We start from the raw sequence: 72089 nt of genomic DNA on the forward strand, positions 1-72089 counted from the left end.
GTGTTGGGCTGCTGTGTCCTGCTTGTTCTGCATCATAGTTGTTAAGCTGCTGTGTCCTGCTTGTGTTTTACCTAAAAATTGTTACGCTGCTGTGTCCTGTTTGATTTGTATTTCACTGCTGTGTTCTGCTTGATTGGTATTTCACTGCTGTGTTCTGCTTTTACCATGTGGGGCTGCTGTGTCCTGCATCAAAATTGTTACGCTGCTGTCTTCTGCTTGAAAGATATTTCCCTGGTGTGCCATTTGCTTGTGTTCTGCTTCAATGGTGTTTGGCTGCTCTGTCCTGCTTGTGTTCTGCATGAGAATGGTTACACTGCTGTGTCCTGCTTGTGTTTTACCTAAAAATTGTTACGCTGCTGTGTCCTGCTTGAATGATATGAGTGGTTGGTGTGGCGCAACAGGTAACACCACTACCTGCCACTGAGCTACTGCACCATGTTGGAGACTGGGGTTCGATTCCCAGCCTGGGTGACTAGGTGCTAGCGGTACACCAATAAGAGTCTTTGGGCAAGACTCCTAACACCATTGCCCCTCCTCTGTAATACAAGTAACCTTGTAAGTCGCTCTGAATAAGAGCGTCAGCTAAATGCCATAAATGTAAAAAATATTTTGCTGCTGTGCCACTTGCTTGTATTCTGCTTGATTGGTATTTCACTGCTGTGTTCTGCTTGAACAACCTTTCGCTACTGTGTTCTGCTTTTACCATGTGGGGCTGCTGTGTCCTGCATCAAAGTTGTTTTGCTGCTGTCTTGTGCTTGAACAATATTTCGCTGCTGTGCCACTTGCTTGTGTTCTGCTTCAATGGTGTTTGGCTGCTCTGTCCTGCTTGTGTTCTGCATGAGAATGGTTACACTGCTGTGTTTTGTATAAATTGTTTGACTGCTTTGTTGTGCTTGAGCGGTGTAACGATGCTGTTCATATTCATATATACACCTAAACCTTTTCTTCATTATTATTATTATTATTATTTTATTTATTTCTTTCTTTTTTCTTAATTTCTTCTCTCTTCCCTGTGTGCTGAGCTGCCCCCTGCTGTCTGCGGGTGCGAGTGCGTTTGGCTGCTCTTGCCTGCCCTGTCCTGCTGTAACCCTTCTAAAAAGTTTTTGCTGAGATTTCCCCCCCTCCTAACCCTTTGTGTTTTCTCTCTCTTTCCCATGTGTTGAGATGCCCAGTTTCAACTGTTCCGTCGGCAGACCTGGCTCTCTCCACCACCCTCCTGCCTGCTGTCTGGTTCTGGGGCCTCGAATGGAGTCATCCTCCCCTCACTGCATGGCTGTGCAGTATGGAGGAAGGAGGCCTCTGTGCTACACTTACACTTTATTACTTTTGGGTGACCTGCGTGATTCTTAGCTAGGGCTGCCTCTTAGCTACAGAACATGTAAAATCTCCACACTTGAATTGATCTATTTTTGTTCTCTTTCTTAATATGAATAGAACTATAAATGAGAAGGATTTGGGCTGTGCAGGACTCTCAACAACGTTCATACAAACTCTGTCGGACCATAATGCTTTAAAACTCAAGGGAAATGAGATGAGGTCTCTGAACTGAACTACATGAACTGTACATTTGACACCATATTTATGAGAATAGCTTGACATTGCAGAATAACCTAAACAAATCTAAGATGCAGTAAATGACAGTAACTTTAAATTCAGTCAGCAGATGGACAGGAGCTTGAACCGTGTTCTCTGAATGTGTGTGTGAATATTGTAAATGTGTACTGTATGTGTGTTCCAGATTCAGTCCTTGTATCTTGCTGGTGTTTTCACTTGTCTTCCTGACCTTGTGAAGAATGCCTCTCTCGGATGTGTCTCAGGTAAGTCTGATTGTTTTGCAGTACCAGTTTCTGCAGGTGGACCGGATTCACTGACCTGCAGCTCGCCACAGGAATCAGCAACAACATTGGGTGATTCTGATGGGAACTCTTTCAGTCGTCCTGAGGACGTGTTTTCTGTTTCTCCTATAGGTTCTTCCATCATGTCTCACGTCCTGGTATTGCTGGTACATCACTGTCAACAATGTGAAATTCAATCTTGCATTTTTGGCTTTTGTGTTCACAGGTGAGAGTTAGCTTTCCTAACTGTGACATGCAGTGGCTAGAATATGTGAGCGGTTTTCAAGCTGAATTTTGGGGTTTTGTTTCAAATCTGAGTGACTTGTAGACATTTCCTGAGATGACCTTGCATTCAGCACCAGTGTCCAACTTGAAAACAATGTTCTTGTTTGTTTCAAGATTTTCAGTCCAGTTATTCGTTTCACTTTTGTTGTGACAGTGTTGATGTTTGTCTAATATTCTGTTTTTCTGATTTCAACTGTTCCAGTAAAGAAGTCTTCCTGCTCTGTCTTTTGTTCAACTGCATGGTTTATTGTTTCTTCATTCTGCTCTGATTGTTTTGTTTTACACATTTTTGGTAAAGTGATTTTGCTGTTGCAGGATTTACACACTTGGCCATAAGCAGGACATTGTTTCTGTTTCTGTTCATAACCACGTCTGGAGCAGCTTGCTTCTGTTGCTTGTTCATTTTTAGTTGTTTGGATTTGCTCTTCTGTTCAAACCTGTTTGTTTTGTTTCTGTCGTTCTGTTTTGTATTTCATTGAGCACTTTTTTTTTCACTTCACTTGATGTCCCTTCGTTTGCACAGCAGATATTCATGGCCTTTGTCTATGTCTGATCTGTTTCTCTCAGCAACCTTGCCCACAATAGGTCTTCACCAATACCACAAACACTCCTGTCTCTGATTAACGAGTCATGCAACTCACTGAATTCAAGGTCTTTCACCTTTTTCAGGTCTGTGGAAGAAGCCTCTCCGTATGCTTCTCATGCATGTGCCTTAGGTAAGTCTGATTGTTTTGCAGTACCAGTTTCTGTAGGTGGACCAAATTCACTGACCTGCGGCTCGACACAGGAATCTGCAACAACATTGGGTGATGCAGATGGACAGGAGCTTGAACCGTGAATGTGTGTGAATATTCTGATTGTGTTCTGTATGTGTGTTCTGACTGAAAATAAAACAAGAACTTTGCATTCAGCACCAGTGCCCAACTTGAAGACACTTTTGTTGACAGTGTTGATGTTTGTGTAATATTCTGTTTCTGATTTCAACTGTTAAGGAAATCTTCCTGCTCTGTCTCTTGTTCAACTGCATGATTTTTTTCCTCATTCTGCTCTGATTGTTTTGTTAGACACTTTTTTGGTAAAGTTATTTTGATGTTACAGGATTTGAACACTTGTCCATAAGCAGGACATTGTTTCTGTTTCTGTTTATAATCACATCTGGAGAAGGACAGGAACTTGAACTGTGTTCTGTAAATGTGTGTTCTGTTTTCTGTTTCTTCTATAGGTTCTTCCATCTGGCGTCTGGATTGTGAATTTCAGTTTTTCATAGCTTTGTGCTTGACTTGCCACGGAGTGTCCTGCTCAAGCAGTTTTCTGAGAGGTGCGCCGACTTCAGACAGGTTGTGAATAAACTTGGAAAGGTACTGAATCATGCCCGTTAATCTCATGAGTGCCTGCTTGTTTTCTGGTGTAGGCATGTGTGTTACAGCTCTCACTTTATCTCTATCTAGATTAAGACCTTCTGTAGAGAGCATATGGCCATGTACTTGATTTGTGGTGATCTAATCTTGCACTTGTTTTTGTTGAGTTTCAGGTTCCACTGTCTTTCCCTTTTCAGCACTTGGACGAGTCTGCCGTCATGTTTCCTTGACCGTTTCACCCCAGACTAAGATATCCTTCGTAATGTTGACGACACCTTCCAGGCCTTTAATAGTCTGCAATTGACCTTTGGAGTACCTCTGAAGCTGAGGACGCCCCAAAAGAAGGTCAAAGGAATCTGTATCTTTCAGTGGGTATGTTCAATGTGCAGAGCTTGGAACTTTCATCATGACGTTTGATCTGCCAAAATCCTCACCACTGTGACCATGCTGCTTACCCAGTCGTTGGGTTCGTGCTGTTTGGTGATTTACACCCCTTCATTTTGTGTAGCTCATCAATGATTGTTGTCTTTCAGGGCAATCTGGACTTTTCTTGGTGGTTGAATCACTGGTGAGACCATGGGATCTACTTGAATGTGGTGATGTCCTGGTAGGAATCCAAGAACAGTGAACAGATCAATGTCTTTCAGAATGTCATTTTACTTTGTGATTCCATGCACTCTTTTAACCACACCTAACATCTCCCATGTCTCACGTCCTAGTATTGCTGGTACATCACCGTCAACAATATGTGAAATTCAATTTAACATTTTTGGCTTTTGTGTTCACAGGTAAGTGGTAGCTTTCCCAACGGTGACATGCAATGGCCAGAATGTGTGAGTACTTGGCTGAATTCTGCAGTTTCTGGTCCCTGAATTCCTCCCATACGCTTTCAACTGGATCCTGAGCTCTCGTGAACAAATGGTGAACATCGGGTAGGTTCTTTCTTGACTCTCAGTAGTCCCTGTGCCTATTTTTCAGCACATGTCTTGTTTGTTTCTTTCTCTCTGAATTGTAACATGTTGTAGACTTTCACTGCATCTTCCCCAGCGACGTGCGGAAAGGTGGCGCATTGTACACCTCAACAATCCCCCTTTCGGAAAGAAACAGGTAAAACTTTTGCACCTAAAAATCCAGTTTTTGACTAGATTGCCTTGGCTGCAGCTGGTAAAACTGCTCTGTAAGAAACAGGTAAAACTTTTGCACCCACAGTCTCCAGTTTTTTACAAGATTGTCTTACAAGCACAGTGCTGAAGGTGGCTGCAGCTGTGCCACTTGCTTGTGTTCTGCTTGAATTGTGTTGGGCTGCTGTGTCCTGCTTGTTTTGTATGAAAATGATGATGCTGTGTTCTGTATAATTTGTTTTGCTGCTTTGTTGTGCTTGGACGGTGTTACAATACTGTTCATATTCATGCATAAACCTAAACCTTTTCTTCATTATTTTTATTTTTTCCTTCATTTCTTCTTTCCCCCATGTGCTGAGCTGCCCCCTGCTGTCTGCTGGTGCAGGTGCATTTGTGTTTGGCTGCTCTTTCCTACCCTGTCCTGCTGTAACATCTCCCATGTCTCACGTCCTAGTATTGCTGGTACATCACCATCAACAATATATGAAATTCAATTTAGCATTTTTGGCTTTTGTGTTCACAGGTGAGTGGGAGCTTTCCCAGCGGTGACATGCGGTGGCCAGAATATGTGAGTACTTTGCTGAAACCTGCAGTTTCTGGTCCCCGAATTCCTCCCATACGCCTCAGTGCTTTCAGCTGGACCCTGAGCTCTCATGAAGAACAAATGGTGAATATCGGGTAGGTTCTTTCTTCACTCTCAGTAATTTTCAGCACATTTCTTGTTTCTTTCTCTCTGAATTGTAACATGTTGTAAACCTTCACTGCATCTTCCCCAGCGACGTGCGGAAAGGTGGCGCATTGGACTTTCAGACTCCTCAACAATCCCACTCTCGGCTGTGCCACTTGCTTGTGTTCTGCTTAAACCGTGTTGGGCTGCTGTGTCCAGCTTGTGTTTTGTCTATAAATTGTCATGCTGCTGTGTCCTGCTTGAATCATGTTGGGCTGCTGTTCTACTTGAACGATATTTCATTGCTGTGCCGCTTTTTTGTCCTGCTTGATTGGTATTTCGCTGCTTTGTCTTGCTTGTGTTTTTCATCAGAATTGTTACTCTGCTGTTTTCTATATAAATTGTTTTGCTGCTTTGTTGTGCTTGAGCGGTGTTACAGTGCTGTTCATATTCATACATGAACCTAAACCTTTTCTTCATAGTTTTTTTTTATTTATTTATTTATTTATTTATTTATTTTCCTCACTGAATTGTAACGTGTTGTAGAGCTTCACTGCATCTTCCCCAGCGATGTGCAGAAAGGTGGCGCATTGTACTCAACAATCCCACTGACGAGATTGCCTTGCAAGCACAGTGATAAAGGTGGCTGCAGCTGTGCCACTTGCTTGTGTTCTGCCTAAAAATTGTTACGCTGCTGTGTCCTGTTTAATTATGCTGCTATTTCCTGCTTGAACAGTGTCACTTAACCTTGTTCTGTATAATAATTTTGCTGCTGTGTTCTGCTTGAACGATGTTGGGCTGCCGTGTCTTGCTTGTGTTTTGCATATAAATAGTTACACTGCTGTGTTCTGTATAAATTGTTTTGCTGCTTTGTTGTGCTTGAGCGGTGTAACAGTGCTGTTCATATTATATAAACCTAAACCTTTTCTTCATAATTTTTATTTATTTATTTTCCTGACTGAATTGTAACATGTTGTAGACCTTCACTGCATCTTCCCCAGCGATGTGCAGAAAGGTGGCGCATTGTACTCCTCAACAATCCCACTCTCGGTAAGAAACAGGTCAAACTTTTGCACCCACAGTCTCCAATTTTCGACGAGATTGCCTTGCCAACACTGCTAAAGGTGGCTGCAGCTGTGCCACTTGCTTGTGTTCTGCTTGGACCGTGTTGGACTGCTCTGTCCTGCTTGTGTTCTGCATGAGAATGGTTACACTGCTGTGTCCTGCTTGTGTTTTACCTAAAAATTGTTACGCTGCTGTGTCCTGCTTGAATGATATGAGTGGTTGGTGTGGCGCAACAGATAACACCACTACCTGCCACTGAGCTACTGCACCATGTTGGAGACTGGGGTTCGATTCCCAGCCTGGGTGACTAGGTGCTAGCGGTACACCAATAAGAGTCTTTGGGCAAGACTCCTAACACCATTGCCCCTCCTCTGTAATACAAGTAACCTTGTAAGTCGCTCTGAATAAGAGCGTCAGCTAAATGCCATAAATGTAAAAAATATTTTGCTGCTGTGCCACTTGCTTGTATTCTGCTTGATTGGTATTTCACTGCTGTGTTCTGCTTGAACAACCTTTCGCTACTGTGTTCTGCTTTTACCATGTGGGGCTGCTGTGTCCTGCATCAAAGTTGTTTTGCTGCTGTCTTGTGCTTGAACAATATTTCGCTGCTGTGCCACTTGCTTGTGTTCTGCTTCAATGGTGTTTGGCTGCTCTGTCCTGCTTGTGTTCTGCATGAGAATGGTTACACTGCTGTTTTGTATAAATTGTTTGACTGCTTTGTTGTGCTTGAGCGGTGTAACGATGCTGTTCATATTCATATATACACCTAAACCTTTTCTTCATTATTATTATTATTATTATTTTATTTATTTCTTTCTTTTTTCTTAATTTCTTCTCTCTTCCCTGTGTGCTGAGCTGCCCCCTGCTGTCTGCGGGTGCGAGTGCGTTTGGCTGCTCTTGCCTGCCCTGTCCTGCTGTAACCCTTCTAAAAAGTTTTTGCTGAGATTTCCCCCCCTCCTAACCCTTTGTGTTTTCTCTCTCTTTCCCATGTGTTGAGATGCCCAGTTTCAACTGTTCCGTCGGCAGACCTGGCTCTCTCCACCACCCTCCTGCCTGCTGTCTGGTTCTGGGGCCTCGAATGGAGTCATCCTCCCCTCACTGCATGGCTGTGCAGTATGGAGGAAGGAGGCCTCTGTGCTACACTTACACTTTATTACTTTTGGGTGACCTGCGTGCCTCTTAGCTACAGAACATGTAAAATCTCCACACTTGAATTGATCTATTTTTGTTCTCTTTCTTAATATGAATAGAACTATAAATGAGGAGGATTTGGGCTGTGCAGGACTCTCAACAACGTTCATACAAACTCTGTCGGACCATAATGCTTTAAAACTCAAGGGAAATGAGATGAAGTCTCTGAACTGAACTACATGAACTGTACATTTGACACCATATTTATGAGAATAGCTTGACATTGCAGAATAACCTAAACAAATCTAAGATGCAGTAAATGACAGTAACTTTAAATTCAGTCAGCAGATGGACAGGAGCTTGAACCGTGTCCTCTGAATGTGTGTGTGAATATTGTAAATGTGTACTGTATGTGTGTTCCAGATTCAGTCCTTGTATCTTGCTGGTGTTTTCACTTGTCTTCCTGACCTTGTGAAGAATGCCTCTCTCGGATGTGTCTCAGGTAAGTCTGATTGTTTTCCAGTACCAGTTTCTGCAGGTGGACCGGATTCACTGACCTGCAGCTCGCCACAGGAATCAGCAACAACATTGGGTGATGCTGATGGGAACTCTTTCAGTCGTCCTGAGGACGTGTTTTCTGTTTCTCCTATAGGTTCTTCCATCATGTCTCACGTCCTGGTATTGCTGGTACATCACTGTCAACAATGTGAAATTCAATCTTGCATTTTTGGCTTTTGTGTTCACAGGTGAGAGTTAGCTTTCCTAACTGTGACATGCAGTGGCTAGAATATGTGAGCAGTTTTCAAGCTGAATTTTGGGGTTTTGTTTCAAATCTGAGTGACTTGTAGACATTTCCTGAGATGACCTTGCATTCAGCACCAGTGTCCAACTTGAAAACAATGTTCTTGTTTGTTTCAAGATTTTCAGTCCAGTTATTCGTTTCACTTTTGTTGTGACAGTGTTGATGTTTGTCTAATATTCTGTTTTTCTGATTTCAACTGTTCCAGTAAAGAAATCTTCCTGCTCTGTCTTTTGTTCAACTGCATGGTTTATTGTTTCTTCATTCTGCTCTGATTGTTTTGTTTTACACATTTTTGGTAAAGTGATTTTGCTGTTGCAGGATTTACACACTTGGCCATAAGCAGGACATTGTTTCTGTTTCTGTTCATAACCACGTCTGGAGCAGCTTGCTTCTGTTGCTTGTTCATTTTTAGTTGTTTGGATTTGCTCTTCTGTTCAAACCTGTTTGTTTTGTTTCTGTCGTTCTGTTTTGTATTTCATTGAGCACTTTTTTTTTTCACTTCACTTGATGTCCCTTCGTTTGCACAGCAGATATTCATGGCCTTTGTCTATGTCTGATCTGTTTCTCTCAGCAACCTTGCCCACAATAGGTCTTCACCAATACCACAAACACTCCTGTCTCTGATTAACGAGTCATGCAACTCACTGAATTCAAGGTCTTTCACCTTTTTCAGGTCTGTGGAAGAAGCCTCTCCGTATGCTTCTCATGCATGTGCCTTAGGTAAGTCTGATTGTTTTGCAGTACCAGTTTCTGTAGGTGGACCAAATTCACTGACCTGCGGCTCGACACAGGAATCTGCAACAACATTGGGTGATGCAGATGGACAGGAGCTTGAACCGTGAATGTGTGTGAATATTCTGATTGTGTTCTGTATGTGTGTTCTGACTGAAAATAAAACAAGAACTTTGCATTCAGCACCAGTGCCCAACTTGAAGACACTTTTGTTGACAGTGTTGATGTTTGTGTAATATTCTGTTTCTGATTTCAACTGTTAAGGAAATCTTCCTGCTCTGTCTCTTGTTCAACTGCATGATTTTTTTCCTCATTCTGCTCTGATTGTTTTGTTAGACACTTTTTTGGTAAAGTTATTTTGATGTTACAGGATTTGAACACTTGTCCATAAGCAGGACATTGTTTCTGTTTCTGTTTATAATCACATCTGGAGAAGGACAGGAACTTGAACTGTGTTCTGTAAATGTGTGTTCTGTTTTCTGTTTCTTCTATAGGTTCTTCCATCTGGCGTCTGGATTGTGAATTTCAGTTTTTCATAGCTTTGTGCTTGACTTGCCACGGAGTGTCCTGCTCAAGCAGTTTTCTGAGAGGTGCGCCGACTTCAGACAGGTTGTGAATAAACTTGGAAAGGTACTGAATCATGCCCGTTAATCTCATGAGTGCCTGCTTGTTTTCTGGTGTAGGCATGTGTGTTACAGCTCTCACTTTATCTCTATCTAGATTAAGACCTTCTGTAGAGAGCATATGGCCATGTACTTGATTTGTGGTGATCTAATCTTGCACTTGTTTTTGTTGAGTTTCAGGTTCCACTGTCTTTCCCTTTTCAGCACTTGGACGAGTCTGCCGTCATGTTTCCTTGACCGTTTCACCCCAGACTAAGATATCCTTCGTAATGTTGACGACACCTTCCAGGCCTTTAATAGTCTGCAATTGACCTTTGGAGTACCTCTGAAGCTGAGGACGCCCCAAAAGAAGGTCAAAGGAATCTGTATCTTTCAGTGGGTATGTTCAATGTGCAGAGCTTGGAACTTTCATCATGACGTTTGATCTGCCAAAATCCTCACCACTGTGACCATGCTGCTTACCCAGTCGTTGGGTTCGTGCTGTTTGGTGATTTACACCCCTTCATTTTGTGTAGCTCATCAATGATTGTTGTCTTTCAGGGCAATCTGGACTTTTCTTGGTGGTTGAATCACTGGTGAGACCATGGGATCTACTTGAATGTGGTGATGTCCTGGTAGGAATCCAAGAACAGTGAACAGATCAATGTCTTTCAGAATGTCATTTTACTTTGTGATTCCATGCACTCTTTTAACCACACCTAACATCTCCCATGTCTCACGTCCTAGTATTGCTGGTACATCACCGTCAACAATATGTGAAATTCAATTTAACATTTTTGGCTTTTGTGTTCACAGGTAAGTGGTAGCTTTCCCAACGGTGACATGCAATGGCCAGAATGTGTGAGTACTTGGCTGAATTCTGCAGTTTCTGGTCCCTGAATTCCTCCCATACGCTTTCAACTGGATCCTGAGCTCTCGTGAACAAATGGTGAACATCGGGTAGGTTCTTTCTTGACTCTCAGTAGTCCCTGTGCCTATTTTTCAGCACATGTCTTGTTTGTTTCTTTCTCTCTGAATTGTAACATGTTGTAGACTTTCACTGCATCTTCCCCAGCGACGTGCGGAAAGGTGGCGCATTGTACACCTCAACAATCCCCCTTTCGGAAAGAAACAGGTAAAACTTTTGCACCTAAAAATCCAGTTTTTGACTAGATTGCCTTGGCTGCAGCTGGTAAAACTGCTCTGTAAGAAACAGGTAAAACTTTTGCACCCACAGTCTCCAGTTTTTTACAAGATTGTCTTACAAGCACAGTGCTGAAGGTGGCTGCAGCTGTGCCACTTGCTTGTGTTCTGCTTGAATTGTGTTGGGCTGCTGTGTCCTGCTTGTTTTGTATGAAAATGATGATGCTGTGTTCTGTATAATTTGTTTTGCTGCTTTGTTGTGCTTGGACGGTGTTACAATACTGTTCATATTCATGCATAAACCTAAACCTTTTCTTCATTATTTTTATTTTTTCCTTCATTTCTTCTTTCCCCCATGTGCTGAGCTGCCCCCTGCTGTCTGCTGGTGCAGGTGCATTTGTGTTTGGCTGCTCTTTCCTACCCTGTCCTGCTGTAACATCTCCCATGTCTCACGTCCTAGTATTGCTGGTACATCACCATCAACAATATATGAAATTCAATTTAGCATTTTTGGCTTTTGTGTTCACAGGTGAGTGGGAGCTTTCCCAGCGGTGACATGCGGTGGCCAGAATATGTGAGTACTTTGCTGAAACCTGCAGTTTCTGGTCCCCGAATTCCTCCCATACGCCTCAGTGCTTTCAGCTGGACCCTGAGCTCTCATGAAGAACAAATGGTGAATATCGGGTAGGTTCTTTCTTCACTCTCAGTAATTTTCAGCACATTTCTTGTTTCTTTCTCTCTGAATTGTAACATGTTGTAAACCTTCACTGCATCTTCCCCAGCGACGTGCGGAAAGGTGGCGCATTGGACTTTCAGACTCCTCAACAATCCCACTCTCGGCTGTGCCACTTGCTTGTGTTCTGCTTAAACCGTGTTGGGCTGCTGTGTCCAGCTTGTGTTTTGTCTATAAATTGTCATGCTGCTGTGTCCTGCTTGAATCATGTTGGGCTGCTGTTCTACTTGAACGATATTTCATTGCTGTGCCGCTTTTTTGTCCTGCTTGATTGGTATTTCGCTGCTTTGTCTTGCTTGTGTTTTTCATCAGAATTGTTACTCTGCTGTTTTCTATATAAATTGTTTTGCTGCTTTGTTGTGCTTGAGCGGTGTTACAGTGCTGTTCATATTCATACATGAACCTAAACCTTTTCTTCATAGTTTTTTTTTATTTATTTATTTATTTATTTATTTATTTTCCTCACTGAATTGTAACGTGTTGTAGAGCTTCACTGCATCTTCCCCAGCGATGTGCAGAAAGGTGGCGCATTGTACTCAACAATCCCACTGACGAGATTGCCTTGCAAGCACAGTGATAAAGGTGGCTGCAGCTGTGCCACTTGCTTGTGTTCTGCCTAAAAATTGTTACGCTGCTGTGTCCTGTTTAATTATGCTGCTATTTCCTGCTTGAACAGTGTCACTTAACCTTGTTCTGTATAATAATTTTGCTGCTGTGTTCTGCTTGAACGATGTTGGGCTGCCGTGTCTTGCTTGTGTTTTGCATATAAATAGTTACACTGCTGTGTTCTGTATAAATTGTTTTGCTGCTTTGTTGTGCTTGAGCGGTGTAACAGTGCTGTTCATATTATATAAACCTAAACCTTTTCTTCATAATTTTTATTTATTTATTTTCCTGACTGAATTGTAACATGTTGTAGACCTTCACTGCATCTTCCCCAGCGATGTGCAGAAAGGTGGCGCATTGTACTCCTCAACAATCCCACTCTCGGTAAGAAACAGGTCAAACTTTTGCACCCACAGTCTCCAATTTTCGACGAGATTGCCTTGCCAACACTGCTAAAGGTGGCTGCAGCTGTGCCACTTGCTTGTGTTCTGCTTGGACCGTGTTGGACTGCTGTGTCCTGCTTGTTTTGCATGAAAATGATGCTGCTGTGTTCTGTATAGATTGTTTTTCTCCTTTGTTGTGCTTGAGCGGTGTTACGGTGCTGTTCATATTCATATATAAACCTAAACCTTTTCTTCATTATTTCTTCTTTTCTCCATGTGCTGAGCTGCCTCCTGCTGGTGCGAGTGCATTTGTGTTTGTCTGCTCTTTCCTACCCTGTCCTGCTGTAACCCCCCACACACACAATTTCTTGAGATGACCTTGCATTCAGCACCAGTGTCCAACTTGAAAACAATGTTGGTTTTTTTTGTTTGTTTGTTTTTTTTTCCCAAGATTCAGTCCAGTTATTCGTTTCACTTTTGTTGTGACAGTGTTGATGTTTGTTTAATATTCTGTTTTTCTGATTTCAACTGTTCCAATGAAGAAATCTTCCTGCTCTGTCTTTTTTTTTTTTTTTCAACTGCATGATTTTGTTTTTCCTCATTCTGCTTTGATTTGTTTTGTTTTACACATTTTTGGTAAAGTGATTTTTTTCTGTTGCAGGATTTACACACTTGGCCAAAGGCAGGACATTGTTTCTGTTTCTGTTCATAACCACATCTGGAGCAGCTTGCTTCTGTTGCTTGTTCATTTTTAGCTAGTTTGGATTTGCTCTTGTGTTCAAACCCAACTGTTTGTTTTGTTTCTATCGTTCTGTTTTGTATTTCATTGAGCACTTTTTTTTTTTCACTTCACTTGATGTCCCTTCATTTGCACAGCAGATATTCATGGCCTTTGTGGTATTAGGGAAGACCAATTTTGGGCAAGGTTGCTGTGAGAAACAGATCGGACATAGACAAACGCTCCTGTCTCTGATTAACGAGTCATGCAACTCACTGAATTCATGGTCTTTTGCTTTCTTCAGGTCTGTGGTGTACATCAGTGCTTTCAACAGGCCAGAGAAAAGCTGAGGGCTCCTCGAACATCACTGCTAACCGGTCCCTCAGTGTAAAGTATGGACTAAGTACGACTCAGTGGTACACTTTATTGTGTTTGGTTGACATGCTTGATCGTTACCTACGGCTGCCTCTTTGGTACACAACATAGGTGACATCCCCACACAATATATATTTTTTTCTTGCATATATAAGAATGAGAATAGCTTGACATTGCAGAATAACCTAAACAAATCTAAGCTGCAGTAAATGACAGTAACTTTAAATTCAGTCAGCAGATGGACAGGAGCTTGAACCGTGTCCTCTGAATGTGTGTGTGAATATTGTAAATGTGTACTGTATTTGTGTTCCAGATTCAGTCCTTGTATCTTGCTCACTTGTCTTCCTGACCTTGTGAAGAATGCCTCTCTCTGATGTGTCTCAGGTAAGTCAGATTGTTTTGCAGTACCAGTTTCTGCAGGTGGACCAGATTCTCTGACCTGCAGCTCGACACAGGGATCTGCAACAACATTGGGTGATGCTGATGAACTGTTTTTCAGTCGTCCTGAGGAGGTGTTTTCTTCTATAGGTTCTTCCATCTTTAATCCACACCTAACATCTCACATGTCTCACGTCCTGGTATTGCTGGTACATCACTGTCAACAATGTGAAATTCAATCTTACATTTTTGGCTTTTGTGTTCACAGGTGAATGGTAGCTTTCCCAGCGGTGACATGCAGTGGCCAGAATATGTGAGTACTTTGCTGAACTCAGCAGTTTCTGGTCCCCAAATTCCTCCTGTACGCCTGAGCTCTCGTGAAGAACAAATGGCGAACATCGGGTAGGTTCTTTCTTGAATCTCAGTAATTCCTGAACGTTTTTCAGCACGTTTCTTGTTTCAGTTTGTTTCTCTCTGAATTGTAACATGTTGTAGACCTTCACTGCATCTTCCCCAGCGACGTGTGGAAAGGTGGCGCATTGTACTCCTCAACAATCCCACTCTCGGATTTTTAGGTGCAAAAGTTTTACCTGTTTCTTACCAATTTTTGACAAGATTGCCTTGCAAGCACAGTGCTGAAGGTGGCTGCAGCTATTCTGCTTGGACCGTGTTGGGCTGCTGTGTCCTACTTGTGTTTTGTCTAAAAAATATTTTTGCTGCTGTGTCCTGCTTGAACGATATTTCGGTGCTGTGCCACTTTTGTGTCCTGCTTGAACAGTGTTGGGCTGCTGTGTCCTGCTTGTGTTTTGCATGACCGATCTGCTTGAACAGTGTCACTTAACCTTGTTCTGTATATTAATTGTGCTGCTGTGTTCTGCTTGAACAATATTTCGCTGCTGTGTTCTGCTTGAACGGTGTTTGGCTGCTGTCCTGCTTGTGTTTTGCATGAAAATGGTTACGCTTCTGTGTTCTGTTTCTTGTTCTTGTTGTTTATTTCAAGATTTTCAGTCCAGTTATTCTTTTCACTTTTGGTGTGACAGTGTTGATGTTTGTCTAATATTCTGTTTTTCTGATTTTAACTGTTCTAATGAAGAAATCTCCCTGCTCTGTCTTTTGATGTCCTTTTATTTGCACAGCAGATATTCATGGCCTTTGTCAATGTCAGGATGTGTCTCGGGTAAGTCTGATTGTTTTGCAGTACCAGTTTCTGCAGGTGGACCAGATTCACTGACCTGCAGCTCTACACCGGAATCTGCAACAACATTGGGTGATGCTGATGGGAACTCTTTCAGTTGTCTTGAGGAGGTGTTTTCTGTTTCTCCTATAGGTTCTTCCATCATGTCTCATGTTCTAGTATTGCTGGTTTATCACTGTCAATAATGTGAAATTCAATCTTGCATTTTTGATTTGAGTTTTGTTTCAAATCTGATTTGTAGATCTGTGCTGGGATGACATTGTCTTCAAGTTGGGCACTGGTGCTGAATGCAAAGTTCTTGATGTTTTATTTTCAGTCCAGTTATTCTTTTCACTTTTGTTGTGACAGTGTTGATGTTTGTCTAATATTCTGTTTGTTTTTTCTGATTTCAACTGTTCCAGTGAAGAAATCTTCCTGCTCTGCCTTTTTGTTCAACTGCATGATTTTTATTTTTCCTCATTCTGCTCTGATTGTTTTGTTAGACACATTTTTGGTAAAGTGATTTTGCTGTTACAGGATTTACACACTTGTTCATAAGCAGGACATTGTTTCTGTTTCTGTTTATAACCACATCTGGAGAAGGACAGGAACTTGAACGGTGTCCTGTGAATGTGTGTTCTGTTTTCTGTTTCTTCTATAGGTTCTTCCATCTGTCGTCTGGACTGTGAAGAATCGTGGCTGATCATGATAGCAGGTTGCCCTCTCTGAATTCTCACCTTGTCCCACATGTATATGCTTGGTGGGCTCTTTGTCTGTCTGTCATAATAGCTGTTCTGCTTGAGTTGTCTTCTCTGCAGCTTGTCTTGAATCTGTATTTTGCTTTTCTTCTTTAAATGTCCAGTATGTTTGGATTTTTCTAATTGGGCCATCCTTCCATGGTCCTTGTGTGGAGTAGCTGCATCTCTGGATCATTTGCTGTTGCCTTTCAGAATGTAATTTAACCACTGGCTTTCCCTCCTGCAGAACTGCTGCTCCGAGGCCTTCTGAGCTCGCATCTACAGATGGTGTAGCAGGTATTTTTACATCATAGAGCTTTAGTGTGGGAGCATTTATCAGCAGAGATTTCAGTTTTTCATAGCTTTGTGCTCGACTTGTCATGCTCGAGCAGTTTTATGAGAGGTGCGCCGGCTTCAGACAGGTTGGGAATAAACTTGGAAAGGTACTGAATCATGCCCATTAATCCCATGAGTGCCTGCTTGTTTTCTGGTGTAGGCATGTGTTACAGCTCTCACTTTATCTCGATCTAGATTGAGACCTTCTGCAGAGAGCATATGGTCATGTACTGGATTTGTGATGATCTGATCTTGCACTTGTTTTTGTTGAGTTTCAGGTTCCACTTTCTTTCCCTTTTCAGCACTTGGATGAGTCTGCCCTCATGTTTCCTTGACCGTTTCACCCCAGACTAAGATATCGTTCGTAAAGTTGACAACACCTTCCAGGCCTTTAATAGTCTGCAATTGATCTTTGAAATACCTCTGAAGCTGAGGATACCCCAAAAGAAGGTCAAAGGAATCTGTATCTTTCAATAGGTATGTTCAATGTGCAGAGCTTCGAACTTTCATCATGAAGTTTGATCTGCCAAAATCCTCACCACTGTGACCATGCTGCTTACCCAGTCGTTCGGTTCATGCTGTTTTACACCCCTTCATTTTGTGTAGCTCATTAATGATTGTTGTCTTTCAGGGCAATCTGGACTTTTTTGGTGGATGAATCACTGGTGAGACCATGGGATCTACTTGAATGTGGTGATGTCCTGGTAGGAATCCAAGAACAGTGAACAGATCACTGTCTTTCAGAATGTAATTTTACTTTGTGATTCCATGCACTCTTTTAACCACACCCAACATCTTCCATGTCTCACGTCCTAGTATTGGTGGTACATCACCATCAACAATATGTGAAATTCAATTTAGCATTTTTGGTTTTGTGTTCACAGGTGAGTGGGAGCTTTCCCAACGGTGACATGCGGTGGCCAGAATATGTGAGTACGCTGAATTCTTCAGTTTCTGGTCCCTGAACTGTACACTTTCAGCTGGATCCTGAGCTCTCATGAAGAACAAATGGTGAACATCGGGTAGGTTCTTTCTTGACTCTCCGTAATCCCTGAACTTGTTTTTCAGCACATTTCTTGTTTCAGTTTCTTTCTCTCTGAATTGAACATGTTGTAGACCTTCACTGCATCTTCCCCAGCGACGTGCGGAAAGGTGGCGCATTGGACTTTTTCAGACTCAACAATCCCACTCTCTGTAAGAAACAGGTAAAACATTTGCACCCACAGTCTCCAATTGCCTTGCAAGCACAGTGCTAAAGGTGGCTGCAGCTGTGCCGCTTGAATGGTGTTGGGCTGCTGTGTCCTGCTTGTGTTTTGCAGAAAAATAATCATGCTGCTGTGTCCTGTATAAATTGTTTTGCTGCTTTGTTGCGCTTGAGCGGTGTTACAATACTGTTCAAATTCATATATAAACCTAAACCTTTTCTTCATGCTTATAATTATTATTATTTTATTTTTTTCCCCTCTTCATTTCTTCTCTCTCCTCCATGTGCTGAGCTGCCCCCTGCTGTCTGCGGGTGCGAGTGCATTTGTGTTTGGCTGCCCTTTCCTACCCTGTCCTGCTGTAACCCTTCTAAAACGTTTTTGCTGTGATAGTGCCATACTCCAGCTTCACCAGTTAGGACACCAATTTTACCAGTCAAGAAACAGGCTGGAATGTGGAGGTTTGTTCAGGACCTGCAGGCAGTAAATGCTGCGGTTCAGGCTCGAGCACCTGAAGTACCAAACCCCCATACTATTTTGTCTCAAATTCCTACAGACCACACCAATTACACAGTGGTAAATTTAGCGAATGCATTCTTCAGTGTACCAATCCATCCAGATAGCAGGTTCTGGTTTCGCCTTCTCCTTTGAGGGAAACGTCTTCGCAGACCATGTGGCCAAATGCACAGCTCACGCAGCGCTTGTCGCCACCGCACAACTTCCTGTAACAGACCAAGAGAAACCCACCCTGCCAGTAATTCAATCTACTGCCACTGCAGCAAAAAAAAGCTCAGTGGACCAAATCAGGGTGTGTCAAACAAAACAATGTGTGGATACACATTACAACAAAACTTAATTGGGTTAAGCGCCTCCCCCTGGTTCTCTGGCAAAGCAGAACCAGGCCACAAAAAAGAACTGTGTTTGGCAGGCCTCCCCGTTCGGAATTAGGTCCACCCCCCACTGGATAACCAGTTACTTGACCACTCTCTCACAATGTTTTGCGTCTTTGTACGAGGCACTTCTGTCTGTGTCTAAGCAGGTGAAAGCAGTGCTGCCGCAAGCAGCTGACCAGCCCTTCCATGACCACAAGCCAGGTGATTGGGTGCTGATACGGGACCTCTGCAGACAAGGTGGAACCAGCCGAGATGGCCATCAAAGGGACACTATATATCCTAACTGCTAAACATGATTCTGATGGCTCTGATGAAATTTAATTTAGACACCCAGGGAAGAATGTCTTGTAGCAATATGTGAATTTGGAACTATGAGAATAGAGTCAAAAACGACCTCTAAGTTTCTCACTGTTGTACCAGGTATAACTAAGTGAGCATCTGTGTTTACCACAGTATTATCATCTATATTTTTATCTATATTAGGACCATGTAGAAGGACCTCTGTTTTATCAGAATTAAGTAAAAGAAAATTTAATCATCCAGTTTTTAGTTTCTTTAATACAGTATGTTATTCGGCTGAGACACAGGTCCTCGTAAGGTTTAGCTGATATGTAAATTTGGGTATCATCAGCATAACAGTGAAAGATTAATACAGTGTTTACGGATTCTTTTACACAGTGGTAGAATCTAAGTATTGAACTTATTTAAAGCTATATATTCATCAGGTTTAACCCATGTCTCCAAGAGACATAGTGCATTAAGCTGATTGTCAGTAATAATGTCATTTACAATAACTGATTTAGGTGCTAGCAATCTTATATTTAACACTTTTAATTTAATGCGGTAGTTGCTGTTGCTCTGATGGACGGACAAGTTTGTATTAATTCTAATGAGGTTGTTAAAACAGTTTTTCTGGCTTTTTGGATTCTAAGTTACACAGGGGACAGACACAGTCTCAATATTGAATTGTTTATTTAGCACTGTTATGAGGAAAAGACATGGAAATAGTACATGCTGAAATACAAGCAGAAAAATGGCAGGCTGAATTATTAAAATGGTATAGATCACTTACCTTTATCTAAGGTGAAATCATTGTTTTCTAGTTCTGGCTGTGGAAGTGGGTAGAATGCATACGAAGCAGTAAATGACTAAACAGATATTGAACGCCGGCTTGACAGTACTGTGAACTTTAAACAATGAACTTTTTAAAACTAGTAATAGTACAAAGGTCATTGTACATTCAATGTTAAAATAATGAACTCCTTGGGACATTAAAGTGTATGATGTTCCTGGGACCATATAATATACTAATAATGTGATCACAGCTTAACTGCTAATGCTATTATTAAACACACTGTACTACTGTACTTTCTACAAAGCTCATTGTCAAATCACTTCTTCAAATAAATCATGAGTCAGAATTGGTGTATGATGTCCCTATTTTAAGACTGAATGATGTTCCTGGGACTATATAATGTGCTAATACTGTGGTCAGTTTTTTTCGAGGGAGCGAACGTTGGCTGCAACAGGCTAGGTAGCGGTGGACACGCAGCCCTAGCCTTTAGCCTAGCATGTAGGCCGCCTCTCTTGCCCCGTTTCCGCCTTGGGCACTCTGTCCATCCGCTGTGTCGTCTTCCTGAGGCCGTTGCTGCTGTACCTTGCTGGCTGGTTTCGGCGGTGTCCTAGTGCAAAAGAAAATGGAAATCAGAAAGGCTTAAGGTAAGTTCATGATGAACTTTACCAAACTCCAGGAGCGCCTCTCAACTGTAACTAAGCGTTCCGGAGGAGAACTGTACGTGTAAAATAAATATTAAAGTTAAAATCAATAATAAATAGCATCAGTTGCCAGAGGAACACACAAAGACGTCTGCCATGGTGGGAATCATCTTGGAGTTGAAGATGCAGTGCTTTGTGGGAACAGTGGTTTCTATGCAGGTGCTGATGTAGCTGGTTACTCCAGAGGCATAGTCTTCTAAGTCAGCAGTACAGCAGCAGTTCTGAACACATCCCAGTTTGCACTGTCAAAGTAGTACTGAAGCACCAGGTCAGTTTCTTCATTCCACACAAGCTCACGTGATAATGATATTGGGGGAGGACGGTCCTCAGGTTGCTGTGGTAAAAACTGCCGGCGACAATGAACAGCACGTCCAGATGTGCGGTATCTTGTTTGCTGATTGCGTCATGCAGCAGCCCCAGCACCGCCGCTGAGTTCGCACGTGACTGAATGTAAACAGCCAGGATAAACACAGCGCTTCTTTGTGTCTGAATACGACCTGTTGTTTACAAAGACGCAGACGCTGCCGCCCCCTGCTTTTCCCGGGTGTTGCCATGTGGTCTCCGGGGTGGAGGGAGTGCGTTTATGCCCTCCCACAGGCCACAGATTGGAGCTAGGTGCTTGGGAATTTGATCATTATCAGATGTTTGTAAGACCTCCTGCATCCTTGATTTGCAAAACTTCATGGCTCATCCTTCTTGGCAATGTTGAGGGTATGTTTGTTTGTGTAGGAGTGAATGTAAGTGTCAAAGAGAAACAAAGAAGAGACAGAGAGATGTTTATATACACTGAGCCTTAAGCTGATATTTAGAGATATATCTGTGAAGATTTTGCCGCTGTGGTTTGGCATAGCCTGATGAGTATGATCCTGCAGCGAGAAAAGAGTATATACTCTTCCATTTCTTCTCCAAAGCTGTCAGGAAAAATAAAAGGAAAAATATGTCAATTTAAGCACACATTAAAAATAGAATAATCTATAAGCTGGGAAAAGACAAGAAAAAATACATTCACTGGCCTGACGGTGGCGCTGCAGCAAAGCATTAAATGTTTTTATTCAATAACGTCTGACCTGTAAGTCCTACACTCAAAATGATTTATGGCTGATTCCTTGATGCCTTCCTACTTCTGCTAATTAGTCCAAGATTTTCTTTTTACCACTCCTCACATATTTGGTATTAAAATACTTGCAATGGTCTTAATAACTAATAATTATTCAAAAAAGTAAGCCTGGAACTTTTGAACGCTTGAGCCTATTTAAACAAAATCTGTTGAGCACATGATTTTAAGGTGTCATGTCAAGTTTAGTTTCAGATCCAATACGATACATAAACTTATTAATAAATACACAACATCTGTCCAATACTATTAAATAAATAAACTGTATGCCTCAACATGTGGGAGAAATTAAAGGCATCAGCTAACCTCACTAACTTTGTAAAATAAAATATAACAAATTATCACAGATATACATTGTTATTGCTATTTATTTTATTACTAAAATAAGAAATGATTGTGCAGGACTTTGGCACGGAATTTGCCTTACAATGATGAAGTATTAATAGGAGACCAGATTTTGTAATTTTCAAAAGATACTAGGCTATTCTAATATGTCTTTATATGAGATATGACTATTAACTAAATGTTATGTAGTTATGTAGATATATTAGATTATATAGAACATATAAATTTGTTATTCATGTATTTAGCAGTGTTGGCTCAGGACTTTTATTCTGAAAGGTGAAGTCCAGTGAGACCAAAGGGAAGCAAGCATTGCTAATATCGAGACCAATATCCAATCCTAATATCTGATGGGTGCACTAGTCTCATCGGGCCTGTTGTGCTGGTTCTTTAGGTCTCATCGGGCCTGTTGTGCTGGTTCTTTAGGTCTCATTGGGCCTGTTGTGGTTGTGGCAAATCTTACAACTTAGGCCTACTTAAAGCCATAGCTGACACCCATATGACTCCAGTGTTGAGACAAATTGCATGTTTTTTTCATGGTAATTCCTACTCCATCCACTATGTGGCAGTATATTGGAAATAGGCCAGGTTACAAGCCAAAAGGAGAGGATCGTTCAGTAGCAAAGAGGTTTAGCTGAGTCTCACTTCAGGCCTCATTGTAATGAAGACTGAATGAAGGAACTTTGGTTCAAATACTCATTGTAAGTTTGCAATCCTTTAATTCTTTATATATTCTATCAAGGTTTGTGTATGTTTAATGCATGAGGTCGGGTGCTGTTGTGCTTTTGCAGAAAGCTTCTCTTTTTTCTTGTTGTTTGTTTGTTTGTTTCTCTATTTGCACTCCTTACAACTAACTTGCTCTTCATATGGACATTGGGATTAGCCTGTTGTGCTTGTTTTTAGGGTCTCATTGGGCCTGTTTTCATGTTCCTAAATTCTCATTTGTCATGTGCTTATGGTCTCATCGGGCCTGTTGTTCTGGTGCTTTAGTTCTCATTGGGCCTGTTGTGCTGGATCTTTAGGTCTCATTGGGCCTGTAGTGCTGGTGCTTTAGTTCTCATCGGGCCTGTTGTGCTGGTTCTTTAGGTCTAATTGGGCCTGTTGTGCTGGTTCTTTAGGTCTCATTGGGCCTGTTGTGCTGGTTCTTTAGGTCTCATCGGGCCTGTTGTGGTTGTGGCATAAAACAAATCCTCCAACTTAGGCCTACTTGAAGCCATAGCATAGTGTTGAGACAAATGGCATGAGTACAGGCCCAAGACTCATTGTAAGTTTGCAATCCTTTAATTCTTTATATATTTTGTCAATGTTTGTGTATGTTTAATGCATGAGGTTGGGTGCTGTAGTGCTTTTGCAGAAAGCTTCTCTTTTTTCTTGTTTGTTTGTTTGTTTGTTTGTGTTTCTCTATTTGCACTCCTTACAACTAACTTGCTCTTCATATGGACATTGGGATAAGCCTGTTGTGCTGGTGCTTTAGTTCTCATTGGGCCTGTTGTGCTGGTGCTTTAGGTCTCATTGGGCCTGTTGTGATTGTGGCATAAAACAAATCCTACAACTTAGGCCTACTTGAAGCCATACCTGACACCCATTCCCATCTATTCTAAGGGTAGTAGTATATTTCAGATGTGTCTCTGTACACTACAACTGACTTTGGATTTGTATGCTATCTGGATGTTTTACTGGAAGAATATTACATTACAAATTGTGAAAATCAGCATATTTTATGTATATATTTATTATTGTTATATATTGTTTTTTTATTTAAAGTGCTAAGTGCTTGCCAAACTTGACTGAGCTCCCCAAACTCAAGTGGAAATGTGCTTGTATGTACAAACGAACATTTTTTTGGCTCATTAGTAAGACAGCCCGATTCACCTTGGTGAAGTTTATATTGCTAGCATTTTCTGAGGAGACCCTGAAAGCTGTTTATCATGAAATTCATGTGTCATACTGTCATGTGTGTCTCTTGTATGATCTTTGTTCTTTGAATTGCAGCTTCTCATAGTCTTAGAAATATGTGGAAATAGTACCACCAGTGAAAGTGGTGAGATTTGGTATGGGGGGTGAGATTAGGCGCAGCAGTGTTAACTGAGTGTTAACTGTTTACTAGCTCTCATTTTGCTTGTTAATCATTTCTTTGTATTCTTTAATATTAGCTTTGGCTTGTTTCTTAGCCAGTGTCAATCCTTGCGCTATCTACTATGTGTGTTACTTTACATTACTTTGCTTTACTAACCTGTGTTTTTTCTCAAGAAACATGATGGCCGTGGAGAGACACTGTTAGGAAGAAGACAGACGCCAGAATCGAGGGAGCAAGCCGCTCAGCTGACTTTTTGTGCTCCACTGCTGATTGCAGGTTTGACGTCCGGTCCTCTACCACCTAGAAAGGCTTCACCTGTGCTGCCTGGAATCTGTCTTGCTTTACGGTAACATTGAGAAGGTGCTACTCTAGGGATTATTGTCCCTACCCAGTCCCACAGGTAAGTCAGGTAAGTATTGATTTACTCTATTCAAATAACTTGTTCTGCCATTTCTCTACTTGTATTAAAGTAATATTAGTATCTCTTGCTCATATTTCAAACCCTGCAGTATCGAGATGATGTCTGTGTTTGTAATCATAGATGTCAGAAAATGAGTTATAACAATCTGAGGAACAAAAGGAAACATATGTATCAATTCTTATGAGAACCAGTGATATTAAATTTGGGTTGTACAATCTCTGGCAACTAAAGCAGTCCTTGTCAATTATGTTATTACTGATAACCACCTTAGTTCACTATGTCTAATGAGTTTGTAACCCTGAATGAATCCACTGTCCCAGGTTTTAGATGTTACAGTTACCCACACAGGTCTGATTTTGGTGGTGGTGTAGATGCAATTTATGGTACATTTCTGATGAAAAGCTAGATTTTGTCTGTTCAATCTACAACACTTTTTAGCTGTCTTTCTGTCCCTCTTCAATTTTGTGCAACTCTGAAGCTGGCTGGCTGCCCATCTGACTATGAAACAACAATTCTGGCTAGCTCTCTATCCAAGAGAAACTGAGTTGTGTTTTTTTGTTTGTTTGTTTGTTTTGCATATTCAGTTTCTTGATATATATATATATATATATATATATATATATATATATATATATATATATATATATATATATATAGACTTTCTTTTTTCTCATCCAGGTTTTCAGGAGCCCATGATCCCATCCCTCTATGAAGGTGGATTTGGCCCAGTCATCTGCAAATGTGTGTGGTTGTCTCCATCTGGAACTGTGGCTGGTGTGATTCAGTGTGATTCAGGTGGGTGATCATTCAGTTTCTATACATGTATTGACTGATATATTTTTTTTAATCATACAGTTTCCCAGGATCCCATGACTGACTCCCTCTCTGAAGGTGGAAACGACTAACAAAGGTCATTCCATCTGCATCTCCATTTTCAACTATATATAGCTAAATACAGCTATACAGTGTGTGCAGAATTATTAGACCGGTTGTATTTAAGAGGATTCTCTTGAACAACAACTATGTTCTCAATCAACCCAAAAGACTCATAAATATCAAAGCTTAATATTTTTGGAAGTTGGAGTGTTTTTTTGTTTTGTTTTTAGATTTGGGAGATCTTGGGAGGATATCTGTTTGTGCAGGTAACTATTACTGTGCAGAATTATTAGGCAACTTAATAAAAAACAAATATATACCCATCTCACTTGTTTTTAACCAGGTAAACCAATATAACAACACACAATTTAGAAATAAACATTTCTGACATTCAAAAACAAAACCAAAAACAAATCAGTGACCAATATAGCCACCTTTCTTTACAATGACACTCAAAAGTCTTCCATCTATAGATTCTGTCAGTTGCTTGATCTGTTTACGATCAACATTGCGTGCAGCAGACACCACAGCCTCCCAGACACTGTTCAGAGAGGTGTACTGTTTTCTCTCCCTGTAGATCTCACATTTTATGAGGGACCACAGGTTCTCTATGGGGTTCAGATCAGGATGACTGAAGCCGTGGATGACTCCTGAGGTGCGTGCGCTACTGAGGACCCGCGACTCGGCCTTCAGAGTGGGTGACGAGGCGGCCCTGAGGAAAGCAAGAGCCAAATTGTCACGAGCCATCCGAGAGGCAAAGCACACACCCCCAGAGAATCCACAGCCACTTCAAGGACACGGGTGACACGCGGCGCATGTGGCAGGGCATCCAGGAAATCACAAACTACAGGACAATGCCACCGTCCTGTGACAGTGATGCCTTCCTCCCCGATGCCCTGAATGACTTTAATGCACGGTTTGAGGCACAGAACAATACGTCGGTGAGAAAGATCACGCCCAAGCCGGACGAGCAGGTGTTGTGCCTGACTGCAGTGGACGTGAGGAAAACTCTGCGCAGAGTCAACCCATGGAAAGCTGCAGGACCAGACAACATCCCCGGCAGAGTGCTCTGAGAGTGTGCAGACCAGTTGACAGATGTTCTCACGGACATCTTCAACGTGTCCTTGCGCAGCTCCACTGTCCCAACGTGCCTCAAGACCACCACCATCGTCCCTGTGCCGAAGAAGACTCTGCAACAGCTTCTTCCCCCAAGCCATCAGACTTCTCAACTCAACTTCTGAACTGATGTCTTTTCTGTTACATGCACATTCTCTCTCTCTCCCCAACCATTTACCCCAGATAAAAGGGGAAGCATTTTTGCACAAAGCATTTGCACTAATAACTTACTACCTCACTGGACTCTATTTATTACACATTGCACATACTTGCACACTACTGGCAATTATTTATTATTCTCTGTCTGCACTTGTGTTTTGTATGCACTGTCTATGTTGCACCATGGTCCTGGAGGAACGTTGTTTCGTTTCACTGTGTACTCTGTATGTAGTTGAAATGACAATAAAACCCACTTGACTTGAGGTGAACAAGGGGGCCATGTCATCATTTTTTCTTCTTTTAGACCCTTACTGGCCAGCCATGCTGTGGAGTATTTGGATGCATGTGATGGAGCCATTGTCCTGCATGAAAATCATGTTTTTCTTGAACGACTTCTTTCTGTACCACTGCTTGAAGGTGTCTTCCAGAAACTGACAGTAGGTCTGGGAGTTGAGCTTCACTCCATCCTCAACCCGAAAAGGTCCCACAAGTTCATCTTTGATGATACCAGCCCATGGCCAGATGGATCCAGCCTCGGGCCCATGCATCTGGCCCATCAAGAGTCACTCGCATTTCATCAGTCCATAAAAACTTGAAAATAAATAAATAAATAAAAATCAGTCTTTCAGCCTTCCTTACCTTGGCCATGTCCCTGAGTTTCACACATCTTGTGCTTTTTGATACTCCAGTAACGTTGCAGCTCTGAAATATGGCAAAACTGGTGGCAAATGGCATCTTAGCAGCTTCACGCTTGATTTCTCAATTCATGGGCAGTTATTTTGCGCCTTTTTTTTTTTAACACATTTCTTGCGACCCTGTTGGCTATTTGCCATGAAACGCTTGATTGTTCGGTGATCACGCTTCAAATGTTTGGCAATTTCAAGACTGCTGCATCCCTCTGCAAGACATCTCAATTTTTGACTTTTCAGAGTCTGTCAAATCTCTCTTCTGACCCATTTTGCCAAAGGAAAGGAAGTTGTCTAATAAGCACACCTTATATAGGGTGTTGATGTCATTAGACCACACCCCTTCTCAGAGATGCACATCACCTGATTTACTTGATTGGTAGTTGGCTTTCAAGCCTGTAGAGCTTGGAGTAGGACAACATGTATAAAAAGGATGATGTGATCAAAATACTCATTTGCTTAATAATTCTGCACACAGTGTATTCTGTCCATCTTCAACTGTGTGAGGCTGACTGTTTGTAAACACCTTTGATACAGGTAAGTGATCATTCAGTTTCTATACTGTATTGACTTTTTTCTCTTTTTTGTCGTACAGTTTCCCAGGATCCCATTACCGACTCCCTCACTGAAGGTGGTCTAACCAAGGTCTTTACATCTGCATCTCCATTTAAAACTGCTGACTGGCTGGCTGGTATTCTGTTCATCTTCAACTGTGTGAGGCTGACTGTTCGCAAACAGCTGTGATACAGGTAAGTGATCATTCAGTACATGTACTGACTTATTTTTCTTTTTTGTCGTACAGTTTCCCAGGATCCCGTGACCGACTCCCTCTCTGAAGGTGGAAACGACTAACAAGAGTCTATTCATTTGCTTCTCACTTCACAACTATATATAGGTAAATACAGCTATATTCTGTCCATCTACAGCTGTGTGAGGCTGAATGTTCGTAAACAGCTGTGATACTGGTAAGTGATTATTCAGTTTCTATACAGGTATTGACTTTTCTTTTTTGTCATACAGTTTCCCAGGATCCCGTGATCGACTCCCTCACTGAAGGTGGACTAACAAGGGTCTTTACATCTGCATCTCCATTTACAACTGTGACTGGCTGGCTGGTATTCTATCCATCTTCAACTGTGTGAGGCTGACTGTTCATAAACAGCTGTTATACAGGTATGTGATAATTCAGTTTCTATACACGTATTGACTTTTTTTTTTTCTTTTTTGTCGTACAGTTTCGCAGGATCCTGTGACCGACTCCGTCTCTGAAGGTGGAAACGACTAACAAGGATTTTTCCATCTGCATCTCCATTCTCTAATATGACTCTCTGGCTGGTATTCTGTCCATCTTCAACTGTGTGAGGCTGACTGTTCATAAACAGCTGTTATACAGGTATGTGATCATTCAGTTTCTATACACGTATTGACTTTTTTTTTTTCTTTTTTGTCGTACAGTTTCCCAGGATCCCATTTCCGACTCCCTCTCTGAAGGTGGACTATCAAGGGTCTAGGGTCTGACTGTTTGTAAACAGCTGTGATACAGGTAAGTGATCATTCAGTACATGTATTTACTTTTTTTTTTTTTCTTTTTTGTTGTACAGTTTCCCAGGATCCCGTGACCGACTCCCTCTCTGAAGGTGGAAACGACTAACAAGAATTTCTCCATTCTGAACTATGACTGGCTGGCTGGTATTCTGTCCGTCTTCAACTGTGTGAGGCTGACTGTTCGTAAACAGCTGTGATACTGGTAAGTGATCATTCAGTACATGTATTGACTTTTTTTTTTTCTTATTTGTTGTACAGTTTCCCAGGATTCTATTACCGACTCCCTCTCTGAAGGTGGACTAACAAGGGTCTTTACATCTGCATCTTCATTTACAACTGTGACTGGCTGGCTGGTATTCTGTCCATCTTCAATTACGTGAGGCTGACTGTCCGTAAACAGCTGTTATACAGGTAAGTGATCATTCAGTTTCTATACACGTATTGACTTTTTTTTCTTTTTTGTCATGCAGTTTCCCAGGATTCTATTACCGACTCCCTCTCTGAAGGTGGACTATCAAGGGTCTAGGGTCTGACCGTTTGTGAACAGCTTTGATACAGGTAAGTGATTATTCAGGTTTTATACATGTATTGACTTTTTTTTCTTTTTTGTCGTACAGTTTCCCAGGATCCCGTGACCGACTCCATCTCTGAAGGTGGAAACGACTAACAAGGATTTTTCCATCTGCATCTCCATTCTCTACTATGACTGGCTGGCTGGTATTCTGTCCACCTTCAACTGTGTGAGGCTGACTGTTCGTAATAGCTTTGATACAGGTAAGTGATCATTCAGTTTCTATACATGTATTGACATTTTTTTTTCTTTTTTGTCATACAATTTCCCAGGATTCCATTATCAACTCCCTCTATGAAGTTGGACAATCAAGGGTCTAGGGTCTGACTGTTCGTAAACAGCTGTGATACAGGTAAGTGATCATTCAGTTTCTATACACGTATTGACTTTTTTTCTTTTTTGTCGTACAGTTTCGCAGGATCCCATTACCGACTCCCTCTATGAAGGTGGAAAATCAAGGGTCTAGGGTCTGACTGTTCGTAAACAGCTTTGATACAAGTAAGTGATTATTCCGTTTCTATACACGTATTGACTTTTTTTCTTTCTTGTCATACAATTTCCCAGGATCCCATTACCGACTCCCTCTCTGAAGGTGGACTATCAAGGTTCTAGGGTCTGACTGTTGGTAAACAGCTGTGATACTGGTAAGTGATTATTCAGTACATATACTAACTTTTTTTTTCTTTTTTGTCGTAGAGTTTCGCAGGATCCCATTACCGACTCCCTCTATGAAGGTGGACAATCAAGAGTCTAGGGTCTGACTGTTGGTAAACAGCTGTGATACTGGTAAGTGATTATTCAGTACATATACTAACTTTTTTTTTCTTTTTTGTTGTACAGTTTCCCAGGATCCTGTTACCGACTCCCTCTATGAAGGTGGACAATCAAGGTTTCTAGGGTCTGACTGTTGGTAAACAGCTGTGATACTGGTAAGTGATTATTCAGTACATATACTAACTTTTTTTTCTTTTTTGTTGTACAGTTTTGCAGGATCCTGTTACCGACTCCATCTATGAAGGTGGACTATCAAGGGTCTAGGGTCTGAGTGTTCGTAAACAGCTGTGATACAGGTAAGTGATCATTCAGTTTCTATACACGTATTGACTTTTTTTTCTTTTTTTCCATACAGTTTCCCAGGATTCTATTACCGACTTCCTCTCTGAAGGTGGACTATCAAGGGTCTAGGGTCTGACTGTTTGTGACCAGCTTTGATACAGGTAAGTGATTATTCAGTTTCTATACACGTATTGACTTTTCTTTTTTGTCGTACAGTTTCCCAGGATTCCAATACCGACTCCCTCTCTGAAGGTGGACTATCTAGGGTCTAGTGTCTGACTGTTTGTAAACAGCTGTTATACAGGTAAGTGATCATTCAGTTTCTGCACACGTATTGACTTTTTTTTTTTTTTTTTTTTTTGTCGTACAATTTCCCAGGATCCCGTGAAGGTGGAAACGACTAACAAGGATTTCTCCATCTGCATCTCTATTCTGTACTATGACTGACTGGCAGGTATTCTGTCCATCTTGAACTGTGTGAGTCTGACTGTTCGTAATAGCTTTGATACAGGTAAGTGATCATTCAGTTTCTATACATGTATTGACATTTTTTTTTCTTTTTTGTCATACAATTTCCCAGGATTCCATTATCAACTCCCTCTATGAAGTTGGACAATCAAGGGTCTAGGGTCTGACTGTTCGTAAACAGCTGTGATACAGGTAAGTGATCATTCAGTTTCTATACACGTATTGACTTTTTTTCTTTTTTGTCGTACAGTTTCGCAGGATCCCATTACCGACTCCCTCTATGAAGGTGGAAAATCCAGGGTCTAGGGTCTGACTGTTCGTAAACAGCTTTGATACAAGTAAGTGATTATTCCGTTTCTATACACGTATTGACTTTTTTTCTTTCTTGTCATACAATTTCCCAGGATCCCATTACCGACTCCCTCTATGAACGTGGACTATCAAGGGTCTAGGGTCTGACTGTTCGTAAACAGCTGTGATACTGGTAAGTGATCATTCAGTACATGTATTGACTTTTTTTTTTCTTTTTTGTCGTACAGTTTCCCAGGATCCCATGACCGACTCCCTCTCTGAAGGTGGAAACGACTAACAAGGATTTTTTCATCTGCATCTCCATTTTCTACTATGACTGGCTCGCTGGTATTCTGTCCATCTTCAACTGTGTGAGGCTGACTGTTCGTAAGTAGCTGTGATACAGGTAAGTGATCATTCAGTTTCTATATACGTATTGACTTTTTTTTTCTTTTTTTGTCGTACAATTTCCCAGGTTCCCGTGACCAACTCCCTCTATGAAGGTGGACAATCAAGGGTCTAGGGTCTGACTGTTGGTAAACAGCTGTGATACTGGTAAGTGATTATTCAGTACATATACTAACTTTTTTTTCTTTTTTGTTGTACAGTTTTGCAGGATCCTTTTACCGACTCCATCTATGAAGGTGGACTATCAAGGGTCTAGGGTCTGAGTGTTCGTAAACAGCTGTGATACAGGTAAGTGATCATTCAGTTTCTATACACGTATTGACTTTTTTTTCTTTTTTTCCATACAGTTTTCCAGGATTCTATTACCGACTTCCTCTCTGAAGGTGGACTATCAAGGGTCTAGGGTCTGACTGTTGGTAAACAGCTGTTATACAGGTAAGTGATCATTCAGTTTCTATACACGTATTGACTTTTTTTCTTTTTTGTTGTACAGTTTCGCAGGATCCTGTGACCGACTCCCTCTCTGAAGGTGGAAACGACTAACAAGAATTTTTCCATCTGCATCTCCATTCTATAATATGACTCTCTGGCTGGTATTCTGTCCATCTTCAACTGTGTGAGGCTGACTGTTCGCAAACAGCTTTGATACAGGTAAGTGATCATTCAGTACATGTATTGACTTTTTTTTTTCTTTTTTCTCGTACAGTTTCGCAGGATCCCGTGAAGGTGGAAACGACTAACAAGGATTTCTCCATCTGCATCTCCATTCTCTACTATGACTGGCTGGCAGGTATTCTGTCCATCTTGAACTGTGTGAGGCTGACTGTCCGTAAACAGCTGTGATACTGGTAAGTGATTATTCAGTACATGTATTGACTTTTTTTTTTTCTTTTTTCTCGTACAGTTTCCCAGAATCCCGTGACCGACTCCCTTTCTGAAGGTGGACTAACCAAGGTCTTTACATTTGCATCTCCATTTACAACTGTGACTGGCTGGCTGGTATTCTGTCCATCTTCAACTGTGTGAGGCTGACTGTCCGTAAACTGCTGTTATACAGGTAAGTGATCATTCAGTTTCTATACACGTATTGACTTTTTTCTTTTTTGTCATACAGTTTCCCAGGATTCCATTACCGACTCCCTCTCTGAAGGTGGACTATCAAGTGTCTAGGGTCTGAGTGTTCGTGAACAGCTGTGATACAGGTAAGTGATCATTCAGTACATGTATTGACTTTTTTTTTTCTTTTTTGTTGTACAGTTTCTCAGGATCCTGTGACCGACTCCCTCTCTGAAGGTGGACAATCAAGGGTCTAGGGTCTGACTGTTGGTAAACAGCTGTGATACTGGTAAGTGATCATTCTGTACATATACTGACTTTTTAGTGATCATTCAGTTTCTATACACGTATTGACTTTTTTTTCATTTTTGTTGTACAGTTTCCCTGGATTCTATTACCGACTCCCTCTCTGAAGGTGCACTATCAAGGGTCTAGGGTCTGACTGTTCGTAAACAGCTGTGATACAGGTAAGTGATCATTCAGTTTCTATACACGTATTGACTTTTTTTCTTTTTTGTCGTACAGTTTCCCAGGATTCCAATACCGACTCCCTCTCTGAAGGTGCACTATCAAGGGTCTAGGGCCTGACTGTTCGTGAACAGCTGTGATACAGGTAAGTGATCATTCAGCTTCTATACACGTATTGACTTTTTTATTTTCTTTTTTGTCGTACAGTTTCCCAGGATCCCGTGAAGGTGGAAACGACTTACAAGGATTTCTCCATCTGCATCTCCATTCTCTACTATGACTGGCTGGCAGGTATTCTGTCCATCTTGAACTGTGTGAGGCTGACTGTCCGTAAACAGCTGTGATACTGGTAAGTGATTATTCAGTACATGTATTGACTTTTTTTTTTCTTTTTTCTCGTACAGTTTCCCAGGATCCCGTGACCGACTCCCTTTCTGAAGGTGGACTAACCAAGGTCTTTACATTTGCATCTCCATTTACAACTGTGACTGGCTGGCTGGTATTCTGTCCATCTTCAACTGTGTGAGGCTGACTGTCTGTAAACAGCTGTTATACAGGTAAGTGATCATTCAGTTTCTATACACGTATTGACTTTTTTCTTTTTTGTCATACAGTTTCCCAGGATTCCATTACCGACTCCCTCTCTGAAGGTGGACTATCAAGGGTCTAGGGTCTGAGTGTTCGTGAACAGCTGTGATACAGGTAAGTGATCATGTACATGTATATACATCTATGAAGGTGGACAATCAAGGGTCTAGGGTCTAACTGTTTGTAAACAGCTGTGATACTGGTAAGTGATTATTCAGTACATATACTAACTTTTTTTTCTTTTTTGTTGTACAGTTTTGCAGGATCCTTTTACCGACTCCATCTATGAAGGTGGACTATCAAGGGTCTAGGGTCTGACTGTTCGTAAACAGCTGTGATACAGGTAAGTGATCATTCAGTTTCTATACACGTATTGACTTTTTTTTTCTTTTTTTGTCGTACAATTTCCCAGGTTCCCGTGACCGACTCCCTCTATGAAGGTGGACAATCAAGGGTCTAGGGTCTGACTGTTGGTAAACAGCTGTGATACTGGTAAGTGATTATTCAGTACATATACTAACTTTTTTTTCTTTTTTGTTGTACAGTTTTGCAGGATCCTTTTACCGACTCCATCTATGAAGGTGGACTATCAAGGGTCTAGGGTCTGACTGTTCGTAAACAGCTGTGATACAGGTAAGTGATCATTCAGTTTCTATACACGTATTGACTTTTTTTTCTTTTTTTCCCATACAGTTTCCCAGGATTCTATTACCGACTTCCTCTCTGAAGGTGGACTATCAAGGGTCTAGGGTCTGACTGTTGGTAAACAGCTGTTATACAGGTAAGTGATCATTCAGTTTCTATACACGTATTGACTTTTTTTCTTTTTTGTTGTACAGTTTCGCAGGATCCTGTGACCGACTCCCTCTCTGAAGGTGGAAACAACTAACAAGAATTTTTCCATCTGCATCTCCATTCTATAATATGACTCTCTGGCTGGTATTCTGTCCATCTTCAACTGTGTGAGGCTGACTGTTCGCAAACAGCTTTGATACAGGTAAGTGATCATTCAGTACATGTATTGACTTTTTTTTTTCTTTTTTCTCGTACAGGTTCGCAGGATCCCGTGAAGGTGGAAACGACTAACAAGGATTTCTCCATCTGCATCTCCATTCTCTACTATGACTGGCTGGCAGGTATTCTGTCCATCTTGAACTGTGTGAGGCTGACTGTCCGTAAACAGCTGTGATACTGGTAAGTGATTATTCAGTACATGTATTGACTTTTTTTTTTTTCTTTTTTCTCGTACAGTTTCCCAGGATCCCGTGACCGACTCCCTTTCTGAAGGTGGACTAACCAAGGTCTTTACATTTGCATCTCCATTTACAACTTTGACTGGCTGGCTGGTATTCTGTCCATCTTCAACTGTGTGAGGCTGACTGTCCGTAAACTGCTGTTATACAGGTAAGTGATCATTCAGTTTCTATACACGTATTGACTTTTTTCTTTTTTGTCATACAGTTTCCCAGGATTCCATTACCGACTCCCTCTCTGAAGGTGGACTATCAAGGGTCTAGGGTCTGAGTGTTCGTGAACAGCTGTGATACAGGTAAGTGATCATTCAGCTTCTATACACGTATTGACTTTTTTATTTTCTTTTTTGTCGTACAGTTTTCCAGGATCCCGTGAAGGTGGAAACGACTTAAAAGGATTTCTCCATCTGCATCTCCATTCTCTACTATGACTGGCTGGCAGGTATTCTGTCCATCTTGAACTGTGTGAGGCTGACTGTCCGTAAACAGCTGTGATACTGGTAAGTGATTATTCAGTACATGTATTGACTTTTTTTTTTCTTTTTTCTCGTACAGTTTCCCAGGATCCCGTGACCGACTCCCTTTCTGAAGGTGGACTAACCAAGGTCTTTACATTTGCATCTCCATTTACAACTGTGACTGGCTGGCTGGTATTCTGTCCATCTTCAACTGTGTGAGGCTGACTGTCCGTAAACTGCTGTTATTCAGGTAAGTGATCATTCAGTTTCTATACACGTATTGACTTTTTTCTTTTTTGTCATACAGTTTCCCAGGATTCCATTACCGACTCCCTCTCTGAAGGTGGACTATCAAGGGTCTAGGGTCTGAGTGTTCGTGAACAGCTGTGATACAGGTAAGTGATCATTCAGTACATGTATTGACTTTTTTTTTTCTTTTTTGTTGTACAGTTTCGCAGGATCCTGTGACCGACTCCCTCTCTGAAGGTGGACAGTCAAGGGTCTAGGGTCTGACTGTTGGTAAACAGCTGTGATACTGGTAAGTGATCATTCTGTACATATACTGACTTTTTAGTGATCATTCAGTTTCTATACACGTATTGACTTTTTTTTCATTTTTGTTGTACAGTTTCCCTGGATTCTATTACCGACTCCCTCTCTGAAGGTGCACTATCAAGGGTCTAGGGTCTGACTGTTCGTAAACAGCTGTGATACAGGTAAGTGATCATTCAGTTTCTATACACGTATTGACTTTTTTTCTTTTTTGTCGTACAGTTTCCCAGGATTCCAATACCGACTCCCTCTCTGAAGGTGCACTATCAAGGGTCTAGGGCCTGACTGTTCGTGAACAGCTGTGATACAGGTAAGTGATCATTCAGCTTCTATACACGTATTGACTTTTTTATTTTCTTTTTTGTCGTACAGTTTCCCAGGATCCCGTGAAGGTGGAAACGACTTACAAGGATTTCTCCATCTGCATCTCCATTCTCTACTATGACTGGCTGGCAGGTATTCTGTCCATCTTGAACTGTGTGAGGCTGACTGTCCGTAAACAGCTGTGATACTGGTAAGTGATTATTCAGTACATGTATTGACTTTTTTTTTTCTTTTTTCTCGTACAGTTTCCCAGGATCCCGTGACCGACTCCCTTTCTGAAGGTGGACTAACCAAGGTCTTTACATTTGCATCTCCATTTACAACTGTGACTGGCTGGCTGGTATTCTGTCCATCTTCAACTGTGTGAGGCTGACTGTCTGTAAACAGCTGTTATACAGGTAAGTGATCATTCAGTTTCTATACACGTATTGACTTTTTTCTTTTTTGTCATACAGTTTCCCAGGATTCCATTACCGACTCCCTCTCTGAAGGTGGACTATCAAGGGTCTAGGGTCTGAGTGTTCGTGAACAGCTGTGATACAGGTAAGTGATCATGTACATGTATATACATCTATGAAGGTGGACAATCAAGGGTCTAGGGTCTAACTGTTTGTAAACAGCTGTGATACAGGTAAGTGATCATTCAGTTTCTATACACGTATTGACTTTTTTTTTTCTTTTTTTGTCGTACAATTTCCCAGGTTCCCGTGACCGACTCCCTCTATGAAGGTGGACAATCAAGGGTCTAGGGTCTGACTGTTGGTAAACAGCTGTGATACTGGTAAGTGATCATTCAGTACATATACTGACTTTTTAGTGATCATTCAGTTTCTATACACGTATTGACTTTTTTTCTTTTTTGTCATACAGTTTCGCAGGATCCTGTTACCGACTTTCTCTATGAAGGTGGACAATCAAGGGTCTAGGGTCTGAGTGTTTGTGAACAGCTGTGATACAGGTAAGTGATCATTCAGTACATGTATTGACTTTTTTTTCTTTTTTGTCATACAATTTCCCAGGATTCCAATACCGACTCCCTCTCTGAAGGTGGACTATCAAAGGTCTAGGGTCTGAATGTTCGTAAACAGCTGTGATACAGGTAAGTGATTATTCAGTACATATACTAACTCTTTTTTCTTTTTTGTTGTACAGTTTTGCAGGATCCTGTTACCGACTCCCTCTCTGAAGGTGGACTATCAAGGGTCTAGGGTCTGACTGTTCGTAAACAGCTGTGATACAGGTAAGTGATCATTCAGTTTCTATACACGTATTGACTTTTTTTCTTTTTTGTCGTACAGTTTCCCAGGATTCCAATACCGACTCCCTCTCTGAAGGTGCACTATCAAGGTTCTAGGGCCTGACTGTTCGTGAACAGCTGTGATACAGGTAAGTGATCATTCAGCTTCTATACACGTATTGACTTTTTTATTTTCTTTTTTGTCGTACAGTTTTCCAGGATCCCGTGAAGGTGGAAACGACTTAAATGGATTTCTCCATCTGCATCTCCATTCTCTACTATGACTGGCTGGCAGGTATTCTGTCCATCTTGAACTGTGTGAGGCTGACTGTCCGTAAACAGCTGTGATACTGGTAAGTGATTATTCAGTACATGTATTGACTTTTTTTTTTCTTTTTTCTCGTACAGTTTCCCAGGATCCCGTGACCGACTCCCTTTCTGAAGGTGGACTAACCAAGGTCTTTACATTTGCATCTCCATTTACAACTGTGACTGGCTGGCTGGTATTCTGTCCATCTTCAACTGTGTGAGGCTGACTGTCCGTAAACTGCTGTTATTCAGGTAAGTGATCATTCAGTTTCTATACACGTATTGACTTTTTTCTTTTTTGTCATACAGTTTCCCAGGATTCCATTACCGACTCCCTCTCTGAAGGTGGACTATCAAGGGTCTAGGGTCTGAGTGTTCGTGAACAGCTGTGATACAGGTAAGTGATCATTCAGTACATGTATTGACTTTTTTTTTTCTTTTTTGTTGTACAGTTTCGCAGGATCCTGTGACCGACTCCCTCTCTGAAGGTGGACAATCAAGGGTCTAGGGTCTGACTGTTGGTAAACAGCTGTGATACTGGTAAGTGATCATTCTGTACATATACTGACTTTTTAGTGATCATTCAGTTTCTATACACGTATTGACTTTTTTTTCATTTTTGTTGTACAGTTTCCCTGGATTCTATTACCGACTCCCTCTCTGAAGGTGCACTATCAAGGGTCTAGGGTCTGACTGTTCGTAAACAGCTGTGATACAGGTAAGTGATCATTCAGTTTCTATACACGTATTGACTTTTTTTCTTTTTTGTCGTACAGTTTCCCAGGATTCCAATACCGACTCCCTCTCTGAAGGTGCACTATCAAGGGTCTAGGGCCTGACTGTTCGTGAACAGCTGTGATACAGGTAAGTGATCATTCAGCTTCTATACACGTATTGACTTTTTTATTTTCTTTTTTGTCGTACAGTTTCCCAGGATCCCGTGAAGGTGGAAACGACTTACAAGGATTTCTCCATCTGCATCTCCATTCTCTACTATGACTGGCTGGCAGGTATTCTGTCCATCTTGAACTGTGTGAGGCTGACTGTCCGTAAACAGCTGTGATACTGGTAAGTGATTATTCAGTACATGTATTGACTTTTTTTTTTCTTTTTTCTCGTACAGTTTCCCAGGATCCCGTGACCGACTCCCTTTCTGAAGGTGGACTAACCAAGGTCTTTACATTTGCATCTCCATTTACAACTGTGACTGGCTGGCTGGTATTCTGTCCATCTTCAACTGTGTGAGGCTGACTGTCTGTAAACAGCTGTTATACAGGTAAGTGATCATTCAGTTTCTATACACGTATTGACTTTTTTCTTTTTTGTCATACAGTTTCCCAGGATTCCATTACCGACTCCCTCTCTGAAGGTGGACTATCAAGGGTCTAGGGTCTGAGTGTTCGTGAACAGCTGTGATACAGGTAAGTGATCATGTACATGTATATACATCTATGAAGGTGGACAATCAAGGGTCTAGGGTCTAACTGTTTGTAAACAGCTGTGATACAGGTAAGTGATCATTCAGTTTCTATACACGTATTGACTTTTTTTTTTCTTTTTTTGTCGTACAATTTCCCAGGTTCCCGTGACCGACTCCCTCTATGAAGGTGGACAATCAAGGGTCTAGGGTCTGACTGTTGGTAAACAGCTGTGATACTGGTAAGTGATCATTCAGTACATATACTGACTTTTTAGTGATCATTCAGTTTCTATACACGTATTGACTTTTTTTCTTTTTTGTCATACAGTTTCGCAGGATCCCATTACCGACTCCCTCTATGAAGGTGGACAATCAAGGGTCTAGGGTCTGACTGTTGGTAAACAGCTGGGATACTGGTAAGTGATTATTCAGTACATATACTGACTTTTTTTTCTTTTTTGTTGTACAGTTTCGCAGGATCCTGTTACCGACTTTCTCTATGAAGGTGGACAATCAAGGGTCTAGGGTCTGAGTGTTTGTGAACAGCTGTGATACAGGTAAGTGATCATTCAGTACATGTATTGACTTTTTTTTCTTTTTTGTCATACAATTTCCCAGGATTCCAATACCGACTCCCTCTCTGAAGGTGGACTATCAAAGGTCTAGGGTCTGAATGTTCGTAAACAGCTGTGATACAGGTAAGTGATTATTCAGTACATATACTAACTCTTTTTTCTTTTTTGTTGTACAGTTTTGCAGGATCCTGTTACCGACTCCCTCTCTGAAGGTGGACTATCAAGGGTCTAGGGTCTGACTGTTCGTAAACAGCTGTGATACAGGTAAGTGATCATTCAGTTTCTATACACGTATTGACTTTTTTTCTTTTTTGTCGTACAGTTTCCCAGGATTCCAATACCGACTCCCTCTCTGAAGGTGCACTATCAAGGTTCTAGGGCCTGACTGTTCGTGAACAGCTGTGATACAGGTAAGTGATCATTCAGCTTCTATACACGTATTGACTTTTTTATTTTCTTTTTTGTCGTACAGTTTTCCAGGATCCCGTGAAGGTGGAAACGACTTAAAAGGATTTCTCCATCTGCATCTCCATTCTCTACTATGACTGGCTGGCAGGTATTCTGTCCATCTTGAACTGTGTGAGGCTGACTGTCCGTAAACAGCTGTGATACTGGTAAGTGATTATTCAGTACATGTATTGACTTTTTTTTTTCTTTTTTCTCGTACAGTTTCCCAGGATCCCGTGACCGACTCCCTTTCTGAAGGTGGACTAACCAAGGTCTTTACATTTGCATCTCCATTTACAACTGTGACTGGCTGGCTGGTATTCTGTCCATCTTCAACTGTGTGAGGCTGACTGTCCGTAAACTGCTGTTATTCAGGTAAGTGATCATTCAGTTTCTATACACGTATTGACTTTTTTCTTTTTTGTCATACAGTTTCCCAGGATTCCATTACCGACTCCCTCTCTGAAGGTGGACTATCAAGGGTCTAGGGTCTGAGTGTTCGTGAACAGCTGTGATACAGGTAAGTGATCATTCAGTACATGTATTGACTTTTTTTTTTCTTTTTTGTTGTACAGTTTCGCAGGATCCTGTGACCGACTCCCTCTCTGAAGGTGGACAATCAAGGGTCTAGGGTCTGACTGTTGGTAAACAGCTGTGATACAGGTAAGTGATCATTCTGTACATATACTGACTTTTTAGTGATCATTCAGTTTCTATACACGTATTGACTTTTTTTTCATTTTTGTTGTACAGTTTCCCTGGATTCTATTACCGACTCCCTCTCTGAAGGTGCACTATCAAGGGTCTAGGGTCTGACTGTTCGTAAACAGCTGTGATACAGGTAAGTGATCATTCAGTTTCTATACACGTATTGACTTTTTTTCTTTTTTGTCGTACAGTTTCCCAGGATTCCAATACCGACTCCCTCTCTGAAGGTGCACTATCAAGGGTCTAGGGCCTGACTGTTCGTGAACAGCTGTGATACAGGTAAGTGATCATTCAGCTTCTATACACGTATTGACTTTTTTATTTTCTTTTTTGTCGTACAGTTTCCCAGGATCCCGTGAAGGTGGAAACGACTTACAAGGATTTCTCCATCTGCATCTCCATTCTCTACTATGACTGGCTGGCAGGTATTCTGTCCATCTTGAACTGTGTGAGGCTGACTGTCCGTAAACAGCTGTGATACTGGTAAGTGATTATTCAGTACATGTATTGACTTTTTTTTTTCTTTTTTCTCGTACAGTTTCCCAGGATCCCGTGACCGACTCCCTTTCTGAAGGTGGACTAACCAAGGTCTTTACATTTGCATCTCCATTTACAACTGTGACTGGCTGGCTGGTATTCTGTCCATCTTCAACTGTGTGAGGCTGACTGTCTGTAAACAGCTGTTATACAGGTAAGTGATCATTCAGTTTCTATACACGTATTGACTTTTTTCTTTTTTGTCATACAGTTTCCCAGGATTCCATTACCGACTCCCTCTCTGAAGGTGGACTATCAAGGGTCTAGGGTCTGAGTGTTCGTGAACAGCTGTGATACAGGTAAGTGATCATGTACATGTATATACATCTATGAAGGTGGACAATCAAGGGTCTAGGGTCTAACTGTTTGTAAACAGCTGTGATACTGGTAAGTGATCATTCAGTTTCTATACACGTATTGACTTTTTTTTTTCTTTTTTTGTCGTACAATTTCCCAGGTTCCCGTGACCGACTCCCTCTATGAAGGTGGACAATCAAGGGTCTAGGGTCTGACTGTTGGTAAACAGCTGTGATACTGGTAAGTGATCATTCAGTACATATACTGACTTTTTAGTGATCATTCAGTTTCTATACACGTATTGACTTTTTTTCTTTTTTGTCATACAGTTTCGCAGGATCCCATTACCGACTCCCTCTATGAAGGTGGACAATCAAGGGTCTAGGGTCTGACTGTTGGTAAACAGCTGGGATACTGGTAAGTGATTATTCAGTACATATACTGACTTTTTTTTCTTTTTTGTTGTACAGTTTCGCAGGATCCTGTTACCGACTTTCTCTATGAAGGTGGACAATCAAGGGTCTAGGGTCTGAGTGTTTGTGAACAGCTGTGATACAGGTAAGTGATCATTCAGTACATGTATTGACTTTTTTTTCTTTTTTGTCATACAATTTCCCAGGATTCCAATACCGACTCCCTCTCTGAAGGTGGACTATCAAAGGTCTAGGGTCTGAATGTTCGTAAACAGCTGTGATACAGGTAAGTGATTATTCAGTACATATACTAACTCTTTTTTCTTTTTTGTTGTACAGTTTTGCAGGATCCTGTTACCGACTCCCTCTCTGAAGGTGAACTATCAAGGGTCTAGGGTCTGACTGTTCGTAAACAGCTGTGATACAGGTAAGTGATCATTCAGTTTCTATACACGTATTGACTTTTTTTCTTTTTTGTCGTACAGTTTCCCAGGATTCCAATACCGACTCCCTCTCTGAAGGTGCACTATCAAGGTTCTAGGGCCTGACTGTTCGTGAACAGCTGTGATACAGGTAAGTGATCATTCAGCTTCTATACACGTATTGACTTTTTTATTTTCTTTTTTGTCGTACAGTTTTCCAGGATCCCGTGAAGGTGGAAACGACTTACAAGGATTTCTCCATCTGCATCTCCATTCTCTACTATGACTGGCTGGCAGGTATTCTGTCCATCTTGAACTGTGTGAGGCTGACTGTCCGTAAACAGCTGTGATACTGGTAAGTGATTATTCAGTACATGTATTGACTTTTTTTTTTCTTTTTTCTCGTACAGTTTCCCAGGATCCCGTGACCGACTCCCTTTCTGAAGGTGGACTAACCAAGGTCTTTACATTTGCATCTCCATTTACAACTGTGACTGGCTGGCTGGTATTCTGTCCATCTTCAACTGTGTGAGACTGACTGTCCGTAAACAGCTGTGATACACGTAAGTGATTATTCAGTTTCTATACATGTATTGACTTTTTTTTCTTTTTTGTCATACAGTTTCCCAGGATTCCATTACCGACTCCCTCTCTGAAGGTGGACTATCAAGGGTCTAGGGTCTGAGTGTTCGTGAACAGCTGTGATACAGGTAAGTGATCATTCAGTACATGTATTGACTTTTTTTTTCTTTTTTGTTGTACAGTTTCGCAGGATCCTGTGACCGACTCCCTCTCTGAAGGTGGACAATCAAGGGTCTAGGGTCTGACTGTTGGTAAACAGCTGTGATACTGGTAAGTGATCATTCAGTACATATACTGACTTTTTAGTGATCATTCAGTTTCTATACACGTATTGACTTTTTTTTCATTTTTGTTGTACAGTTTCCCTGGATTCTATTACCGACTCCCTCTCTGATGGTGCACTATCAAGGGTCTAGGGTCTGACTGTTCGTGAACAGCTGTGATACAGGTAAGTGATCATGTACATGTATATACATCTATGAAGGTGGACAATCAAGGGTCTAGGGTCTAACTGTTTGTAAACAGCTGTGATACAGGTAAGTGATCATTCAGTTTCTATACACGTATTGACTTTTTTTTTCTTTATTTGTCGTACAATTTCCCAGGTTCCCGTGACCGACTCCCTCTATGAAGGTGGACAATCAAGGGTCTAGGGTCTGACTGTTGGTAAACAGCTGTGATACTGGTAAGTGATCATTCAGTACATATACTGACTTTTTAGTGATCATTCAGTTTCTATACACGTATTGACTTTTTTTCTTTTTTGTCATACAGTTTCGCAGGATCCCATTACCGACTCCCTCTATGAAGGTGGACAATCAAGGGTCTAGGGTCTGACTGTTGGTAAACAGCTGTGATACTGGTAAGTGATCATTCAGTACATATACTGACTTTTTAGTGATCATTCAGTTTCTATACACGTATTGACTTTTTTTCTTTTTTGTTGTACAGTTTCGCAGGATCCTGTTACCGACTTTCTCTATGAAGGTGGACAGTCAAGGGTCTAGGGTCTGAGTGTTTGTAAACAGCTGTGATACAGGTAAGTGATCATTCAGTACATGTATTGACTTTTTTTTTTCTTTTTTGTCATACAATTTCCCAGGATTCCAATACCGACTCCCTCTCTGAAGGTGGACTATCAAAGGTCTGGGGTCTGAATGTTCGTAAACAGCTGTGATACAGGTAAGTGATTATTCAGTACATATACTAACTCTTTTTTCTTTTTTGTTGTACAGTTTTGCAGGATCCTGTTACCGACTCCCTCTCTGAAGGTGGACTATCAAGGGTCTAGGGTCTGACTGTTCGTAAACAGCTGTGATACAGGTAAGTGATCATTCAGTTTCTATACACGTATTGACTTTTTTTCTTTTTTGTCGTACAGTTTCCCAGGATTCCAATACCGACTCCCTCTCTGAAGGTGCACTGTCAAGGGTCTAGGGCCTGACTGTTCGTGAACAGCTGTGATACAGGTAAGTGATCATTCAGCTTCTATACACGTATTGACTTTTTTATTTTCTTTTTTGTCGTACACTTTCCCAGGATCCCGTGAAGGTGGAAACGACTTACAAGGATTTCTCCATCTGCATCTCCATTCTCTACTATGACTGGCTGGCAGGTATTCTGTCCATCTTGAACTGTGTGAGTCTGACTGTTCGTAATAGCTTTGATACAGGTAAGTGATCATTCAGTTTCTATACATGTATTGACTTTTTTTTCTTTTTTTTCATACAGTTTCCCAGGATTCTATTACCGACTTCCTCTCTGAAGGTGGACTATCAAGGGTCTAGGGTCTGACTGTTTGTGAACAGCTTTGATACAGGTAAGTGATTATTCAGCTTCTATACATGTATTGACTTTTTTTTCTTTTTTGTTGTACAGTTTCCCAGGATCCCGTGACCGACTCCCTCTCTGAAGGTGGAAACGACTAACAAGGATTTTTCCATCTGCATCTCCATTCCCTACTATGACTGGCTGGCTGGTATTCTGTCCATCTTCAACTGTGTGAGGCTGACTGTTTGTAAACAGCTGTTATACAGGTAAGTGATCATTCAGTTTCTATACACGTATTGACTTTTTTTTTTTTTTCTTTTTTGTCGTACAGTTTCCCAGGATGCTGTGAAGGTGGAAACGACTAACAAGGATTTCTCCATCTGCATCTCCATTCTCTACTATGACTGGCTGGCAGGTATTCTGTCCATCTTGAACTGTGTGAGTCTGACTGTTCGTAATAGCTTTGATACAAGTAAGTGATCATTCAGTACATGTATTGACTTTTTTTTTCTTTTTTGTTGTACAGTTTCGCAGGATCCCAATACCGACTCCCTCTATGAAGGTGGACAATCAAGGGTCTAGGGTCTGACTGTTGGTAAACAGCTGTGATACTGGTAAGTGATTATTCAGTACATATACTGACTTTTTTTTTCTTTTTTGTCGTACAGTTTCCCAGGATGCTGTGAAGGTGGAAACGACTAACAAGGATTTCTCCATCTGCATCTCCATTCTCTACTATGACTGGCTGGCAGGTATTCTGTCCATCTTGAACTGTGTGAGGCTGACTGTCTTTAAACAGCTGTTATACAGGTAAGTGATCATTCAGTTTCTATACACGTATTGACTTTTTTTTCTTTTTATGTCGTACAATTTCCCAGGATCCCGTGACCGACTCCCTCTATGAAGGTGGACAATCAAGGGTCTAGGGTCTTACTGTTGGTAAACAGCTGTGATACTGGTAAGTGATCATTCAGTACATATACTGACTTTTTAGTGATCATTCAGTTTCTATACACGTATTGACTTTTTTTTCATTTTTGTCGTACAGTTTCCCAGGATTCTATTACCGACTCCCTCTCTGAAGGTGCACTATCAAGGGTCTAGGGTCTGACTGTTCGTGAACAGCTGTGATACAGGTAAGTGATCATGTACATGTATATACATCTATGAAGGTGGACAATCAAGGGTCTAGGGTCTAACTGTTCGTAAACAGCTGTGATACAGGTAAGTGATCATTCAGTTTCTATACACGTTTTGACTTTTTTTCTTTTTTGTCGTACAGTTTCCCAGTATTCCATTACCGACTCCCTCTCTGAAGTTGGACAATCAAGGGTCTAGGGTCTGACTGTTGGTAAACAGCTGTGATACTGGTAAGTGATTATTCAGTACATATACTGACTTTTTTTTTCTTTTTTGTCGTACAGTTTCCCAGGATTCCATTACTGACTCCCTCTCTGAAGGTGGACTATCAAGGGTCTAGGGTCTGAGTGTTCTAAACAGCTGTGATACAGGTAAGTGATCATTCAGTAGATGTATTGACTTTTTTTTTCTTTTTTGTTGTACAGTTTCGCAGGATCCCATTACCGACTCCCTTTATGAAGGTGGACAATCAAGGGTCTAAGGTCTAACTTTTGGTAAACAGCTGTGATACTGGTAAGTGATTATTCAGTACATATACTGACTTTTTTTTCTTTTTTCTTGTACAGTTTCGCAGGATCTTGTTACCGACTCCCTCTCTGAAGGTGGACTATCAAGGGTCTAGGGTCTGAGCGTTCGTAAACAGCTGTGATACAGGTAAGTGATCATTCAGTACATGTATTGACTTTTTTTTTTCTTTTTTGTCGTAGAGTTTCGAAGGATCCCATTACCGACTCCCTCTATGAAGGTGGACAATCAAGGGTCTAGGGTCTGACTGTTGGTAAACAGCTGTGATACTGGTAAGTGATTATTCAGTACATATACAAACTTTTTTTTTCTTTTTTGTCGTACAGTTTCGCAGGATCCTGTTACCGACTCCCTCTATGAAGGTGGACAATCAAGGGTCTAGGGTCTGAGTGTTCGTAAACAGCTGTGATACAGGTAAGTGATCATTCAGTACATGTATTGACTTTTTTTTTTCTTTTTTGTCGTACAGTTTCGCTGGATCCTGTTACCGACTCCCTCTCTGAAGGTGGACTAACCAAGGTCTCTACATCTGCATCTCCATTTACAATTGTGACTGGCTGGCTGGTATTCTGTCCATCTTCAATTGTGTGAGGCTGACCGTTCGCAAACAGCTTTGATACAGGTAAGTGATCATTCACTTTCTATACACGTATTGACTTTTTTTTTCCTTTTTTGTCGTACAGTTACCCAGGATCCCGTGCCCGACTCCCTCTCTGAAGGTGGAAACGACTAACAAGGATTTTTACATCTGCATCTCCATTCTCTACTATGACTGACTGGCTGGCAGGTATTCTGTCCATCTTGAACTGTGTGAGGCTGACTGTTCTTAAACAGCTGTTATATAGGTAAGTGATCATTCAGTTTCTATACATGTATTGACTTTTTTTTTTTTTTTTTTTTTGTCTTGCAGTTTCGCAAGATCCCATTACCGACTCCCTCTCTGAAGGTGGACTATCAAGGGTCTAGGGTCTGACTGTTGGTAAACAGCTGTGATACTGGTAAGTGATCATTCAGTACATATACTGACTTTTTAGTGATCATTCAGTTTCTATACACGTATTGACTTTTTTTCTTTTTTGTCGTACAATTTCCCAGGATTCCAATACCGACTCCCTCTCTGAAGGTGGACTATCAAGGGTCTAGGGTCTGAGTGTTCGTAAACAGCTGTGATACAGGTAAGTGATCATTCAGTACATGTATTGACTTTTTTTTTCTTTTTTATCGTACAGTTTCACAGGATCCCATTACCGGCTCCCTCTATGAAGGTGGACAATCAAGGGTCTAGGGTCTGACTGTTGGTAAACAGCTGTGATACTGGTAAGTGATTATTCAGTACATATACTGACTTTTTTTTCTTTTTTGTTGTACAGTTTCGCAGGATCCTATTACCGACTCCCTCTCTGAAGGTGGACTATCAAGGGTCTAGGGTCTGACTGTTCGTAAACAGCTGTGATACAGGTAAGTGATCATTCAGTTTCTATATACCTATTGACTTTTTTTTCTTTTTTTTCATACAGTTTCCCAGGATTCTATTACCGACTTCCTCTCTGAAGGTGGACTATCAAGGGTCTAGGGTCTGACTGTTTGTAAACAGCTTTGAGACAGGTAAGTGATTATTCAGGTTCTATACATGTATTGACTTTTTTTTCTTTTTTGTCGTACAGTTTCCCAGGATGCTATGAAGGTGGAAACGACTAACAAGGATTTCTCCATCTGCGTCTCTATTCTCTACTATGACTGGCTGGCAGGTATTCTGTCCATCTTGAACTGTGTGAGGCTGACTGTCCGTAAACAGCTGTTATACAGGTAAGTGATCATTCAGTTTCTATACACATATTGACTTTTTTTTTCTTTTTTTGTCGTACAATTTCCCAGGATCCCGTGACCGACTCCCTCTATGAAGGTGGACAATCAAGGGTCTAGGGTCTGACTGTTGGTAAACAGCTGTGATACTGGTAAGTGATCATTCAGTACATATACTGACTTTTTAGTGATCATTCAGTTTCTATACACGTATTGACTTTTTTTTCATTTTTGTCGTACAGTTTCCCAGGATTCTATTACCGACTCCCTCTCTGAAGGTGGACTATCAAGGGTCTAGGGTCTGACTGTTCGTGAACAGCTGTGATACAGGTAAGTGATCATGTACATGTATATACATCTATGAAGGTGGACAATCAAGGGTCTAGGGTCTAACTGTTCGTGAACAGCTGTGATACAGGTAAGTGATCATTCAGTTTCTATACACGTATTGACTTTTTTATTTTCTTTTTTGTCGTACAGTTTCCCAGGATCCCGTGAAGGTGGAAACAACTTATAAGGATTTCTCCATCTGCATCTCCATTCTCTACTATGACTGGCTTGCAGGTATTCTGTCCATCTTGAACTGTGTGAGTCTGACTGTTCGTAATAGCTGTGATACAGGTAAGTGATCATTCAGTTTCTATACATGTATTGACTTTTTTTTCTTTTTTGTCGTACTGTTTCCTAGGATCCCGTGACCGACTCCCTCTCTGAAGGTGGAAATGACTAACAAGAGTCTATCCATTTGCTTGTCACTTCACAACTCTATATAGGTAAATACAGCTATATTCTGTCCATCTTCAGCTGTGTGAGGCTGAATGTTCGTAAACAGCTGTTATACAGGTAAGTGATTGTTCAGTTTCTATACATGTATTGACTTTTTTTTTTCTTTTTGTCGTACAGTTTCCCAGGATTCCATTATCAACTCCCTCTATGTAGGTGGACAATCAAGGGTCTAGGGTCTAACTGTTCGTAAACAGCTGTGATACAGGTAAGTGATCATTCAGTACATGTATTGACTTTTTTTTTTCTTTTTTGTTGTACAGTTTCGCAGGATCCTATGACCGACTCCCTCTCTGAAGGTGGACAATCAAGGGTCTAGGGTCTGACTGTTGGTAAACAGCTGTGATACTAGTAAGTGATCATTCAGTACATATACTAACTTTTTAGTGATCATTCAGTTTCTATACACGTATTGACTTTTTTTTCATTTTTTTCATACAGTTTCCCAGGATTCTATTACCGACTTCCTCTCTGAAGGTGGACTATCAAGGGTCTAGGGTCTGACTGTTTGTGAACAGCTTTGATACAGGTAAGTGATTATTCAGCTTCTATACATGTATTGACTTTTTTTTCTTTTTTGTCGTACACTTTCCCAGGATCCCGTGACCGACTCCCTCTATGAAGGTGGAAACGACTAACAAGGATTTTTCCATCTGCATCTCCATTCCCTACTATGACTGGCTGGCTGGTATTCTGTCCATCTTCAACTGTGTGAGGCTGACTGTTTGTAAACAGCTGTTATACAGGTAAGTGATCATTCAGTTTCTATACACGTATTGACTTTTTTTTTTTTTCTTTTTTGTCGTACAGTTTCCCAGGATGCTGTGAAGGTGGAAACGACTAACAAGTATTTCTCCATCTGCATCTCCATTCTCTACTATGACTGGCTGGCAGGTATTCTGTCCATCTTGAACTGTGTGAGTCTGACTGTTCGTAATAGCTGTGATACAGGTAAGTGATCATTCAGTACATGTATTGACTTTTTTTTTCTTTTTTGTTGTACAGTTTCGCAGGATCCCATTACCGACTCCCTCTATGAAGGTGGACAATCAAGGGTCTAGGATCTGACTGTTGGTAAACAATTGTGATACTGGTAAGTGATTATTCAGTACATGTACTGACTTTTTTTTTCTTTTTTGTCGTACAGTTTCCCAGGATCCTGTGACCGACTCCCTCTCTGAAGGTGGACAATCAAGGGTCTAGGGTCTGACTGTTGGTAAACAGCTGAGATACTGGTAAGTGATCATTCAGTACATATACTGACTTTTTAGTGATCATTCAGTTTCTATACACGTATTGACTTTTTTTTCATTTTTGTCGTACAGTTTCCCAGGATTCTATTACCGACTCCCTCTATGAAGGTGCACTATCAAGGGTCTAGGGTCTGACTGTTCGTGAACAGCTGTGATACAGGTAAGTGATCATGTACATGTATATACATCTATGAAGGTGGACAATCAAGGGTCTAGGGTCTAACTGTTCGTAAACAGCTGTGATACAGGTAAGTGATCATTCAGTTCCTATACACGTATTGACTTTTTTTCTTTTTTGTCGTACAGTTTCCCAGGATTCCATTACTGACTCCCTCTCTGAAGGTGGACTATCAAGGGTTTAGGGTCTGAGTGTTCGAAACAGCTGTGATACAGGTAAGTGATCATTCAGTACATGTATTGACTTTTTTTTTCTTTTTTGTTGTACAGTTTTGCAGGATCCCATTACCGACTCCCTCTATGAAGGTGGACAATCAAGGGTCTAAGGTCTAACTTTTGGTAAACAGCTGTGATACTGGTAAGTGATTATTCAGTACATATACTGACTTTTTTTTCTTTTTTCTTGTACAGTTTCGCAGGATCTTGTTAACGACTCCCTCTCTGAAGGTGGACTATGAAGGGTCTGGGGTCTGAGTGTTCGTGAACAGCTGTGATACAGGTAAGTGATCATTCAGTACATGTATTGACTTTTTTTTCTTTTTTGTTGTACAGTTTCGCAGGATCCTGTCACCGACTCCCTCTATGAAGGTGGACAATCAAGGGTCTAGGGTCTGACTGTTGGTAAACAATTGTGATACTGGTAAGTGATTATTCAGTACATGTACTGACTTTTTTTTTCTTTTTTGTCGTACAGTTTCCCAGGATCCTGTGACCGACTCCCTCTCTGAAGGTGGACAATCAAGGGTCTAGGGTCTGACTGTTGGTAAACAATTGTGATACTGGTAAGTGATTATTCAGTACATGTACTGACTTTTTTTTTCTTTTTTGTCGTACAGTTTCCCAGGATCCTGTGACCGACTCCCTCTCTGAAGGTGGACAATCAAGGGTCTAGGGTCTGACTGTTGGTAAACAGCTGTGATACTGGTAAGTGATCATTCAGTACATATACTGACTTTTTAGTGATCATTCAGTTTCTATACACGTATTGACCTTTTTTTCATTTTTGTCGTACAGTTTCCCAGGATTCTATTACCGACTCCCTCTCTGAAGGTGCACTATCAAGGGTCTAGGGTCTGACTGTTCGTGAACAGCTGTGATACAGGTAAGTGATCATGTACATGTATATACATCTATGAAGGTGGACAATCAAGGGTCTAGGGTCTAACTGTTCGTAAACAGCTGTGATACAGGTAAGTGATCATTCAGTTCCTATACACGTATTGACTTTTTTTCTTTTTTGTCGTACAGTTTCCCAGGATTCCATTACTGACTCCCTCTCTGAAGGTGGACTATCAAGGGTTTAGGGTCTGAGTGTTCGAAACAGCTGTGATACAGGTAAGTGATCATTCAGTACATGTATTGACTTTTTTTTTCTTTTTTGTTGTACAGTTTTGCAGGATCCCATTACCGACTCCCTCTATGAAGGTGGACAATCAAGGGTCTAAGGTCTAACTTTTGGTAAACAGCTGTGATACTGGTAAGTGATTATTCAGTACATATACTGACTTTTTTTTCTTTTTTCTTGTACAGTTTCGCAGGATCCTGTTACCGACTCCCTCTCTGAAGGTGGACTATCAAGGGTCTAGGGTCTGACTGTTCGTAAACAGCTGTGATACAGGTAAGTGATCATTCAGTTTCTACACACCTATTGACTTTTTTTTCTTTTTTTTCATACAGTTTCCCAGGATTCTATTACCGACTTCCTCTCTGAAGGTGGACTATCAAGGGTCTAGGGTCTGACTGTTTGTGAACAGCTTTGATACAGGTAAGTGATTATTCAGGTTCTATACATGTATTGACTTTTTTTTCTTTTTTGTCGTACAGTTTCCCAGGATCTCGTGACCGACTCCGTCTCTGAAGGTGGAAACGACTAACAAGGATTTTTCCATCTGCATCTCCATTCCCTACTATGACTGGCTGGCTGGTATTCTGTCCATCTTCAACTGTGTGAGGCTGACTGTTTATAAACAGCTGTTATACAGGTAAGTGATCATTCAGTTTCTATACACGTATTGACTTTTTTTTTTTTTTTCTTTTTTGTCGTACAGTTTCCCAGGATTCTGTGAAGGTGGAAACGACTAACAAGGATTTCTCCATCTGCATCTCTATTCTCTACTATGACTGGCTGGCAGGTATTCTGTCCATCTTGAACTGTGTGAGGCTGACTGTCCGTAAACAGCTGTTATACAGGTAAGTGATCATTCAGTTTCTATACACATATTGACTTTTTTTTTCTTTTTTTGTCGTACAATTTCCCAGGATCCCGTGACCGACTCCCTCTATGAAGGTGGACAATCAAGGGTCTAGGGTCTGACTGTTGGTAAACAGCTGTGATACTGGTAAGTGATCATTCAGTACATATACTGACTTTTTAGTGATTATTCAGTTTCTATACACGTATTGACTTTTTTATTTTCTTTTTTGTCGTACAGTTTCCCAGGATCCCGTGAAGGTGGAAACGACTTACAAGTATTTCTCCATCTGCATCTCCATTCTCTACTATGACTGGCTTGCAGGTATTCTGTCCATCTTGAACTGTGTGAGTCTGACTGTTCGTAATAGCTGTGATACAGGTAAGTGATCATTCAGTTTCTATACATGTATTGACTTTTTTTTCTTTTTTGTCGTACTGTTTCCTAGGATCCCGTGACCGACTCCCTCTCTGAAGGTGGAAATGACTAACAAGAGTCTATCCATTTGCTTGTCACTTCACAACTCTATATAGGTAAATACAGCTATATTCTGTCCATCTTCAGCTGTGTGAGGCTGAATGTTCGTAAACAGCTGTTATACAGGTAAGTGATTGTTCAGTTTCTATACATGTATTGACTTTTTTTTTTCTTTTTGTCGTACAGTTTCCCAGGATTCCATTATCAACTCCCTCTATGTAGGTGGACAATCAAGGGTCTAGGGTCTAACTGTTCGTAAACAGCTGTGATACAGGTAAGTGATCATTCAGTACATGTATTGACTTTTTTTTTCTTTTTTGTTGTACAGTTTCGCAGGATCCTGTGACCGACTCCCTCTCTGAAGGTGGACAATCAAGGGTCTAGGGTCTGACTGTTGGTAAACAGCTGTGATACTGGTAAGTGATCATTCAGTACATATACTGACTTTTTAGTGATCATTCAGTTTCTATACACGTATTGACTTTTTTTTCTTTTTTGTCGTACAGTTTCCCAGGATTCTATTACCGACTCCCTCTCTGAAGGTGCACTATCAAGGGTCTAGGGTCTGACTGTTCGTGAACAGCTGTGATACAGGTAAGTGATCATGTACAGCTGTGATACAGGTAAGTGATCATTCAGTTTCTATACACGTATTGACTTTTTTTTCTTTTTTTTCATACAGTTTCCCAGGATTCTATTACCGACTCCCTCTCTGAAGATGGACTATCAAGGGTCTAGGGTCTGAGTGTTCTAAACAGCTGTGATACAGGTAAGTGATCATTCAGTACATGTATTGACTTTTTTTTTCTTTTTTGTTGTACAGTTTCGCAGGATTCCATTACCGACTCCCTCTATGAAGATGGACAATCAAGGGTCTAGGGTCTGAGTGTTCTAAACAGCTGTGATACAGGTAAGTGATCATTCAGTACATGTATTGACTTTTTTTTTCTTTTTTGTCGTAGAGTTTCGCAGGATCTTGTTACCGATTCCCTCTATGAAGGTGGACAATCAAGGGTCTAGGGTTTGACTATTGGTAAACAGCTGTGATACTGGTAAGTGTTTATTCAGCTTCTATACATGTATTGACTTTTTTTCTTTTTTGTCGTACTGTTTCCTAGGATCCCATGACCGACTCCCTCTCTGAACGTGGAAATGACTAACAAGAGTCTATCCATTTGCTTCTCACTTCACAACTCTATATAGGTAAATACAGCTATATTCTGTCCATCTTCAGCTGTGTGAGGTTGAATGTTCGTAAACAGCTGTTATACAGGTAAGTGATTGTTCAGTTTCTATACATTTAGTGACTTTTTTTTTTTTTTTCTTTTTGTCGTACAGTTTCGCAGGATCCTGTTTCCGACTCCCTCTCTGAAGGTGGACTATCAAGGGTCTAGGGTCTGACTGTTGGTAAACAGCTGTGATACAGGTAAGTGATCATGTACAGCTGTGATACAGGTAAGTGATCATTCAGTACATATACTGACTTTTTAGTGATCATTCAGTTTCTATACACGTATTGACTTTTTTTTCTTTTTTGTCGTACAGTTTCCCAGGATTCTATTACCGACTCCCTCTCTGAAGGTGCACTATCAAGGGTCTAGGGTCTGACTGTTCGTGAACAGCTGTGATACAGGTAAGTGATCATGTACAGCTGTGATACAGGTAAGTGATCATTCAGTTTCTATACACGTATTGACTTTTTTTTCTTTTTTTTCATACAGTTTCCCAGGATTCTATTACCGACTCCCTCTCTGAAGGTGCACTATCAAGGGTCTAGGGTCTGAGTGTTCGTAAACAGCTGTGATACAGGTAAGTGATCATTCAGTACATGTATTGACTTTTTTTTTCTTTTTTGTCGTACAGTTTCGCAGGATCCCATTACTGACTCCCTCTATGAAGGTGGACAATCAAGGGTCTAGGGTCTGACTGTTGGTAAACAGCTGTGATACTGGTAAGTGATTATTCAGTACATATACTGACTTTTTTTTCTTTTTTGTTGTACAGTTTCGCAGGATCCTGTTACCGACTCCCTCTCTGAAGGTGGACTATCAAGGGTCTAGGGTCTGACTGTTCGTAAACTGCTGTGATACAGGTAAGTGATCATTCAGTTTCTATACACGTATTGACTTTTTTTTCTTTTTTTTCATAAAGTTTCCCAGGATTCTATTACCGACTTCCTCTCCGAAGGTGGACTATCAAGGGTCTAGGGTCTGACTGTTTGTGAACAGCTTTGATACAGGTAAGTGATTATTCAGCTTCTATACATGTATTGACTTTTTTTTCTTTTTTGTCATACAGTTTCCCAGGATCCCGTGACCGACTCCCTCTCTGAAGGTGGAAACGACTAACAAGGATTTTTACATCTGCATCTCCATTCCCTACTATGACTGGCTGGCTGGTATTCTGTCCATCTTCAACTGTGTGAGGCTGACTGTTTGTAAACAGCTGTTATACAGGTAAGTGATCATTCAGTTTCTATACACGTATTGACTTTTTTTTTTTTTTTTTTTTCTTTTTTGTCGTACAGTTTCCCAGGATGCTGTGAAGGTGGAAACGACTAACAAGTATTTCTCCATCTGCATCTCCATTCTCTACTATGACTGGCTGGCAGGTTTTCTGTCCATCTTGAACTGTGTGAGTCTGACTGTTCGTAATAGCTTTGATACAGGTAAGTGATCATTCAGTACATGTATTGACTTTTTTTTTCTTTTTTGTTGTACAGTTTCGCAGAATCCCTTTACCGACTCCCTCTCTGAAGGTGGACAATCAAGGGTCTAGGGTCTGACTGTTCGTGAACAGCTGTGATACAGATAAGTGAACATTCAGTACATGTATTGACTTTTTTTTTTCTTTTTTTGTCGTAGATTTTCGCAGGATCCCATTACCGACTCCCTCTGTGAAGGTGGACAATCAAGGGTCTAGGGTCTGACTGTTGGAAAACAGCTGTGATACTGGTAAGTGATTATTCATTACATATACTAACTTTTTTTTTTCTTTTTTGTCGTACACTTTCACAGGATCCTGTGAAGGTTGAAACGACTAACAAGGATTTCTCCATCTGCATCTCCATTCTCTACTATGACTGGCTGGCAGGTATTCTGTCCATCTTGAACTGTGTGAGGCTGACTGTCCGTAAACAGCTGTTATACAGGTAAGTGATCATTCAGTTTCTATACACATATTGACTTTTTTTTTTCTTTTTTTATCGTACAATTTCCCAGGATCCCGTGACCGACTCCCTCTATGAAGGTGGACAATCAAGGGTCTAGGGTCTGACTGTTGGTAAACAGCTGTGATACTGGTAAGTGATCATTCAGTACATATACTGACTTTTTAGTGATCATTCAGTTTCTATACACGTATTGACTTTTTTTTTCATTTTTGTCGTACAGTTTCCCAGGATTCTATTACCGACTCCCTCTCTGAAGGTGCACTATCAAGGGTCTAGGGTCTGACTGTTCGTGAACAGCTGTGATACAGGTAAGTGATCATGTACATGTATATACATCTATGAAGGTGGACAATCAAGGGTCTAGGGTCTAACTGTTCGTGAACAGCTGTGATACAGGTAAGTGATCATTCAGTTTCTATACACGTATTGACTTTTTTATTTTCTTTTTTGTCGTACAGTTTCCCAGGATCCCGTGAAGGTGGAAACGACTTACAAGGATTTCTCCATCTGCATCTCCATTCTCTACTATGACTGGCTGGCAGGTATTCTGTCCATCTTGAACTGTGTGAGTCTGACTGTTCGTAATAGCTTTGATACAGGTAAGTGATCATTCAGTTTCTATACATGTATTGACTTTTTTTTCTTTTTTGTCGTACTGTTTCCTAGGATCCCGTGACCGACTCCCTCTCTGAAGGTGGAAATGACTAACAAGAGTCTATCCATTTGCTTCTCACTTCACAACTCTATATACGTAAATACAGCTATATTCTTTCCATCTTCAGCTGTGTGAGGCTGAATGTTCGTAAACAGCTGTTATACAGGTAAGTGATTGTTCAGTTTCTATACATGTATTGACTTTTTTTTTTCTTTTTGTCGTACAGTTTCCCAGGATTCCATTATCAACTCCCTCTATGAAGGTGGACAATCAAGGGTCTAGGGTCTAACTGTTCGTAAACGGCTGTGATACAGGTAAGTGATTATTCAGTTTCTATACACGTTTTGACTTTTTTTCTTTTTTGTCGTACACTTTCCCAGGATTCCATTACCGACTCCCTCTCTGAAGGTGGACTATCAAGAGTCTAGGGTCTGAGTGTTCGTAAACAGCTGTGATACAGGTAAGTGATCATTCAGTACATGTATTGACTTTTTTTTTTTTTTTTTTTGTCGTACAGTTTCAAGGGATCCCATTACCGACTCCCTCTATGAAGGTGGACAATCAAGGGTCTAGGGTCTGACTGTTCGTAAACAGCTGTTATACAGGTAAGTGATCATTCAGTTTCTATACACGTATTGACTTTTTTTCTTTTTTGTCGTACAGTTTCGAGGGATCCCATTACCGACTCCCTCTATGAAGGTGGAAACGACTAACAATGAATTTTCCATCTGCATCTCCATTCTCTACTATGACTCTCTGGCTGGTATTCTGTCCATCTTCAACTGTGTGAGGCTGACTGTTCGCAAACAGCTTTGATACAGGTAAGTGATCATTCAGTTTCTATACATGTATTGACTTTTTTTTCTTTTTTGTCGTACAGTTTCCCAGGATCCCGTGACCGACTCCCTCTATGAAGGTGGACAATCAAGGGTCTAGGGTCTGACTGTTGGTAAACAGCTGTGATACTGGTAAGTGATTATTCAGTGCATATACTGACTTTATTTTCTTTTTTGTCGTACAGTTTCACAGGATCCCGTGACCGACTCCCTCTCTGAAGGTGGACTAACCAAGGTCTTTACATTTGCATCTCCATTTACAACTGTGACTGGCTGGCTGGTATTCTGTCCATATTCAACTGTGTGAGGCTGACTGTCCGTAAACAGCTGTTATACAGGTAAGTGATCATTCAGTTTCAATACACGTATTGACTTTTTTTTCTTTTTTTGTCGTACAATTTCCCAGGATCCCGTGACTGACTCCCTCTATGAAGGTGGACAATCAAGGGTCTAGGGTCTGACTGTTGTTAAACAGCTGTAATACTGGTAAGTGATCATTCAGTACATATACTGACTTTAGTGATCATTCAGTTTCTATACACGTATTGACTTTTTTTCTTTTTTGTCGTACAGTTTCCCAGGATTCTATTACCGACTCCCTCTCTGAAGGTGCACTATCAAGGGCCTAGGGTCTGACTGTTCGTAAACAGCTGTGATACAGGTAAGTGATCATTCAGTTTCTATACACGTATTGACTTTTTTTTTTATTTTTTGTTGTACAGTTTCCCAGGATCCTGTGAAGGTGGAAACGACTAACAAGGATTTCTCCATCTGCATCTCCATTCTCTACTATGACTGGCTGGCAGGTATTCTGTCCATCTTGAACTGTGTGAGTCTGACTGTTCGTAATAGCTTTGATACAGGTAAGTGATCATTCAGTTTCTATTCATGTATTGACTTTTTTTTTCTTTTTTGTCGTACAGTTTCCCAGGATTCCATTACCGACTCCCTCTATGAAGGTGGACAATCAAGGGTCTAAGGTCTGACTGTTGGTAAACAGCTGGGATACTGGTAAGTGATTATTCAGTACATATACTGACTTTTTTTTCTTTTTTGTTGTACTGTTTCGCAGGATCCTGTTACCGACTCCCCCTCTGAAGGTGGACTATCAAGAGTCTAGAGTCTGACTGTTCGTGAACAGCTGTGATACAGGTAAGTGATTGTTCAGTTTCTATACATGTATTGACTTTTTTTTTTCTTTTTGTCATACAGTTTCCCAGGATTCCATTATCAACTCCCTCTATGAAGGTGGACAATCAAGGGTCTAGGGTGTGACTGTTGGTAAACAGCTGTGATACTGGTAAGTGATCATTCAGTACATATACTGACCTTTTAGTGATCATTCAGTTTCTATACACGTATTGACTTTTTTTTTCTTTTTTGTCGTACAGTTTCCCAGGATCCCGTGACCAACTCCCTCTCTGAAGGTGGAAACGACTAATAAGGATTTTTCCATCTGCATCTCCATTCTCTACTATGACTCTCTGGCTGGTATTCTGTCCATCTTCAACTGTGTGAGGCTGACTGTTCGCAAACAGCTTTGATACAGGTAAGTGATCATTCAGTTTCTATACATGTATTGACTTTTTTTTGTTTTTTGTCGTACAGTTTCCCAGGATCCCGTGACTGACTCCCTCTATGAAGGTGGACAATCAAGGGTCTAGGGTCTGACTGTTGGTAAACAGCTGTGATACTGGTAAGTGATTATTCAGTACATATACTGACTTTATTTTCTTTTTTGTCTGACAATTTCCCAGGATCCCATTACCAACTCCCTCTATGAAGGTGGACTATCAAGGGTCTAGGGTCTGACTGTTCGTGAACAGCTGTGAAACAGGTAAGTGATTATTCAGTTTCTATACATGTATTGACTTTTTTTTCTTTTTTGTCATACAATTTCCCAGGATCCCGTGACCGACTCCCTCTCTGAAGGTGGACTAACCAAGGTCTTTACATTTGCATCTCCATTTACAACTGTGACTGGCTGGCTGGTATTCTGTCCATCTTCAACTGTGTGAGGCTGACTGTCCGTAAACAGCTGTTATACAGGTAAGTGATCATTCAGTTTCTATACACGTATTGACTTTTTTTTCTTTTTTTTTTGTCGTACAATTTCCCAGGATCCTGTGACCGACTCCCTCTATGAAGGTGGACAATCAAGGGTCTAGGGTCTGACTGTTGGTAAACAGCTGTGATACTGGTAAGTAATCATTCAGTACATATACTTACTTTTTAGTGATCATTCAGTTTCTATACACGTATTGCCTTTTTTTTCTTTTTTGTCGTACAGTTTCCCAGGATTCTATTACCGACTCCCTCTCTGAAGGTGCACTATCAAGGGTCTAGGGTCTGACTGTTCGTAAACAGCTTTGATACAAGTAAGTGATTATTCAGTTTCTATACACGTATTGACTTTTTTTCTTTCTTCTCATACAATTTCCCAGGATCCCATTACGGACTCCTTCTATGAAGGTGGACTATTAAGGGTCTAGGGTCTGACTGTTCGTAAACAGCTGTGATACTGGTAAGTGATCATTCAGTACATGTATTGACTTTTTTTTTCTTTTTTGTCGTACAGTTTCCCAGGATCCCGTGACCGACTTCCTCTCTGAAGGTGGACTAACCAAGGTCTTTACATTTGCATCTCCATTTACAACTGTGACTGGCTGGCTGGTATTCTATCCATCTTCAACTGTGTGAGGCTGACTGTTTGTAAACAGCTGTTATACAGGTAAGTGATCATTTATTTTCTATACACGTATTGACTTTTTCTTTTTTTTTTTTTTTTTTGTCGTACAGTTTCCCTGGATTCTATTTCCGACTCCCTCTCTGAAGGTGCGCTATCAAGGGTCTAAGGTCTGACTGTTCATGAACAGCTGTGATACAGGTAAGTGATCATTCAGGTTTCTATACACGTATTGACTTTTTTTCTTTTTTGTCGTACAGTTTCCTAGGATCCCGTGACCGACTCCCTCTCTGAAGGTGGAAACGACTAACAAGGATTTCTCCATCTGCATCTGCATTCTCTACCATGACTGGCTGGCAGGTATTCTGTCCGTCTTGAACTGTGTGAGTCTGACTGTTCGTAATAGCTTTGATACAGGTAAGTGATCATTCAGTTTCTATACATGTATTGACTTTTTTTTCTTTTTTGTCATACAGTTTCCTAGGATCCCGTTAACGACTCCCTCTCTGAAGGTGGAAACGACTAACAAGAGTCTATCCATTTGCTTCTCACTTCACAACTCTATATAGGTTAATACAGCTATATTCTGTCCATCTTCAGCTGTGAGGCTGAATGTTCGTAAACAGCTGTTATACAGGTAAGTGATTATTCAGTTTCTATACATGTATTGATTTTTTTTTTCTTTTTCGTCGTACAGTTTCGCAGGATCCCATTACCGACTCCGTCTATGAAGGTGGACAATCAAGGGTCTAGGGTCTGACTGTTGGTAAACAGCTGGGATACTGGTAAGTGATTATTCAGTACATATACTGACTTTTTTTTTCTTTCTTGTCGTACAGTTTCCCAGGATCCCGTGACCGACTCCCTCACTGAATGTGGACTAAACAAGGGTCTGTACATCTGCATCTCCATTCTCTACTATGACTGGCTGGCTGGTATTCTGTCCATCTTCAACTGTGTGAGGCTGACTCTTCGTAAACAGCTGTGATACAGGTAAGTGATTATTCAGTTTCTATACATGTATTGATTTTTTTTTTTTTTTTTTTGTCGTACAGTTTCCCAGGATCCCGTGACCGACTCCCTCTCTGAAGGTGGAAACGACTAACAAGGATTTCTCCATTCTCTACTATGACTGGTTGGCTGGCATTCTGTCCGTCTTCAACTGTGTGAGGCTGACTGTTCGTAAACAGCTGTGATACAGGTAAGTGATTATTCAGTTTCTATACATGTATTGACTTTTTTTCTTTTCTGTCATGTAGTTTCCCAGGATCCCGTGATCGACTCCCTCACTGAAGGTGGACAATCAAGGGTCTTTACATCTGCATCTCCCTTTACAACTGTGACTGGCTGGCTGGTATTCTGTCCATCTTCAACTGTGTGAGGCTGACTGTTCATAAACAGTTGTTATACAGGTAGGTGATCATTCAGTTTCTATACACGTATTGAATTTTTTTTTCTTTTTTGTCGTACTATTTCCATAGGATCCCATTACCGACTCCCCTTCTGAAGGTGGACTATCAAGGGTCTAGGGTCTGACTGTTGGTAAACAGCTGTGATACTGGTAAGTGATTATTCAGTACATTTACTGACTTCTTTTTTGTCGTACAGTTTTGCAGGATCCTGTTACCGACATCCTCTCTGAAGGTGCACTATCAAGGGTCTAGGGTCTGAATGTTCGTAAACAGCTTTGATACAAGTAAGTGATTATTCAGTTTCTATACACGTATTGACTTTTTTTCTTTTTTGTCATACAATTTTCCAGGATCCTATTACCGATTCCCCCTCTGAAGGTGGACTATCAAGGGTCTAGGGTCTGACTGTTCGTAAACAGCTGTGATACTGGTAAGTGATCATTCAGTACATGTATTGACTTTTTTCTTTTTTGTCGTACAGTTTCCCAGGATCCCGTGACCGACTCCCTCTCTGAAGGTGGAAACGACTAACAAGGATTTCTCCATCTGCATCTCCATTCTCTACTATGACTGAATGGCTGGCAGGTATTCTTTCCATCTTGAACTGTGTGAGGCTGACTGTTCGTAAACAGCTGTTATAGAGGTAAGTGATCATTCAGTTTCTATACACATATTGACTTTTTTTCTTTTTTGTCATACTTTTCCCAGGATCCCATTACCGACTCCCCCTCTGAAGGTGGACTATCAAGGGTCTGGGGTCTGACTGTTCGTAAACAGCTGTGATACTGGTAAGTGATCATTCAGTACATGTATTGACTTTTTTTTTTTCTTTTTTATCGTACTTTTCCCAGGATCCCCTGACTGACTCCCTCTCTGAAGGTGGACTAACCAAGGTCTTTACATCTGCATCTCCATTTACAACTGTGACTGGCTGGCTTGTATTCTGTCCATCTTCAACTGTGTGAGGCTGACTGTCCGTAAACAGCTGTGATACAGGTAAGTGATTATTCAGTTTCTATGCATGTATTGACTTTTTTTTCTTTTTTGTCATACAGTTTCCCAGGATCACGTGACCGACTCCCTCACTGAAGGTGGACTAAGAAGGGTCTTTTCGTCTGCATTTCCAGGGGGGGCGGGGGGGGTCACAGCAAAAACTTTTTAGAAGGGTTACAGCAGGACTGGGTAGGCAAAAGCAGCCAAACACAAATGCACTCACACCAGCAGACAGCAGGGGGCAGCTCAACACATGGGGAAGAGAGAAGAAATGAAAGAAAAACTAAAAATAATGAAGAAAAGGTTTAGGTTTATATATGAATTTGAACAGTATTGTAACACCGCTGTTTCTTACAGAGTGGGATTGGACTTTGCTAAAAAAAAAAAACAAGTAAAAAAGCCAGCACAGTTCACAGAACAGCTCATGATCCAAAGCAGACCACATCCTCTGTTAAACACGGCGGATGTACTATGATGGCTTGAGCATGCATGGCTGCCAGTGGCACTGGATCACTAAAGTTTATTGATGATGTGACACAGGACAGAAGCAGCCGGATGAGTTCTGAGGTATTCCGAGACATACAGTGTGCTCAAATCCAGCCAAATGCAGCCAAACTGACTGGTCAGCGTTTCATAATACAGATGGACAATGACCCAAAACATAAAGTCAAAACAACCCAGGAGTTTATTAAAGCAAAGAAGTGGAATATTCTTGAATGGCCAAGTCAGTCACCTGATCTCAACTCAACTGAGCACGCATTTCACTTGTTAACGACTAAACTTCAGACAGAAAGGCCCACAAACACACAGCAACTGGAAACCGCTGCAGTAATGGCCTGATAGATCATTAAAAAGGAGGAGAAACAGCATCTGGTGATATCCATGAGTTCAAGACTTCAGGTGTAGCAGACTGGGGGGAAAAAAAAGTTAAATTATTTTCAGTAAAAAGAAATAGGGCCCCTTAATATATATTTTTTATTTTTCTTTATTTCATTTGTTTGGATTACATTTAGGCTGGTTTAAACCTCAGTATAATTATCATTCTACTGTTATTAGTTTGGACTAAGGCTAATAGGTCATTTTCGTTTCTCCCAGTAGAGGCGCTTTTAGGCATCAGTGGTAAAGGACCTCTAGCCTCTGGCTCGGTTAGTGGTTCAGAATAAAGCTTTTGCCACAGGCTGACGACCATTAACCTGTGTGCTGGTTTCTTCCTCGTCATGTAGAGGAATGAAAATGTCCCTACATACATTTTAGTGGTGAATCTATACTCTAATATGTTGATGAAGCCTTGTGCCATGTCTTAGTCTAAGTTAAATGTGTTTTGGTTAAGTTATATCGAGTGAATGAGAAGATGGAAAATATGTTAGCCATTTAGCTTAGCATAGGGGCATGTTCTAATCTGAGAATCCCACTCTTAGTACTTTTATATGTTCTGTAATCCAGTGTTTTTACTAAAAAAATTCTAAAACATTTGATACAACATAAGTTTAAAAGTTTAAAGAAGTGTTTTTCCATTATTTTGAGCTTCTTTAACAGCAGCATTTTCTCTTTATCTTAAGCAGTAGCTCAGCTGCATAGCTTGGTACAGTCAGAGGTGCAGTGAAGTTCTTTGGACTGTGTGTTTTGTGTTCAATTCTGTTCTAAGTGTTTGTGTCTAGTATTATATATGTCAGCCACAAAATCTAAAAGGAGCTTTATATTGGAAAGCTGGTTTATTTTCTATAAATATGTTATGATAAAATAACCATTATGCTCAATTTATCTTACCTCAGCTAAACATCAGTGAAGACGTTACTAATCCACTCAGCCAACATGTAGATAAAGAGTACATGTACATAACATTTTTAACATGTTTAAACATCTGGACATTTGATCTTCATTTGAGTATTGAGAGATGGAGGTAATGTAACTCATAAAACTGAAGAAATATCTTTAAAAAACATTTCTAAAATGTAATTAATAGAAATGCAATTTCCCTGACAAGTCAGGACTCCTCCACATTTATTACTACTTAAAATTACTAAAATCAGCTAAATCAGGAGCAGCGCATCAGCTATAGATGATTAGAGCACGGTTAGAGAGGATTCTGGAGAAGCCTGTCTTATTTAAACCTCAGACATTTAGTTTGGTTTGCTTACAAGTAGAAACCTATTTAAATAAAGATGATTTCATGAAGGTACTTTTCACAGAGTCAAGTCCAACTGACTGTAGGACATGGGTCATCCTGTTGTGTTTCACATGTCCAAATGATAATTCATCATAGAAAGCTGTACAGTTAGAGAGTCTAAATGAACCAGTTGTGAACAGCCTGTGGCCACTTACAACAACAAGATTTTCTGATAACTCTCAGGATAACTTTCTGTCCTACTTTTTATTAATTTCCTCATAAACAGTTTGAATTTACCAAGTGAAATAAACACATACACATAAGACTTCCCAGCAGAGCATATTTATTTTACAAGATTCTGTGCTGTAAGAAAGTATTTACCCTAATTATCCCTATCTTTGCATATTTGTCACAATAATTGAAATTCAAATGTATTTGTGTAGTGCTTTGTAGAAATCCGGGTCCGAGCCTCTTTTGAGCAAGCCAACGGTGACAGTGGCAAAGAAAAGCTCCCTCAGAGCTAGAGGAAGAAACCTTGAGGGGAACCCATCCTCCACTGGTCGACACCGGCTAGCACAACACAAATACAAGAGTAAGTCAGGTAACTGGAAAGGATGACCAAGCTGAGGGTTTTACTGCCGGTCTGCCTGTAGCTGAAGATGATGATGCGGGTCAACCAACTGCTGAAGACCTGCATAAGCCCACCAACTAAGGCTCTGCCCAGTGCTCTGGAGAGTTCTGGAACATTGGGGTCTTCCCTCAAGTCTTCCCAGTGCTCAACGGCGTCAAGGATGACTGAGGCTTTCCCCTCAGGCTCCTTCCAGGACTCAGAAGAGCTCTGGGGAATCAAGGTCTGCTTCCAAGGGTCTGAATGGTGCTCAGGAGAGCACTCACTCATCAATGCCTGTCCCCCTTGGCCTTGCCCAGGGGAACATAGTAGCATTGGCCCATGGCTTTGACCAGTGCTAAAAGAAGCACTAGCTAGCTACCCTTCTCCCCAGGCTCATCACAGAGCTCAGGGCCTCTGGCCAGAACTCAAGAGAGCAAAGGAACTTCCAACGCTTTCACCAGATTTAGGAGGAGCACTGTCTAGCTGACTCCCCTTCTCCAGGCTCCTCTCAGCCCTCAACAAAGCTTTGGAGCATCAGGGCCTGCTTCAAATGCTCTGATCAGTGCTGAATGGAGACCTGGTCGGCTGACTGCGTTTGCCCAAGTTCCTCTCAAGCTCCACACCGGATGATGGGGTCTGCTTCCAAGGTTCTGGCTGGTGATCAGTACAGCACTCCCTGATGGAGGCCTGTCCCCCAAGCTCTGCACAGCACTCTGGAAAGCATTGAAGCAGTGAGGCCTGCTTGAAAGGCTCCGACCAGTACTGAGCAGAGCAATGGTTAGCTGACACCATTTCTCCAGGTTCCTTCCTGCATTCAGGGGCATCGTGGCCAAAAAGGACTTCCTCCCAGGCTCCACTCAGCACTCAAAAGAGCGTTGGAGCATCGGGGCCTGCTTCCATGGCTCTGATTAGTACTAAGTGGAGCACTGGTTGGCTGATTCTCTTTTCTTAGGCTCCACCCAGTGCTCAGCTGCAGATGGGGTAATGGAGGCTTTACCCCAGGCTCTGCCCAGCACTCACAAGAATGCTGGGGAACCAGGGTCTGCTTCCAAGGTCCTGATCGGTGCTCAGGAGAGCACTCGCTCGTCAAGGACTATCCCCAAGCTCTGCCTAGCACTACATCTGACGTCCTGTCCAGTGATCTGGAGAGCCCTCGACTATCAGGGCCTTTACTAAGAAGATTTGAAACAATTATGTGACATATGGATCTAGAAAATTTGAATCTAGACATTTTTACAGCACCGTAAACAAAAGCACTAATTAAATTGGCTGAATCACCCGCGTAAAGGCGTAACGCAGGGCTCTGCGGATGGCTGCCATCATCCTGGACAGAAACTTCCGAATTCTCTTGGAAAGCGTCTCCGACACAGGTGGTTCTCCAGCTGCAAAAGACGAGATGAATCAGAAAATCAGCAACTCACAAAACTGTTTTCTTACTGTACTGAACAAACTGTATTCTACTTTACTTTTACATTCAAACAATAAAAAGTGATTTTATGAGACACACTTGATCAGCAGGCAATAAGAAACACTGATATGAGGATGTCTAGCATTGAGATTAACTGTGTGTTCTGTTTCCTGACTCACATTCCAGATGATTTCCAGATGTGCTGGGCTGATGATCTTCAGACAGGCCAGTGGGACACTTTCTTCTGATGAGCAAACATTTAACAAACAAAACAAAAGTCAAGATCTCAACACAGAAATATCATAAAGGAGCTCAAGCTAAACTATCTGTCTTATTATTAACACAATAATCATATTAACACATTCATGTTAACATATAACACATATTAACACGTGTGTGTGTGTGAGTGTGTGTTCACTACCAGATGGGTTAAATGCGGAGGACAAATACGTGCACCTTTACCTTTACCTTTTACCTTCATAGTTTAACAAATCATATGACGTGTTTATCATTGATCTACTAAAGCAAAAGCTCCCTTACCTTTCGTCCAAACCTGAAGAGAGTTTTTTTAGGTTGAATAAAATGAAAAAATCTCCTTTTTCTTCGCCACAGGAACTGGATCTGTGGGACAGTTGTCTTCTAGAGGGTCAGGTCTGGACGTGATGGGATCCTCCTCTTCTTGGGAGATGCTGTTTTTCTCCACAGCGTCCATCACCACATCACTTTCATCACTGCTTAGTGATGAGCATTCTGCGAACAAAACCCTCACGTCCAAAACAACCTTGTCATCCTCAAGGTTAGTTTGCTGGTAGTTTTTGGGCAGAGGGACTTCCTTCTCTTTTTCAGGGGCTGCAGACTGATCCAACAGACGGGCCCGGGCCGCTTTAACGGATCTCTGCAGTAGCTCGCGGATGATGTCCACAGAGTCCCTAGTTGATGTCTCAAAGGGAAGTTTCATTAAGTCGATGGGGACCCCTGACTCAGCCATTGTCATTAGCATTTCCAGGTCCTCATCAGTGGCAAGGCTGCTGGGCACGTAGATGCTCTCAATTTCTGATTCTCCAATACTGTCCAGAAGTACTTCTGGTATTACTGCCCTAGGGGACTTCGTCTGGAGCTCCTCAACGGACAGCTGAACTGTCTACTTGTCTTGCACAGCAAGACTTTCATTAGATGCTGAAGCCTTGTTTTCCATCCCTTCTTCAGCAGATATGATCAGATTGCTGGTTTTACAGTTGTCATCCATGATAACTATCATTAATAGTAGCATTAATATTAATGATGAACAGAATTAAATATGTAAATGTAATCATGAGACCTCAAAGCTCATTATAAATTGTGGTCAGTCTATCAATCATCTGTTAGACTAAATATTAATAAAATTTTTATGGCATATTAATAATAATTAAGAGAATAGAGAGGGTGAGACTGGGAGGAGTAGAGGGTCCTACCTGCAGGGTGGTCGTTGTCCTAATGAGCTTCTGTTTGAACTGTCTGAACTATTTAAGTTGCCTATTGTGATGTCATCGATTCCATTGCTGCCATAGCAACGATACAGAGTCAGTGCAGCTCATCCACTCAGCATAAACAGACAAATCACAACACTTAGACTATAGACTATATTCCTGAAACTAAAATGTAATGAATATCCCTGATAAATTACTTATCTACACCAAAACCACTTAAATATCATGGATTCACATATTTTTTAATGATTTCTTGTGAAGTTGTTTAATCAGGATAGCAGTAATTCCCTAAGATATCTATAAAGCAATGTTATTTATAGTGTAGTTCAGTGGTAATGTGCATGTGTCAGATCTTGGTGAACCGCAGGCTTTGAGACTACTGCCATACATACAGCAATATGGGAAATAAGACAATCCATAACATGAGAATTACAGAAGAGACAGTTCATAGTTTGGGTTTTCACTGATTATTGTGTTCATATATACAGGAGAGGAGAGCAGGGCACACTCACACACAGTTTGATATTTTGAATAATTTAATTCAGGAAAGTATTTCAGAAATATGAATAATATTGTTTACATAAACAACCTGCACAAATAAACAGGTTAACAATTCAGCTCAAAGCACTGCTTCTTAAATCACAATACTGCTTATGAAATCAAATGGGCCAAATGCAGAGCTTGGTTGAGACATAATGAGATAAAACAATAAATAGTCACAGAGAAAAGAACAGTTCATATAAGATGTTGTGTAAAAAATGACTAATGAGGTTATTTAGGTGTTAAATTCATTCTGAGGCGGCTTTACAGGGCTTCTCTGTTCTGTAGTCAGTGTTTTTATAGTTTCTCACTTCAGAAATGGGACAGGTTGTGTGAACACGGCTCTTCTGCAAAGCATACTGTGGGTTATTCTAGTTACAATATTCAAAAAGGTGTATTCTTTACAGTGTGCTTTGCAGAAGAGCCGTGTTCACTCACCTTTTTTAATACTACTGTGAGGGACGATGTACCTAAATGTTTCACTCACCTGTACACCTGTGTAATGTGACGTGATAATAAAAGAGATTTGATTTTTTATTTTTTTGGTGGCTCAAGGGGTTGATAGCACCCCCTTGTGGACATCTCTTCTATGGTGCCATTATTCCTGGTAACTCTGCTGGTGATAGAGTGCTAAGAAGGCTGAGAGAAACTATAGAGAATGTCTACCAGCTGTATTTCTATTCTTTACAGACCTCTTTCTTTTGGGTTGGTACTAAGTACACCGCACACACCTACATGTGAAATCTTAAAAGACATGATGTTCTAAAAAATTTTTATTCATTTATTTCTTTATGATATTAATTAACAACTAAAATTAGCATACACATTTTAGACTGCATGCTTTATGAATTGTCTGCTAAGAAAAAGAGAGCCTGTTGCAGAGGTGGGTGGTCACTAGTTACCTTTACACATGATAATAGGAGAATGAGGATGGGAGTGTAGTTTTCCTTTCCTAGTCATGAACTCCATTTTTGAGTGTAATGTTGTCATGTTATGTTGGTGAGCATCTGCATGGCTCTGTGATGGATCACGCGTCTAATTTCAGAGCTTTTTTAGACCAAAAATATAAGTAAATGAAATCAACCGTAACAGACACTGATTGTATCTAAAGTTCCAGTGCAGCTCTATAAGTTATTCAGTATTGAAGTATTTTATTTTAATTCACTAATTTTCCACATCTGTCACACTGACAATAAAACGTGAAGCTCTGGAGCAGCCGCACAGTGACCTAAGGAATAGAGGGATTTTAGTCCCCAGCACTGGCTTAAGGAGCAGTTGAACTGTGTTCTCTGGAGTGATGGAGCTCCATCCAGTACCTTGGGCTGATTTGGAGTGCTTAGAGTAATCGTCCAGCATCAGTGCATTAGGAATTACTACGTGAACCAGACCTTACAACCGCGACTTTTCCTGTGCCTGTGTCCACAGAAGGAGATTTCACTGGGCATTTGTTTGAAATACAGGTGCAGAACAAGTGCTTAAACAATGATGCACCACTGATAGCTAGAACTGCAGCTGGCTCTCCGGATCTGATGAACGATATTAGGGTACAGAATGACTTCCCCGCCCCTCCTCAGACAACCAATGGGCCTCTTGCACACTCATGCCCTGGGGATTCAGCAATGTATGTAGTGGGTATATATTAATGGGTGCATATCAGAGTTCAGCCAGTTCAGAGTGTGAGGGGGAGAAGAGTGTTTGTCAGTCTGGCTGTCCTGGACTTCACACTCCTGTAGCGTCGGCCTGATGGTAGGAGCGTGAAGAGGCTGTATTGAGGGTGTGTACTGTCCCTGATAATGCTGTGGGTGCTGTACTGTAAAAAAAAGTATGTTTATGACAATTAACTGTACTGTAAGTATAGTGTATATAGATGACTGTGCTGTAAAATGTGTGTAATATAAATTAGTACATTAAATTACAGTAATCTATTGTGAATTACTGTTCTGTAAATTTACCATCTGTTTATTATAATTTAGTGTACTGATTATATTTTAGTGTACAATAAATGTAGTGTACTGTAGTTTTACTGTAATGTAGTATACTGTATATTTATTACAATTAACTGCTGAATTCATTCAATTCATAATTTCATTAAATTCATTAAATGAATCTAGTTTTACGTACAACAGAATGAACTTACAGTGGACGAAATAAGTATTTGATCCCCCACTGATTTTGAAAGTTTGTACTCTAACAAATAATTAAACAGTCTATGATTTTTATGGTAGCTTTATTTTAACAGTGAGAGATGGAATATCAAAAAGACAATCTAGAAAATGAATTAATATTTAAATAAAAAATAATTTGCATTTCATTGAGGGAACTAAGAATTTGATTCCCTAAAAACCATGATTAATGTTGGCTCCCACAGACCACTGACACATCCTACTCTCAGTGAAGTCGTTACCTGCATGAGAGACACCTGTCCCAAATTGTCACCTGTGTAAAAGACCACCTGCCAAGAGACTCAGTGACACTCCAACATCTCCACCATGGGCAAGACTAAAGAGCTGTCTAAAGATGGCAGGGACAAAATTGTTGAGCCACACAAGGCTGGAATAGGCTACAAAGCCATAAGTAAGAAGCTGGATGAGATGCTGACAACTGTTGGTGCAATTATTCGGAAGTGGAAGAAGTACAACATTACTGTCAATCGACCTAGGCCTGGAGCTCCATGCAAGATATCACCTCGTGGAGTCTTACTGATCATGAGAAAGGTTAAAAATCAGCCAAGAATTACATGGAAGGAGCTGGTTAATGATCTTAAGGCAGCTGGGACCACAGTCTCCAAAAAAAACATAAGTAATACACTAAGACGTAATGGTTTAAAATCCTGCAGTGCACGCAAGGTTCCTCTGCTCAAGAAGGCTCTTTTGAGCAAGCCAGTGGCAACAGTGGCAAGGAAAAACTCAAAAGGGGAACCCATCTTCCTCTGGTCGACACTGGATAGCATGCATGCAGGTAAAGAGTCACAAGCAATCCTTCTAAAGCATTTTGCAAACAAAATGTACATGACTGCATAACTCTGTTCACAGAGAATACAGTAGAAGAACTATTAAAGAACACAGTTGCGTGACAATTTTCATACAGAATACAATAGCATCAATTTTACCTTTAGAAGTCAACAGGGTCACATTTTTCATACAGAATACAGTAGCATATAATCACTCAAGCAGCAGATAGGAGCATGAATCTAAATACAGAATACAACAGTGCTGCTCTTCATATTCAACATACAGCTTTAAGCTCCCTCTATTTA

Source organism: Salminus brasiliensis, chromosome 15 (genome assembly GCF_030463535.1).
Source record: "Salminus brasiliensis chromosome 15, fSalBra1.hap2, whole genome shotgun sequence".
NCBI lineage: Eukaryota > Metazoa > Chordata > Actinopteri > Characiformes > Bryconidae > Salminus > Salminus brasiliensis.